The 70,733-nt window shown below is 40.8% G+C and overlaps 5 protein-coding genes across 9 annotated transcripts in view; 3 read left to right on the forward strand and 2 right to left on the reverse strand.

Moving 5' to 3' along the window:
• Positions 1–1,842: 1,842 nt before the first annotated feature.
• Positions 1,843–6,848, reverse strand: LOC146679988 (uncharacterized). Of its 2 annotated transcripts, none has more exons than XM_085449591.1 (8): positions 6,614–6,848; positions 5,283–5,414; positions 4,989–5,162; positions 4,313–4,414; positions 4,079–4,231; positions 3,883–3,987; positions 3,737–3,787; positions 1,843–3,638 (listed from the first exon to the last, which is right to left on the reverse strand). In XM_085449591.1, exons 1-8 carry the CDS (start codon positions 6,678–6,680, stop codon positions 2,839–2,841), a joined length of 1,584 nt encoding a protein of 527 aa, XP_085305717.1. In that variant the 5' UTR covers positions 6,681–6,848; the 3' UTR covers positions 1,843–2,838. The 2 variants fall into 2 exon arrangements, with proteins under 2 accessions (XP_085305717.1, XP_085305716.1); XM_085449590.1 differs by having other exon boundaries at positions 6,608–6,848.
• A 36-nt stretch (positions 6,849–6,884) lies between these two features.
• On the forward strand, positions 6,885–12,177 carry LOC146679989 (uncharacterized). Its single transcript, XM_085449589.1, has 10 exons — positions 6,885–6,972; positions 7,594–7,669; positions 8,085–8,258; positions 9,359–9,502; positions 9,608–9,688; positions 9,777–9,824; positions 9,923–10,081; positions 10,353–10,499; positions 10,674–10,802; positions 10,909–12,177. The coding sequence occupies exons 2-10, from the start codon at positions 7,636–7,638 to the stop codon at positions 11,670–11,672; spliced, it is 1,680 nt and encodes a 559-aa protein (XP_085305715.1). The 5' UTR covers positions 6,885–6,972; positions 7,594–7,635; the 3' UTR covers positions 11,673–12,177.
• Positions 12,178–12,470: 293 nt separating this feature from the next.
• On the forward strand, positions 12,471–21,489 carry olfml2ba (olfactomedin-like 2Ba). The gene is made up of 9 exons (XM_085449587.1): positions 12,471–12,899; positions 13,019–13,282; positions 13,552–13,659; positions 14,475–14,633; positions 15,378–15,539; positions 16,631–16,859; positions 17,109–18,083; positions 18,406–18,582; positions 18,678–21,489. The coding sequence occupies exons 1-9, from the start codon at positions 12,732–12,734 to the stop codon at positions 19,292–19,294; spliced, it is 2,859 nt and encodes a 952-aa protein (XP_085305713.1). The 5' UTR covers positions 12,471–12,731; the 3' UTR covers positions 19,295–21,489.
• On the reverse strand, positions 21,060–52,688 carry atf6 (activating transcription factor 6). 2 transcript variants are annotated; one of them, XM_085449588.1, is made up of 16 exons: positions 52,458–52,688; positions 51,298–51,386; positions 50,872–50,950; positions 50,511–50,608; positions 49,729–49,852; positions 49,244–49,447; positions 47,525–47,694; positions 36,737–36,922; positions 36,550–36,641; positions 34,910–35,059; positions 33,319–33,414; positions 33,129–33,231; positions 32,301–32,371; positions 31,415–31,526; positions 28,244–28,328; positions 21,060–23,065 (listed from the first exon to the last, which is right to left on the reverse strand). In XM_085449588.1, the coding sequence occupies exons 1-16, from the start codon at positions 52,555–52,557 to the stop codon at positions 22,869–22,871; spliced, it is 1,956 nt and encodes a 651-aa protein (XP_085305714.1). In that variant the 5' UTR covers positions 52,558–52,688; the 3' UTR covers positions 21,060–22,868. The 2 variants fall into 2 exon arrangements, 1 of the variants encoding a protein (XP_085305714.1); XR_014918252.1 differs by lacking the exon at positions 21,060–23,065 and adding an exon at positions 30,561–30,628 and having other exon boundaries at positions 28,265–28,328.
• Positions 52,689–59,449: 6,761 nt separating this feature from the next.
• The window catches only part of rxrgb (retinoid X receptor, gamma b), a 24,558-nt gene continuing 13,274 nt past the window's right edge, over positions 59,450–70,733 (forward strand). The window contains exon 1 of one of the 3 annotated variants that reach the window (XM_085447737.1): positions 59,450–59,622. In XM_085447737.1, coding sequence (XP_085303863.1) covers positions 59,592–59,622 — 31 coding nt within the window. In that variant the 5' untranslated portion in view covers positions 59,450–59,591. Of the gene's footprint in view, positions 59,623–64,031; positions 64,181–64,987; positions 65,393–70,733 lie in introns of those variants that run through there. The other 2 variants (XM_085447738.1, XM_085447736.1) reach the window with 2 other exon arrangements.

A 70,733-nucleotide genomic window follows, 5' to 3' on the forward strand; every position in this document is an offset into this window, starting at 1 on the left:
TCACACAGGACCTGTCACACAAACACTCTGAAGATGCTCAAGAACTTCTACTCACCATCCAGAGCCAAAGTGACCTTCCCAACACTGCATATCACATCACTGTACATGCACTCAATAACAAAATAATGTATTTCAATAATTGTTTTTACTGTTCACTGTAAATCTGCACACTGCTGATTTGCAAACCTTTTTAATTTCCATATTTAATTTGAGGTCATTCTTGTATTTTTAATGGTCGAGAATTGCACAGCAGTAAGCGTTTCACTGCATGTTGTACTGTGTATGATTGACAGGTTTGAAGGAGGGGTTGGGTGTATCCTTCGTGGTCCACCATATCTCAGAATTCATAGCGCGGCTCAGCCAATTCCAGTTTCCAACAATGGCGGCAGCTACTTAGTTTTAATATTACTCTGTCTGGATCACAAAAAAAAACCTCTTACGATATTTTCAGGCCAGAATGTAGCTGTGTAAACTTCAAATAAATGCTCTTTTCATCAAGACCACTTGAGGAAGTGGAAGTGGAGCACTCACTCACAAGTTTCGTCCCCATGAAACTACAGCATGAGCTGCAAACTGATGTCTCATGATTCAGCAGTAAAATGGCTTTTCTTTTGTGGTATTTCACTTTGAGTTCAAAACAATAAACCCACTGCTGTGTAAAAGGTAGCCTTTGTTTATGTCTGTGGTCCATTTGGTGACTCACTCAGTTAAACTCGGCCAAGACACAGAGATGCATTTATCAACTGCTTAGAAAATGATTAAACTTGCTGTAACTTCCTGTTCTTAGAGCCGTACTAATGCTCTTCTAGCAGCTACAATGTATATCTTCATCTGGACACATTTAAATAAATGTAAAAACATATTCATACTTTGTGTCAAACCTAATTTTAATGTTATCGATACAAAACAGTGTCTGTAAACATAATCTTGAAATGGACTTTTGAACTGTCAGGTTTCTTAAGAAGTGAGTCGTAACTCCTGCTTAGTAAATGTTTGACTTCTTATGTGCTGAATAGATGTCAAGTCCTCGTTTCACAGCTGGAGACTTTAATTTTTAGTAAACAGAAGGACAGGTTACACCCAGTGGATGCTTTATTAGAGTCCTTGCTGTCTTAATTCTTTGTGATTTTGGTCCATATTAACATCATAGCCTCACGCAGTTGCTACACATTTATCATAATCTAAATTTCATTTCATCACATCCCCCCAAATATTTAATTTGAATTACCAGTTTGCAGCTCTCGGTATATTTGTGTAGATATCAATCTAAACATTTGTGGATGTTTTTTCTGTAACTGTAAATTTAAAACACAAGTGTGTGAAGATGAAAACTGAAAGTTCACTTTTCCCCCACACATTCTTGCATTTAGAACATTTTTACCTTCAAAGTCCTGGACTGGATCAGGATTTGGTAACTGTGGAGGCAATCTGAGTACAGTAAACAAGTTTGAGGTTAACAGCTTTGTTACATGGTGTGTTGTGTTTTTTAATGCAGGTGGCTACATTGTGGTCATACACAGTTACAACACTCAGGTAGACTGTGGCATTTAAACAATGCTCAACAAGTGTTAAGACTCTAAAATATGCCAAGAATTATGTCGCCACCAACACCTTGACCGTTGAGAGAAAGAAGGATGGATCCATGCTCGCACGTTGTCTATACCAAATTCTGACCCTACTGTCACAACATTACAATACACTCATCAGACCAGGCACCATTTTTACAGTCTAGTTGTCTGGTTTTGCTGAGCCTGTAAGAACTGTAGCCTCAGTTTCATATTTGTAGCTAACAGTAGTAGCCTAGCTCATTATTAACATAAACAATTAGACAATTCACTCCTCTATGTATCAAAATTATCTTTATTGATAATATTCAGGTGTTTATGAGTGCTCAGAATAACAAGAGGAATGAGATGTATGACAGGAAACAGCACAAACAAGTTCACATGTTGTCATGTGCGCTAGTATAAATGACTGGAGAAAGTTTTTACTCTAATTAAATACAGTGTATTCTTCATATGTGTTTAAGGCACAGTCTGGGACGAGCTAATCAGTATTTATCCAAAATATTTTTACAGATATAAACCACATTGCGAGTAGCTCACAATGTGAAGTGACAACATGTTCAAAAGACCATTTAATATCAAATCCACATATACACAGCTTTAAAAAAATACCTCAATCCAGGAAACATGACACAAATATACATATTTAGAAAAAAGCAAAGAATATAAAATATTCACCTTAAAAAGCTGTTGCTCAAAAAGACAGACACTTAAGTCAAAACCAAGCATTTCCAGCACTCACACAAAAAATAAAGAATTAAATGAAGTCACCTGGTTGTCTTGGACAGCAGAATAAAAGATGAAATATGAATTTTCACTGAAAACAAAACTTTTTTTTTTTTTTTTTTTCTAGTTCCAGTAAAGAAAAGCTGAGGATGACGGAAAAAATGAGATGGTCATTAAAAGCTGCTGAGAAACGATGCAGGCTTTAACAGGCAACAAAAAATTAAACAGCTCAGTCAGTCTGTGTTTCGTAGATTGCATGCACATGAGAAAAGATTATCGCCACACTTGTGAAGTGGAATGATGGTGTAACACTGTAACCTCTTTTAACATGCATGCATGAGTAAAAACTGTTTAAATTTTTGTGCAGTCGAACCAAATCATATGCGTTTGACTTCAATTTAAGTACAATGTAATCTCTGAGAGAAAGAGAATAACACAATTATCGAATGCTGTAAATGAATTATCACAGCACACATCATACTTCCACGTTTTTCCTTTCTCGTAGCTCCTTCTACAGTGCAAAGAAGAATCAGGCAGCTTGGTTTTTTTAGCATCCTTTCTTCTCCACCTCAGACACCACAGGCAGGACAAGATGGGAGATGCGACTCCACAGACCACCAAACATATCATTATTCATTATATTATACGTTTTGCCACTGGTGTCCACCAGCCTCTCCTTAAGATAGTCTTGCACCATCTCTTCCACCTCTTTTAAACCCTTTTCCTTCGGGATCTCATCTTGAGGCAGCAGCACAGAAAACAACAAGAAAACCCGCTTATATGCGGCATTCTCGTGGTCGCAGTAGCGATAAAAAATGAGAGTGGAGCCTGGTGGCAGCTCTTCCAAACGATGAATGATGGCCACAGGTTTTTCTCCCTCAAACGCTGCTTGCAGCTGACTGTCAATGTCTAACTTCACCTTATCACTGTCCTGGCCTGCTTTGCTTTTTCCATCAATGTCAAGGAAAGAGGCATTGAGGGCAGATGAGAAGGAAGCAGCCAGACCCCGAGCAAGGCACTGCAGTGTCCTCTCAGCCTTCTGTCCTGCAGTGAAAATCAGACTGACTGGCTCAGAGGGATGGGCTCTTTTAAGGTGCTTCTCCAGGTGGATTTTGCTCAACTTCCACAACTCAGGCCGCTGACTGGGGAACTGAGTCTGAAGATCAGACAATTGATCAGCAAACCTTTCTGGCTTCACAGCCCTGGATGACTGCCCTCCACCACGTTTCATGTCTTGGAGTAATGGGATGATCTTGTATATCAGCAATGTCCCGATCACAAATAGTACCAGGAGAACTAACAGGAGAACTACCAGCCGAACTAAACCCCACAAACACCACGTGAACCCTTTAATAACACAGAAACAAAAGAACACACAAAGTTAATAAATAATGTTTAAAAAGCATCATCAGGTCTAAAGATAATAATTAAAATGACAAACTTACCTCTAGAGGAATTTCTGGGGCGTGTCTTGGTAGCAACAGGTTTCTGTTTGTCTTTTAATAAAAGAAAACATGATTATATTAATGCACAGATGTCACCACTATAGCAGGTGTTGCAGAGAGAGAATACTGAGATAAAGCAGCAATACCAGATTCTTTGGAATGAATAGTCTCTTTTCTTGGAACGTTATTCATACGTCTCGGATGCACACTTGGGGTAAGGTGGTTAACTTTGGATAAATCTGAAGATGAGGCTAAATTTAGAAAAGAAAACATCTTTTCAAAGATCAAAAGTCATCACGCAGACGCTCAACCTTTCTATACAGAATATGAGCAGCACAATACCAGCGCTCTGGGCTTTGAGCATCATCGTCCTCTTGTAGTCTACCATGCTGGACGGCTTGAGAGCCGGTGAATGATGTCTGTTCACTGTCGCGCTGATCTGTGCGACAGGCTTGGTGGGGGGTGCAGGTGCTTTAGGTGCTGGTGTTGCTGAAACTAAACAAAATAGGTTAGGTCAAATAACTTAGACCATAATTTAACACTCTGAATGTCAAGGAAGATGGAGCATTTTTCTACCTTTCTTGGATTTCATCAAGTTGGGATCCTCAGTCTTAAGACTGGGTCTGTAGAGCTCATCAAGCACTACACGGGGATTTAAGTTCCTATCTCCGAGAGCATCTGTGTTAAGCAGAAGATTTTTAAGATAAAATCCTAATAAAGTCATAAAAGAAAAGTAACTTAACACAAAGTGTATTTGTATATTATTATATGGCTTATATAGTGAAAATAAAGTATTGGTCCAAGACGTTTGCCTTTGTTTTTATTTAAATTTTTTTTATTTAAATGTGATGCATTCTCAATCATCCAGGTAAGTAAATCTCCAAAGTCTGATTCTGTTCATCTGGACGTAGCGTTTTCAGAGGGAGAATCTCCAATCTCAGCTGACTGCAGGTTTCCCCAACCTTATAAACAGTACATTTGCATAGTCATAGTTTCAGTCATTTAGCAAATGTACTGTGTAGAAGATTTTGGAACAGGTTGATGAACAGAATCAATCTTTGGACATTTAAATGTGGTGTTTTGATAACTTAATTCAGTCCTGTTTTATTTACACTTTATACAGCCTCCCTATGTTTTAAGTTACTGTATTATCCATTTGTTCTTTACATTAAATAAAAATAAATTAAAAGGGAATATTATCTAATCTCTATGATTTATTTCATAATGAATGTTCACTAGTTGTAGTACAAACCTTTGTGTATGTTTGGCAGATCAGTGACTTTAAAGGAATCCCGTTCAATATCCATTTCCTGGTCTTCATTTTTCTGAATGTCTCCAGATGATTCCTCAACATCCACCCTACTTTCAGCGCTCTCGTCAAACACTGCTTCTTCAGCATCCAGTCGGCTCTTCTTGCTAGGGGACTCTGTTAGGTAATAAATAATAGACACGGATTGTTTGTTTTTTAACAGTGCCTTGAACAGTGAGGGTAACTAAGGGTAATCAGCCATTAAAATTAGGCAAATACTTAATTCCAGCAACTAACCTCCATCTTCAAAGTCAGGCTCCCCATCTTTGGTACCATTAACTGATGTAGGAGCATCAGCAGCGTCAGCTTGTGCTTTTTTTCTTTTGGTCCTCTTTATAGGCTGCCTAGGAGTTGCCTCAAAACTCGACCCTTTGGAAGACAGGATTAGAAATGAGTATATCACATGGACAGCTCAGGATAAGTTATTTAGAGAAATAGCGAGGCAAGGCTGAGATAGTTTGGACAAGTGCAGAGGAAGGATAGTGAATATACTGGGCAAAGGAGGTTGAAAATGCAAATGCCAGGCAGGAGGAAAAGAGGAACACAAAAGAAGAGATTCCTGGATGATGTGAAGGAGGACATGCAGAGCTAGGGACAGGGCGAAAAAGACGGAGATGATCCCCTGTGGGGACCGCTGACAGAAGCAGCCAAAAGAAGAAAAAACCCTGAAACAGAACTGGTGTCCAGCCAGCCTCCATTTTGCTTTGTGTTCCCTATGTATTCTAGTATTACGGCAAGAGACGCGGAAACCTGATTTCAAAATAAAAACCACCTTCAAGTAAATGTAGCTTCAACATTAACCCTCATTTCAAAATAAAAGCATTCGAAACCTAATTGCAAAATAAAAGCTTCGAGTTAATTTGCAGATATGTTAAGTACATAACAAATATCATTTAGTCTTGTTTACACACTCTAATGTTACATCCAAATGACACACCCGTGTACTCCAGTAGCCCCGTCAATGCCATGTTATTTTGGATTTCACAGTAAAAGCCTGTGAATTTTCATTTTTGAACTACTCTGTCATTGACTTCAGAATGCTCTTAAAAGGAAAACTCATATTTCCACAGACTAGTTGCACTCAATATCAAGTCAGTCCAACCTTGCTTTTCACAGTTTGCCCATATATCAGTGTGTTTAGCGGCTTAATGAAACGTTGATCCCTGTCACTGACCGCCAGTGCTAAAAGCGAAAGTCAGTTTGTGATTTTAATTTCGCTGCTGCTGTAAACTGTTTCGAGACACAGCGCTAAAAAACAAAACACAAACAAACAACAACAAAAAAAACCCTCACATAGATAATGGCTAATATGTAGCAAAGCATTTCAATGTAAGGAGATAACTCATTGGTTTTAAAGTTGTGCCTGAACTCGTACCAGGACCTGAAACATTAAGTTAATTTTAATACAGATTCCTATCTGAGGATCATTTACACCGGTGAAGCCTGCTAACATTAGCCAAAGCATCGATCCAAATCTGATTTTCTTTTAAACTTGTGAGTATGAGGGAGCTAATTCCGATGGCTAAGCTAGTTAATTGACATACCACTCGAACAGTGCTCACCTTTACCTGACATCCGTCGTGTCGATCTAGTCATGGGACGAGAGAGCTTATCTTCAGAGTCTCTGCTATCCATTTGTAACTCAAATTCAATTGAGCGATGCCAAACAACTTCAACTAAACAATGCGACGTAGCATCGCGCGCACAAACAAGCTACAATCACTGGACTTCCCTGTAGCTGGGGGGACATTTCTTGACAGGACACCGTTGCCGCCCGGAAAATAGTGCAACGTTTAGTTATCTCTATAGAAACAAAGGCACTGTTAAACGTTCCGCTTCAGAATTTAGTCTGCTATGAGTGCCACACATGCTAACTGAAAGCTAAGGAAGCGTATGATCTACGGCGATATGATCCGTGACATATTTGGTATGGAGCAGTAATCAGAAAAGCGTATCGTTATGACTTTTGAGTTACACGAAGGCATTTTTTTTTACAATAACACCCAAGTAATGCTTTGGTAACTGTTGGCTAAATTAGCATCACTCTGGCTGGGCTAGCTTAGTTATCTTTTGTCACTTAAATAGCTAGTTCTCTTTAATTATGGTTACCAACAATTTACGTTTCGTGCATGTCATTAGAGCTTAGTTCCCGGCGAGTAGTTATTTCTCTCGCAATAATTTATACTAGCTTTTCTTCGGCTTGCTTACTGTCACCTCGCAGCAAGTTCAGTTTCGATTTAGTAGCAAAACGTTATTTAGCAAATCCACGAAAGCACAGCCACAAATTAATACTTCCAAAATGCAATGTACATATTTCCTTTTTATTTAGTGACAGTTTGAAAAGTTGAGGAGCGTAATGGTTGTTCTCGTTCTTCTTTAACTTTAGCGAGACTGCCTTTGAACTTGGCTCTGTTGACATGCACGTAAGCAGATTTACATTATTTGTTTGGACCTTTGAACATGTGACGACAAACTGTAACTCGTGGCTTCGCATAAAAAAGAAAAACATGTAATGTTTATTTGTTTTATTCACGCTTGAACCATCCAGTGAACCCTAAGTGAAGAAAAGGAAGACCATCTACCTAAAGACATGGAAATGGAAGTCCCCAGTCCGAACGCAGCAGGTAAAATTCAGATATTTCTACGTTGCTCAGCCAGTGTTTGCTGTTTGGTGGTCGACTCGCTGCATTATTAAAGCAGTACAGACATAACTAATGTTTATCTCTATTTCAAGAAACACTGAACACATGTACGGTTAATATTTGGCATTTACTTCAGTTATAGCATGTTTCTGAACTAAAATGTTATTTGTTTCTCGTGATGAAATGTAAATAAATACAAAAAAATCAGTTATAACCAAGATATGTATAGAACAAATATGTTTATCTTGAACATTTTTATCACTATTAAGTTTTACTTTTTTGAACCTTTTGAAAAGATTGAGAGAGAGAGAGAGTGAGTAAGCATTGTAAGGATAGCACATATATTTATTGCACCAATGTAAAATAATTAATGAAAATTCAAACGTGTTTTTTGCAGAAAGGGTGCAAAATAAGGTACAATGTTGTAATGAAGAACATGTTCCTGGTGAGGACAGCCCACCGATGGAGGAGAAAAGCGAAGAAAGTGAAGCTGATGTTATAAATCGTGGTGACTGCAAAAAGGAGACAATAAAAAAAGAGAAATTAGCCCCAACAGAAGGGACTGCTTCAGGTCAGTGTTTCTGTCCAAGTGTTACAGCACATAATTCAGATATTAGTCAACAATCAGTTATATTATATACCCCACTTTGGAACATCATCAACCAGCATTGTTTGTCTTAGTTATTAGTCATTTGTAAGTTTTGTTACTGCTGTGCTTCTAAAATGGCCATATTCATTTTACAAATCTTGTTATAGACATAAGTCTTGAGCCACCCCTCATTTTTCCTCCTTTCTTTTTTCTTCCAATGAGGCAGACTTTATTGTTAAATAGCAATGACAGAGCTTTCCGGGCTTTCTGAAGGAGTTTTAAAACGTTTCTTTGGACACTGAGTGCTTTTTCACTCATTTTCAAGGATGAGCCGCTGTTGTAACAGACAACAAAGAACTGATTTTGAATTGTATTTTAGGATCTTTGTTACTTTGCTAAAAATATATAATTTTTTTCCACCTGAGCTCTAAAATATGCTAAAGATGGGCATTTTGCACTAAAACAGGTGATTCCCAAAGAAGTGTTGAGATCAAACTTGGCATACTCAGCATGGTGTGTAGTGTGTTCTTGTAAGGTGAAGGTGAAGAAGTGGAAGACAAAAGAAGAAAAAGCAGGACTCTGTCTTCCTGTGTTCCAACAGATCGCAGCTTTTCTTTTTGTTGCTGCTGGACTTAGAACAGATTTTCAATGATCAGGATGATTTTTATCCCTCAGCCATAAAAAGCTAATGGGGTATCATCGGCACCCTGCCGGGTGGGCGGGGCTAGCACCCAGGTTTTTGAATGTGATAACGAGAATGAGGTGACATAGGATTTTGGAATTCGTACCATAGGTGCATCTAATAAAACCTTGGATGAGTTTGAATCTCAGTGATCTCAACTTAAGGTCAAGGTCGGAGGTCAAGTTTTCTGAGAATGTTCCATATCTCACCTATTGTCAGTCTTATTGTTCCAAGATTAAAAAGGGAATTACTGTTGCCCTGGGCTTTGTTAAGAGAAATCTCCATTAAGGATGCTGCAGATGCCTGATCCAAGATGATTTTTGGGGCACAATAATATTAAATATGTAGAGATCGGAAGTCCTAGGTTGCTATGGAAGTTAAACTATTTTTTTTTCATCAGACACACGTCAAACCACGACACAGGGAGCATCTGAAACAACTGTTCCACCAACCCAAGATAAACAAGATGATCGGATAGATGGAGGCGAAAGTGAGAAAAAAGAAATCTCAGCCAAGGTCAACACAGACTGTCAGCCTGGAGACCGTGAGTCTGACCTTTCTGAAACATCACTGATTAGAATTCTTTTTTTGCTTCAGTCAGCTAACTTTCTGTGACTCCACAAACAAAACTGTGATTTCTTTTTTACAGAGTTCAGTGAAGGTGAAGACGGATCCTGTGAGAACTTAGACAGTGATCAGGCTCATTTTCAGGAACACACAGTTACAGCAGGTAAATTGTTCAACCGTTCAGAGTCAAGAGAACATTTGTTACCAAATGTTTCTACTGATCAAAAATTGCTTTGATCCTGTTTAATCAGCCACAGCTTTATCATCTCAACCTGCTGACTTCAGCGATACTATTCAAGGTAAGGAAGGAATATTAAAGAGACCACGTGTGGGATCTTGAATAGATATGACAGATTTCATGGGCAATTAACATAAATGAGTCACGTGCTTATTGCAGACAGGGATTCGTCTAAAAAAGAGGTGCGACCTGTTGCAGAAGCACATTCTCCCGATAAGGACAGCACACAGACGGAGAAGAAAAGCAATCCTAGTCAAACTGATGGCAAACAATTGTTATCAAAAAATGAGAAACAAGTCACGATAGCGCCAAAATCAGGTTAGTGTTCCTGTCAGAGTATTGTAACAGCTGATTCAGATATTATTATGGATTTATTTGAAAGACAAAGTCTATATTTACTTTGGTTTAAAACATACATTTAGCCTCGTTGTTCTAAGATTAAAAAGGAAACTACTGCTGTAATAAAAGTTTTCTAGTCATATTTAAAGATGAAGCACTTGCTTAATCTTATGGGACACAAGAATCAGAAATATTTAAAGATCCAAAGTCTTAGGATGTTGTGAAAGTTAAACTGTTTTTATTTCGTTAGATGAAAGTCGCGTCACAACGAACAAACCATCAGAATTAACTTTACAAATCCCAAATGACAAAGCGAATGACCAGGGCGATGAACCGGAACCTGAGCTAAAGAAAAACATCTCAGCCCCGAACAACTCAGATAATAAATTTGGAGATGGTGAGTCAGAACTTTTTGGAACATCACGGATTAGAATTTGTTCCTTAAACTTTTTGCTTCAGTCTGCTGACTTTCTATGACTCCACGAGGAAACTGGAAGTGTGTAAGTTTTTTCTTTTCTTTACCCTCTTTTATTTGTGTAAACTTGTTTTTTCCCTGTGAACAATTTTTCAGCTTCAGAGGAAAGACGGCAAGAACCTGAGAGCCCAACACAGCAGTTAGATGACCACAGTAATAATGTTGAAAACATCGGTCCTACCACCCCAGAGGCTAGTCAAACTGAAGATCCACAAGTTACTAGCGGTAATCTTAGTACATTTGTTCTTTTTTTTTGTAATAGTTTTTTTTTTTAAATAATTCTTTTTGTTATGAAGTAGATGTTTAAATAACACAGGCCTTTTCTCCGTAGGAAGTGGAAAATACTTGCTAGCAGTTGCTATAGTAGTGGCAATTGTTGCTATCGCGCTGCATTTTCTTCAGCCAGAATCTCCGCCTCAGACGAATGATGTACCGAAGATAGACGTCTTCCTCAGGCAGCTGGAAAAAGTAAAGACTCAGTTTCCTAACCAGCGTGCTGAGCTCTGGAATAGGGGCAGGATCCACCTTAAGAGACACCTTCAGACCACACAGCCCACGGAGCCCGTGAGTCTGATTCTCACTGCAGGCCTCAGAGCTGAGAAGACGCTGAACTGCCTAGCTCGGGACCTGGCCTCCGCCTACTCTTCTGCCCTGAACGCCTCCGTCCTCCACATAGATGGAGCCAGCAAAGCCAGCCAGGACAGTGACCACGTCAAACTGGACATTGACAGGAAGTTGCAGGGAGCTTTTGATGGAGACAAACCTGTAGCCGTCATTCATCGCTTTGAAGAGCTACCTCCGGGCTCCACGCTAATTTTTTATCGTTATTGCGACCACGAGAATGCCGCATACAAGAAAACTTTTCTGATCTTCACTGTACTGCTGGGGGAAGAAGACGAGATTCCTGCTAAGATTAGCTTGTGTGCTGTTGAGGAGATGGTGGATGACCACCTTCAAAAAAAATTCCTCACTCATGGCCACCCAGTGTCTTTTGACATGATGGACCTGGACAAATATGGTGGACTGTGGAGTCGTATTTCTCACCTTATCCTCCCCGTGGCAGCAGAGCAGAGAATAGAGCTTGAAGGGTGCTAGAGAGCAGAAGCATTCATTCTAGTCTGAACTTTTAATCTGGGCACTAAGCTGGGTAATTCATCATTTGGGAGGTAGTAGACCTCAAGGATATTGAATATACAGAAGTGGACTTTCAGAATGAATGAGAATCATTATGGTATGGGATTTAAAGTCATTTCTCTGATCAGATGTAATTATGAACAGATAATTGTAAGTTTATTTGGTCTCTGCATTATATTTAAAATTTTGAAGGTAATTTCTGCATTTTAATAAATACTTGGAGTCACAAGATAGAAGGAAGAACAATTCTTTTGGTATCACGGCAATGGGGTTTTTAATTGTTATTGCAAATGTCTTCTGTGATTCGGAAACTTGCATGGCACCAACATGCCTTAACTGAACATACAAAGTCCTTTTTGTCTATATGTATATGTACACGTTACACTACGGGATAAAAAATGAAGATAAGTACATAAATTATATGTGCCTTAAAGTAAAAAATAAACGCTGAAGAATTTTAAATGTCTTTTGTGACTGGAATGAACACTGTTGCCACCAGAGGGCAGCAAATCCACATCTGAAACTTGTCTCCAGCGTCTGTGAAAAGGCTTGGTGGCATTTTGAAAAGCAGCATAAAGTTTGCATATGAAGTCAAACTACACCTTCTTTAATCTGGAACTGCAAATTAAATTGAACCTGAAATAAAATCCGAGTTTGGGGGTTGCATTTTAATCATGACTAACACTAACAAGCTGCACATCATGTCTCTGAAGTCTTTTGAAGCAGTTCAACTCCTCCTCGCCAGTTTGATCAGGCCCGCCTCCTGTCAGCGTAGCTCCAGCACCAGATGCCGGCTGCTCTCCCACAGGGTGCACTCTTTCTTCAGTCTCATCAGTCTGCGTTCATTGTGACTCTGAAAAAGATGACCCATAGAACCTAATCCGGATATTTGATGTCATTTTTTCACGCACTCTCTGATTTTTAAAATCAGAGGTAGGCTATGACTTTTTCGTGCACCTGAATTTATTGGTGACGGGCTATTTGTTATTTCTTTTATCTGCGCACTGTGAGCCTCACATAATGTACAAGTTAGGCTTTGTCATCGTGATAAGCTGCGCGTTTTTTCCATGGGGATCTGGAGCGCCAAAGCCCCTGGCTGAAAATCCCAGGTCCCAACTTGAGAGCAGTGCAGAGCAAAATGACAGACTGCAAGAGGAGATAGAAGGCCGACAGAACATTCTCTCCAAGGTAGGATAAATAGCTCATTTAATGTGTTTCCTTATATCCTGCATTTTACACTTTGTGCGCAAAAATTGAAAAGTTCCCGATTGCTGGTGGAAAATACATCCGTCCTCTTCTCTTTATAGCTGCTGGGTGATTATGACAAAGTGAAAGCCCTGTCGGAAGGCTCTGACTGTCGGTGTAAATGTGTTGTCAGACCCCTGAGCAGGAGCGCCTGTCGACGGATAGAAGAAGGGAGCGCCTCTGCGCAGGACTTCTACACCGTGGAGACCATCACTTCTGGACCGGAGTGCAAGTGCGCCTGCATCGCCCCACCATCAGCGGTCAACCCCTGCGAGGGAGAGTACAGGCTAAAAAAGCTTAGGGAAGCTGGGAACGAAAATGTCAAGGTGAAGTTTCCTCCTGACCATTTATCATGCCAGAGCCTCCCCGCAGGTGTTCATGCTCCAGCGACATCTGACTGTTGATTTGTAGATGGACCTGGACCCCTGGTGGCATGGATGTCTGATATTTATCAATTTCCGAAAAGGATAATCAATATTTTACCACAACCAGAGTTTGAATGGACTGGGGATGTACCTACTTCATGCATTCTATGTTATGAATTCTTTAACTTTGACGGAATTCACTTGATCATTTTTTGTTGTTGTTGTTTTAGCTGTCCACCATACTTGAGCTGCTGGAGGGATCCTTCTATGGCATGGATCTACTGAAGCTGCACTCCGTTACCAACAAGCTCATTGATCGCGTGGATCACATCGAAAAGGTAGCGCAACAGAAAACACAACAGGTGTGCGTGTAGTGGTGGCTTCTGGAGGTCCTGTTAAAGACTCCCTTAGGTGCTGTTTTCAGATTTACAAGAAGCTTGACCAGGAAGCAGTGCTCAGAGTTTCTGTTACATGTGGAACTTTATCTGCCAGAGCTTTTCTTTGGATCTTTGGATCCTTTTTCTTAGTCAGTAAATTACCAGAGATTTTTATACAGTACGTGTTTGTTGGGCTTTAGTCTATAAACTTACACAAGAGCAAAACTGTAATTACAGCACGAACATATAGAAGTTCCAAATTACCTAAAAGCAGCACATTTAATACATTACCTGAATGTTTATGCTCTTCTCACATGGACTTCGAGTGAAGCAGTTGGGAGTTTGTTGAACTCACTGAACTCCATATACTGAAATGAGCCAATAGCAACATAAACCATCAAGTTTTTCCCCTCGAACAGGTGCAGCAAAATGAACCAGAGGGTTGCGTGCTTATGCAGACGAGAGTACAACTCTCATAACTGAAAACACCTGTCAGAGCGTGCTGTCAGTCTGTTCGCCAAAAAATAAAGATAGGAGCCTGCACCTACCAAAGTTGAACCACAGAGTTGAAACGAGGTCTACAACTGGCTACAAGATGTTTTTTTATGTGTGTCATTGTTTTTGCTGCTTTAAAACTTTGATTGGTTTCCTGATTTAATTCATATTAATATATTAACAAAATACTTTTTCTTCCTCTGCTAGTGTTATGATTGCTGATCGTTAACAAAAATATAACACTTATGTTAGTAGCTTGATGTATCCATGTTTGCATTTAGGCGGTGTCTCGGAATCCACCTTTGGATGAGGTGAAGCCCAGGGAAGGTCCTACTAGTCAAACAGGTTTAACTGAAAGCCCGACTCCGCTTCCCCATCAGCCTCAGGATGGAAAGATAGTTGGAGAGGTTAGCAGAGCTGCAGCATATCAAGACCCAGAGGTAAGTGTAACATCTTAACATGGATATATCACAGCCTTAACCTATTGAGACACTGTAATAACATAGTAACTACATAACTACTGAGTTCCACAGATAAGTATTTGCCTGTCTTTAGCACCATAGCAAACTCTGTCTTTGCTTGGTAACAATTGGTGCAAAATGTGAATATTATCGAAGGGAAAACAAAATACTGTAACTAACTATTCCCTATTCAGTTCACAAACCAAGAAAGTTTGTAGTTTTTGTCATTAAATTAGACAACAAATTTTGCCTACATAAAGTACATTTATCTCTAACTAACACTTTTTACTCCACTTAAGCATTTTATACGATGTGCTTCATTCACACAAGCGTTTTTTTCTGTCTAATATTCACACTTTAATGAACCCATCGAAGAGAAACTTGGGGTACAGTATCTTGCTCAAGACTACTTTGGCATGCAGACTGGAGCAGCCAGGGATCAAACCACCAACCTTTTAATTAGATGACCTGCTCTACCTCCAGAAATACAGCCCCAAACAGCTTACTCGCCTGATGGCTTATACTCAGGCACATCTAATGTTATATTCATAGCAATTATTTTCATTTATAGCAAATGAATAGGTCACTTGTAGAGAGATGTGTGTAAATGTTAGAAAATAGAGAAAAGTGAATGAGGCAAAGTGTATAAAGTGTTTTGAATACTCGAGAGTAAAGCGCTCTATAAGAACCAGTCTGTTTACCTTTCACCATGTTTGCATGCAGTTGGTGTCTCTGAATCCATCTGTGGATGAGGTGAAGTTTTGGGAAAGTACTTCTGTTCAAGGAAGTGTGACTGAAAGCCCACCTACTCCTCTTCCAAATCAGCATAAGGATGGGAAGACAGTTGGTGAGGTCAGCAGGGCAGCAGCCAATCAAGACCCAGAGGTAAGTGTGACAATACTGATATCACAGGCTTAATCTATGGAGACGCTGTAATAACATAGTAGCAACTAAACAATTACCGGGTTCTACAGGTAATTATTTCCCTGTATTTAGTGAAATAACTGTTTTCTTATTAACTATTTAAATACAGCTACAATAAAATTATTTTCAACTGCAAATGTTTGTTACTAAAAATGAGAATACCTACATGGTTCAGTAAGTATTGCATCAAGTACTGCATGATTGCAGTACATCATGCCATCATGGGTAATATACTGAGATAACATTGTATCAGGAGTCACTTTTAATTTGCACCACTGATATTTCATATTGAATGCAAGGCTTTGGCTGAAGGAAACACGTATCAAAGAAGTGATCACAGTCAGATGTTTCTGTTTAGCCTGCTAACATTCCTCCAAAGCAAAAGGAACAATTACGTGTTCTTTCCACAAAGTCCTTCATAAAAATCATTGTCTCCATGATTAAGGCCCAGAAACGTGTAAAAGAAAGTTATTGATGTAATTGAAAGGATTGGCAGGACGACAGCAGACCTCAGACCACAGAGCATACTGCTGGGCCCTGGTCCCTGACAGCTTGAGTATAAACTTGAGAGCCCATCCAGGAGGATTGCATGGTCTTGGACTTTAAACACAGTTGATTCACTAGAAAATTTACAGGAAACATCCAACAAGGTTATTAAAGTGACAGTAAAACAAGGCAAATGTTTTAGATTAGGTTTTTGATTAAAACTTTCCTCTGCACTGTGGGATCATTTGGGATCATTGTAGCTTGTTGGAGTTTCAGCTCTTCTATGCTATTCTCCTCACTAGATCTGAACACAGTTTCTTTGCCACACACCGACTCATTATTTACACAACTCCAAATTCTCTTTTGCTGGTAGTAAAAAATAAAAAACATAACGTACTTTTTGAATAACATGTTATGATTCAAGATTTCACAAATGTCTTTCTTACACCAATCCAAATTCTTGACAGCTGTTTGTACAGTTTATAGCCAAAGGGTCGTAATTGATCTCTTCTTAATACAGAGTGAACGATTTCCTCAGAAGTTGTGTGTACCTTGTTGTCTAACAGGAAAAGCTTGACGGGAAGGTCATTGCGGAAAATCAACCCTTCTTACACACAGACGGCTCTGGTCAGATCACTGAGGTCAGACCTCAGGTGACCCTCAAAAGTAGCGCTAATAAGGAGGCTTCTCAGGTGTCAAAGGCTGGATCATCTGGAATGATTATCAGAGGAATGACTTTTTATAAATCTGAGCCTGATCCGATGGTGGCAGATGATGGGGAGCCTGGAGAGAACTGTGAGTGCAATCTGTCTGTTACCTTAAGCGGCATTAAAGCAACGAGAGAAGTGTTTAAAGAGAGAAGTGTTTATTCTGGATGTATAATTATATTCATTTGTACAGTTCAGGATGTGTCGTAGCAGTGAGAGATGGTCACAGAAGCTTTGCTGGCTCTCAGCTAACAAACAGCAGAACTCTGATTGTATTTCAACTCTGCTTCTAACATTTTCTTGTGGTACTCAAATCTTTTTCCTCTCTTTCTTTTAGTTTTTGAGTATCATGGTTTGAGCGGTGACGGCCCAGATAACCTCTTTATCGAAGAGAATCTGCTTCAACCCAGATCTCCTCGGCCCTGGACCAGAGAAGGACTGAGATTGTTTCGAACAAAAACAACAGGTCCTTTGCACGCACCTAAGAAGACCAGCCAATCAAAAAACACAAAAGAAACTGAGCCCTTAAAAACTCATCAAAGGTTTATCAGTGCCATGGGAACCACATCAGTGGATGTGTCTTCAGTTGCACCGAGTGACACATCCACAGTGAGAAGCATCAGCCTTGGACCGCCTATTGCAGAAAACAAACAAAGGACCACAAACTTCGTGCCTCAGACCACTCAAACAGTCACTGCTGGAATCACCAACAGACCAGTCCCTTCGCTGACTGAAGCAGCAAACATTTCTTTAAGTATTAGTCAGCAGAAAAAGAACAAAACCTCAGTCCAAGCCTCTGAAAATACAACGATGGAGGAAAATGCGCAAGCATTCACAACAACAAATACACCCACCAGTGTGAAGGAACCCTCTGGTCTGGAGCTAAAAGACCAATTGCAAACCATAGCTGGCAGTACTTCAGCTAATCCAGGCTCTGTTGAACTAAATCCAACAACAAAGCCTTTAACTACCAGCCTGGAGTCTACTATGACCCTCACAACCCACGCTGACCCGACCACAGCACCAGTACATCCCACAACAGCTGCCACAACTGCTACCTCCACACAGGCTGCTACTACAAAACAACCAGAAGAAACAACATCCACCAACTTCTCAGGCTCAGATTTGCCACAGACACCAACAGCTTTGCTTCCTGCAGCATTAACTACCTCGTCTTCAACCACCACCACTACCACTACCAAACAGGCTGCTCAGGTCAAACAGAGATACAAAATCAGCTGGGAAGAGGAAGGACACATGGAACTAGACGAACCGATGCAGAGGCATGAGGAATCCAGGCCAAAGAAACCCGGTAAATAATAAAGAACGTTGTGCCATCTGTGTCCACCTGCAGCCAGAGCCAGAGTATAGCCAGAAATTATTGTCAGCATATGTCACTTCAAATGTACGGACTTACCTCACATTTTCATTTAGAGAAACAGAAACTGATATTTGTTTGTGAATGACCGAACTTTACAAGACAGGGCTCTCTTCTCTGTGTTACCCCTCCCCTTTCCGTGATTCAAGCTGGTTAAAACAAAAGCCTTTAATTGTTTTCAGACCCTTTGACGTAGGTCTGGATGATGTTAAAGTGCCTTTAAAACTTCCCTCAGAGCTCTTTGTCTTCTTTACAGAGGAGTGCAAGGACACTTTGGCAACAATCTCCGAGCCAGTCACTCACAACACCTATGGCAGAAACGAGGGAGCATGGATGAAGGATCCAAAATCTGATAATGGCAAAATTTATGTGACAAACTTCTATTACGGAAACAACCTTCTGGAATTCCGCAACCTGGAAGTTTTCAAGCAAGGTAAGAATGTGTGCTTTTTGGAGTTAGAACTAGCTTTAATTTTACATTTTTTTGATAAGATGTAATAAATCTCATCGTCTACGTATCTTTTCAAGGCCGTTTCAGTAACTCCTACAAGCTTCCTTACAACTGGATTGGCACAGGCCATGTGGTCTATGGCGGGGCCTTCTATTACAATCGCGCCTTCTCCCGTGACATCATCAAGTTTGACCTACGACAGCGTTACGTGGCTGCCTGGACCATGCTGCACGATGCCCTGTATGAAGACTCATCGTCGCCTTGGGATTGGCGTAGCCACTCGGACATCGACTTTGCTGTGGACGAGAGCGGCCTGTGGATCATCTACCCGGCACTGGATGATGAGGGCTTCTTACAGGAAGTGGTTGTCCTAAGTCGACTGGACCCCTCAGACCTCAGCATGCAAAGGGAGACCACTTGGAGAACGGGGCTCAAGCGAAACCACTTCGGGAACTGCTTCGTTGTGTGTGGCGTCCTGTATGCTGTTGACAGCTATAACCAAAGAGACGCCAACCTGGAATATGCCTTCGACACACACACAAACACTCAAATGATTCCCAGAATGCCCTTCATCAACAACTACACCTACACCACACAGATTGACTACAATCCTAAGGAGGGTGTTTTGTACGCATGGGACAATGGACACCAAGTCACATACAACATAAAGTTTGCCTATGTTGATGCTCAGTAAGGATCTGTTTTAAGTGTAATTGTTAATACTATGGTTTATGGATTGTAGATCAGTCCACATGGCTTCATGTATGGAGAGAAGCGAGGGGCCAAATGTATAAAATTCAATATATTGTGTTCAAAATTGTTCTTATTAAGATTTTTTTTGTATTTCTACTTAAAATAAATTAATAAGAATTACTCCTCAGTCGACACATCAGGTTGCGCTCTATACTCTCATCAGCCACTTTACTAGGTATACACTGCTGCTTTAATTCTTCATGGCACAGACTCAAGAAGATGCTGGAAACATTCCTCAGATTTTGGTCCATATTGACACGGTAGCAACATAGTTGCTGAACATTTATTAGCTATACCTGCATGATGGCATTCAACCACATCTCAAAGGCACTCTATTGGATTGCGATCTGGTGGCTGTTGATGCCATTTCAAGTTAACGAGTGAGCAGTGAAGTAACAGTGAACTCATTGTCATGTTTAAGAAACTACTTTGAGTTCATCTGAACTTTGCGACAGGAAGCAGCCACCAAAGGATGGGTACACTGCGTCATAAAGAGATGGATATGGTGAGTAATAATACTCAGGGGCACATAATTGGAAGAGAGCTGTGGAAGAGAGCCTTTTGGCTCCTTCATGTTGTTTACACCACATTTTGACCCAATCATCTGAAAGTTCCAGCAGAAATGGAGGCTCAGACTAAGAAATGTTCTTTTCAATCTTATCTATAGTGAAATGTCGATTAGTCTGTGGAGACTGTAGCCTCAATTTCTTGGTCCTTGCTGACAGCACCCAGCATGGTCTTCTGTTGTTGTAGTCCATCTGCTTCAAACTACAACATGTGCAATCAGACATGCTCTTCTGCATAGCTCGGTTTTAATGAGTGTTTGTTTGAGTTACTGATGCCGTCCAACAGCTCATACAGTTCTCTGATCTCTGGTATCGCTAAGGCATTTAGAACTGCTGCAAACAGGATATTTCCTCTTTTTTTGGAGCATTCTCTATAAAGCCTACGTATGCCTATGTGGGAAAACCCCAGTAGTTCAGCAAAAATATACAGACCAGCCAACCTGGCAACAACAACCACGCCAAGTTCTGCAAAGTCTCCTAAATCACCTTTCCCCATTGTAATGTTCAGTTTCACCAGTTGGATAGGGTCGTTTCCCCAATGCCTAAATGCACTCAGTTGCTGCAGTTTGATCGGCTGCATTAATAAGCAGCTGAACAGGTGTACCTAACAAAGTGGCCGGTGAATGAACATCGGGATGCTATAAAAGAGTAGCTGAATAATGTCGAAATGTTTCTGATCGACAGCTCTGTTCAAAGAAACAGAATTCATACACGGTTTTGTATCCTTTTTGAACTTTCAGCCTTTCATCCTTCCTCACATGAAAGCGCTTACTCCCTCCATATCAGACTGCTTTGAGGAGACTGCAATAAAGTTTTGAGATGCTAACAGAAAATGTCTTCATTGTCTGGCTAAACACGGATAACACCTAATTGGCTCTAATCATAGCTTGCAAGTATTAATTAAAGTCAAATGCTGTGAGGATAGAAGGAAACCAGGCAGGAAAGGACTAAAAAGAAAAGAACATAAATACAGACATAAAATGAATGACTGTTCAAACCTGTAATTTAAACCACTGTTACTGGTTGTAAAGTCATTGTGGGCGAAAATACCCTGGAACAGCTTTTCTACCTGAGGAAAAAAAATCAAACGTATTCTGTTTAGGGTTTCCCCTAACAGCTCAACAGGTACGAACACACGGCTACAGAAAATCCAGTGTTTATTTTGGTTTCTGCACATACAAAAAAATAAAAGTAAAACAAGTTTTTTTATTGTACTTTTTCTTTGCCCCCATATACAGCAGAGATGCAGCGAAAACACTGTGGTGACCCAAATGTACTTCTGTAAGCAGAAAGGAATTTACAGACAAAGAGAAGGCCTTTGTTTGCAAAGAAAGAAAGAAAAGAAGCACAGCACAATCCTGCAACGACAAGAAACGCACAGCGATACAGAGACGACTTCGCTTTATCGCCATATTTATTATATGTGATTTATTATATAAGATCTGTCTCTATTCATAGCTTGACAAAAAACAAATAAGAAATTAAAAGCCAGAACAGTACATCCAATGTTCTGCATTAATAGTGCAAATTTTACCCTCAAATTAGCAAAACAGATCATAGACCATCATAATTCTGCACAAAAATGCAACTGTTCTCAAACGCAGTAAATAAAAGCAGGAGCTGTGTGGATGGAGAAGTACTCACAGTTTGTTTTTTGAAACCAGAGGTTAAACATCAGGCCTTTAGTGTAACTATTAAGTGTTTATGCAACTGAAAAAGGCATTTTTTGCCATTATATCAATTAGGATTTATCGTCTCATAAGTTCGAGTTAGTAAGTTGAAATTTTGATACAGAAAACTGAAACTTGTTGAATGTTTTTTTTAATTCAGTGGCAAAAACGAGCTTTTATAAGATATGATGAAGCTTTTTTTTATGCTCCGGGATAATAGAAACTAGTTTTTATGCATAAATAGATTTTCTATCTGCCATTTTTTATTTCATATATAAAAAAAACATGTTTTTTGGAGTCAACAGGAATAACAAAAAAAGCTATTTTAAAAAAAAATCACCAAAATAAAAATGAAAGAAAATAAAACTTGACTACTGAATTTTTCAAAGGAAAAAAAATGAGGGAATTGGATTAAACCACAGATGTGTGCTGTTACATAATAACAGCAATAAATATGTACAATATCCAAACCTGTCCATGAATATAGAAACACAGCGAAGACCCGAAAAAATTAACTAGTGAAAATCTTCATCAACAGCAATAGAAACCAGCAGATAACAGAACAATTAGCCAGATAGGGTTCAAAGATCACTTAACTTCCTGAGTTTGTGCCTCTGTTGCTGCAGATAACTCATCTGTCATGTCTGATACATCACTGATCAGATTTGCTTTATTCAGAGACAGAAAGAAATGATTATAGCACTCCATTTTATAGCAATCAGATACAAACAAACAGGTCATTTTAAATAAAAATGCATTTTTATAATGTATTTAATGTTTTTTAAGCACACACACACACACACACACACACACACACACACACACACACACACACACACACACACACACACACACACACACACACACAGAGCTTTGGAGCTTGTGCAGAAAAAAAGAGCCGACTGAAAGTAAGCTGTAAGGGGTAAAAGTATTTGTGTTATGATGGGGTAACTCAAGGTTCAATGCTCTGCCCCCTGCCGCTAAACAATTACCCTTACATAAAGCATCTGGGGTTACACGGGTAAGTCAATGTTGCCACACAAGGAGCTAGTCTGCTGCTGCTTGGACCCTATTACAGTCCAGCTCCAGAAATCAGCCAGAAAGGGGCTGAACGGTGAGGACAAATTGAGCTTCCTCTGTAACCTCCAATGACTAGTTTTCTGCAGAGCACATTCATACAAATAAAAATGAGAAAAATTATTAACTGAGGTGTTATCTTGTGCTTCCGTTTATGAGTTTTAATGAGGAGGTGTAAAGAACGCAGGAGTCGCTGATGATCTTACGCAGACCCCATTAGCACGCCGACAGGAGGCGCAACCTTGTTCTCTGCTGGGGAGTTCTGGTAAAACGTGTCAGAGCGGTTCACCCGGAGCAGAGGCGGGATGGTGGAAGATCTGATGTGGAGGATCCTGGTGTCTGTTACTACACAGTCAATCTGCATCATCACCTCAAAGTCTTTGTCCCTTATAATGCTGTCTGTAAGGCAAGAAAGAGAGAAGAAGGTTGTGAAATAAATCTGCAAATAAAGTTAGCGTACCTTCATTTTGGTGTTTGCTCGAGTGGAGCGAGTGGAAGTGTACCGAGTATTGTTTGAGACAGTTGACATTAGGTAGGGGGGATAACTGCAGGGAGTTTGGGTGGAGGCTGGGCTACACAGATGGAGTCCAGAGGTGAGTCACACGCTGGATTTCTCCATCGTGGAGATAAACAAAACATCTCTAAACAAGAGCAGGACATGCGAACTGGAAAGAAGAAAAGTCTGGCGAGAGTGTGGGAGAAAGAAAGAGTGATTGCAGATGATGAGTCAGGATGCTTCTTGCTGGGCTGAGAGACGAAGAGAAAGTTTGGCAAAGCTGAAAAGTCAGAAAGTTTTTGCCGCTGATGAGTCAGGCTGTTGTGTTAGAAGAAACCCGGGGAAAGCAGATGGTGTACAGTGCAGACAACGTTAAATACTGTATGTTTCACAGAGTCATCTGAAAGCTTGACCTACAAACAAGCAATCTGCTTTTATTTTGGAAAATTTAAACTTGGAAAAAGATACTGGACTTCACACAAGTGGTTCATGGTTTGTGGTATCCAGCAAGATATCTACACTCAGCCTGGGGCGGAAAAAACACCCTTTAAAGTGGACATTCTTATAAACTTTTTCTGGGGAGAAATGGGAATTAAAACATGTTGAAGGATCGCTTATATATTCACACTAACAAATAACTTGCGGCTTCTTTTGTGTGGGGGTTGAGATAAAATTCCCCATATGCATCACACCCAATCCAAACAGCCTGCAAAGATCTTTTAAAAAGCTTTGGTCATTTTTCCAGATACCTGTGTAAGCCATCAGCTTCCTAATCGTTCATCAGGACATACATTTGGAGGCAGTGGGAGTTCATCTGATTGTACAGAGGCTATAAAATAGCTCCTTCTCAAGACGGAAGATTCCACTGATGCTCATAACATTAGACAGCTAGTACCGGTAACTCTGACTTCATCTGCTGATAAACCTCCGATTTTGCACCTGCACTGAAACCAGAGCTTTTCCAATAGCTTCAGTGTTTCAGCAGACATCTCTGGAAGTCATTCTCTGCATCTGGATTTGTCGCTTTATGACCCTCTCAATTTAGGTCTGAAGGAGACTGAAAAAATGAATCATGTATATTGCGGCTGGATCGGTTCAAGGTCCCGTGCCTCTGAGAGGCTGGACTTATCACAGTGAGTTTACACATTTTTCGCCTTTTACGTTCAAAAGCAATAAAATCCACCCATGGCAAGGAACGCGGCTTTTGCTGCTACACTTGGACTTATGTGACCACTTGCTTGCAGAGTTCAGCTGCTGTTAGCAGACATTAGATGAATAAATACTGTTTTTGTTCAGCCAAGCGGTTACTTCAGCTAAATGCTAAAAACAGCCTGCTAACATGCTGTGTTTACCATTTTAGTTCTATTTGCCAAATAGTGCTCCTGTAAATACAAATACTCACTATTTCAGTCGCACTTTGTTATTCCTTAATGAAATCAATACTTTTTAAGTGTACAGCAATGACCCTGTCATTTCTGGGCTACTGCCTAAACCATTATCCAAACTCAGGACTTACATGTAATACTCGACTCTGTTTACATCAGTCTTTCACCAGAATGCCAAACTGTGTAACGTCTTTTTAACTAACAGCTTGTGAGGCCTGAACAGTGAAAGAGGAAACACACAAACACACAGCTTTCAAATAGCAAGTCTTTGAAGAGGCTGCCAGATCTGCCATCCTGCTCTGCGTGGTCTCATTTCCTCCTTATACTGGTACCATCTGGATCTGTTTCAGAAACCTTCAGCGTCACAGCGAGCTGGTCTACGCTGATAAAGGCCCGATGTCTGGCAGCGGTGCATCTGAGGAAACCTGAGAGTGCATCTCAGGAGGACGTTGGCTGCCAGATTGGAACAAACTCTAAGGATATGTTCATGAAGGAAGGCCTTTTATTTTGTTTACATCAAAAGGAAGCATTATTCATCAGTAAGTATGGTCCCAAACTAAATAATGTGATTTGGGACAATGAAAATAAATGGAGGGTCACATTCACACAAACCATCAGTCCAGTTTTAATGAACTTTTCCAGTATGTTCGGCTTTAACTTACTAAACTACAAGCTATCATTCTACAGTAGAATGTAAGAGCCAATTAGAAGCAAAAAAAGTAATGCTCACCATTAGAAATAAAGAATAATACGCTTAGATTTGACTTAGTAACTGCCAGTTGTGAGGGGGAAAAACTGTCTGGTGAGAAGTTGCTAGCAGTAGCTGCAAAATCAATTGCTAAAGCCCCGATCACGGAGGCCTGCAGTCTGTGAGCCCTTGGCCATTGTTGATCACTAGGGAAACGTTTATATTCTGCAACTGGTTTGTGAGTGGTTGCTGGTAGTGCTGTGGTGGTGCTGCAGCGAAATCCTCCTTTTTAACCCGCTAGCAGGTTGCTGCGGTCATTTCCATAGAAAATGCCATTTCTGCCAACCGTCCTGGATACAGAGTCTGTCTGCATTCAAAGTAAAAAAGCTGCACCTTTCAAAATGTGTTGGCTGCTGTGGGACAGCAAAACTTTTATTTTGAAGGGAAATGTTCTCCATTTCCTAATATTTCAAGTTTTCAAGTTGGGGAATCCACATTTTTCCCTAGCAACCAGAGGTTTCCAGGGGGATCACTGACTGGTCTCTATGACTGAAGCCTTACTGAATTCAACCAACAAGTGGTTAAGATTCATCTGAACCGCAGCGCTCAATGATGGACCAAACAAGTCATTTCTAAAGGCACATAATCACTATAGTCACTGGAGTCTTATTTTTCTGGAGTGGCTTGAGTTAAACATTTGGTTTGGTGAGAGTGAACTCCATTTCTGAGCCCTGCTGTTTAGATTAGGGAAGTAGGAAAATCTGACCCTCAAGTCAATCAGCAGTATAGAGCTGTACATTGAACCCCCAGTGAAAGGCAGCCTGTTGGCTACAGTGCGCATGTATAATCTCACAGAAGTAAAAATAGACTGCAGTGCGTCTCATACGTCCATCCACCTGTAAGTGATGTCAACCCTGAAAAATTCCCCCCTTTCAAACACGTCGCTTTCAATTGATTGAGCTACTTTCAAACTCAGAGGATTACTGAATAAACACACCCCACAGCCCTTATAAGGAGCCACTGCTGTGGCTGATACATTTTTAGAGAAAACCAAATATGTCTAGATTAAATAACTCTATGACGTGTGGACGTTAGATCAAAAACTCCATCTTTAATGTTCAGTTATTGACCAAGACAGACTAAATGATCACTCCAGATTAGCCAAGCCTCTCCATCTCCTCCAGATGAAAACTATTTAGTGACTAGAGAAGGAAGGCATTCTTAAAGCAGAGCAGCAACAGGGAGCTGGAAAGAATTATCTTCCAGTACAGTATTACTCTCCAGTAAGAGGACAGTGTTTCTCCTTCTCTAAGGGTCTCACCCAACTAAATATGCATACATTTGCACTTAATCACTTCAAAGGTCCAAACAAGGACAGCATAAATCTAAAATGCTACTTGAAGGCTGCTATCTGTGCAGCACATGGGGCTCCATATCTAAAAGGAAAGAGGGCCGTGTGGAGATTGTGCTTCAGGAGAATTACTGCAACCTTTGCTTTGTCAGCCTTCCCTGTCTTGGTTTTGCATTAGTCCTAACTTTTCAGTCACAAGGCAGGAGCAGTTGTGTTATTTCTGAACATAAAACGGGTGTTAGCCCTCTCCCTAGGAACTACCACATCATCGAGCCAACTTATTACATGCAAAGACACGAACAGACAGGCATTAACCCGCTGTTTTGAATTTGTAACTCAATTCAAGCGTCCATGACAGATCATGCAAATTTGAGACCTTTGTTGAGCAATCGAGAATCTTTCCAGACCTGACGTTTCTTTATAAATGCCACCTTTGTTTGGCCATTTCAACAATTAGCTCACAAGCACATCTTGGATTTCACTATTTACTGCTTATTTCAATGGTTTCATTTGACTGGCCTGGACCTTAACATTCCTCCCTGACAAGACCAACCGAGAACAATGTTTACCTTCATCTATCTTCACCTAACACCCATCTCACAGAAAAAAAAATCTAAATGGCCTCGTCTCTCCTGCTGAGTGAGCGGCTCACATTTCACCCACTCACTCCTCCCAGGGTTAGCTGCTGAAACATTAACCAAATTGGATGCTTCTCCACTCACAAGTATGAAGTTAACAGGAAAACAAAAAGGTTCTCAAATAAAAATGACAGTTCAACTGTTAACAACAATGTGGTGTCTTCCTATTTGCTTACATCAGACATAAACACAGCCCCTCTTGAGCGTGTTCTCTCTCAGCTCACTTCTACACGTGCTTTGTGAAAATCAGGCCACCTGTTACTGAAGCATCTAATGACCTGACTTTGATAGAACGCACTGATAATCCTGCAGATCTGACAGCCGTGAAGCAAAGTCTCGATAACGTCATGGATGTCAAAAACACGCATACACCAATTGTCAATCATTTGAGAATATGCACAAGTGCAAGTCTACGCTTTCTGCTGATCCAGTGTTTGTTTTTGAAGGCAGGTGGTGAGAATAAATGAGCTGGAAAGCAGCCCCCAGAACGCAACCAAGCGCGCTCTGATTGCCACCCACTCTGTCCACAGCTGTGGACCGCAAGAGCGTTTTCAAGAGTAAATTGAGTCAGATGAGCTGTGTCTCTGCTCTCCCATCTGAAGCGGACATGAAATTTGCTTTAAGTTATTTGATTATGAAATGACAAGTTATTATGTGACTCAGTAACAATGAATGAATTGACCAGTGTACTCTGAGCAAAGTGCTTAGACTTTCAAGTAGGTTTAATAGTCAACTGATGCACTCCAGGCAAGAAACCAATGTTCTTCACTTATTTCTTTGCTTAACTGCTGCCTGTTGTTTAATTTGCTTCTAAACTAAACCCTTGAAAACACAACCACAGAAGTAAAACACAAAACTCTTGTTCTAATAGAATTTCTAACCCTTTTTTTCTGTAAATGTCTGAGGCCACAAGTAATGCATTCTTGTGGGCAAACGTGATTGAGAATGTGAACCTGGGCTGCCTTTTATCTGCCACATCGCGCTGCACTTCCAAACTGTGTCTGTGCTGCACTTCTTACCATTTATGTTCATGGCTGGCAACACGACAGACATCTTGGGTGGACTTCCTTTATTGTGGCTGGTGGCAGGAAGTAGGAGATGATCCTGAGAACAAAGAAGAGAAGGTTGGAAATTGGAGAACGCAACAAACTCAAAGCAAACAAAACATCCGACTTGTATGTGTTTAATGATAAAGAGGCCTTTCACAATGAGTTTAGAGCCTTTTCTTAAAGAATACACACGATCAGCTTCAGCAGCTTAACGAGGCTTCTGTCATCACGGGCAAGATAATAGGTGGAAGAAGCTGGGAGACGTTACAAGTTGCTTGTATTATTTATCAGAGCATGAAGCCGTTTGTTCCACAAAATGACTCCAAGCTGAAACTTTTAAAGCTATTAGAACCACTGCTGTCTACAACTAATCTATATCCAGTGCACATTTTAACAGATGAGTAAAACTAGCAAAGCAAATTAATTAATTTATATTAATAATAATGATAACAAAAACAAAGAAAATGAGGAGATTAAGACAAAACAGAGTCTAAGAATGAAACAGGATGACAAAAGATGGTTCTTATTCTTTTCCCAGTTTGTGAGGCAAAAACATATTTGTGAACCCATAGAGGCTGAGAAAACCTAAACAGCTGCATCGACGCCTGCTGAAGACAATATCATGTGACCGGTGTAACGTTAACAACAGTGAACCTGAGCAGGTAACTGTGAGGTTCTGGTGTGAGTGACATGAAGAATTAAGGTTGCTAAGGTGACGGTAGACAGGAATATGGGTCCAGGAGATGGATTACAGAAAATAAACAGGATAGGGCAATGACAGTTTTCATCAAAATGGTGCAAAAATTCATAAAGAATTTTGTTTCGGTTAAGTGTATGTTGTGATCTGTGCTCATGGGAACTAAATGTAAGCTGAAAAGGTGAAATTATGTGTTAAAATGACGGCGTGTCTGTGATTGGAGAGTGGAAGGAAAAACAGAAAACACCAGCCACATTACTGCTCCTCATCAGGGGCTTGACAAGTCCACATGACAGCTGATGCTGCCATAGCGATGGCTGAAAGCTGGCAGTGTTTCCATCACGTCGCCCCAATGCACACTTACATAAAGCCACAGGCGCCACAACAGCATCAGAAGTGACACAGGGCCACACAATGACGGCAGAGTAAGACACGCCTGGACGATTCTTTCTTTAGCTCGCTGAGAGTTGTGTTTTCCATCGTCTTACCTCATTTACTACCTAAATTAAGACACAGGTGGTAACGCATCTGCACGGCCATAAGCTGCCTTGATCGAAACGTGACCTTTTTGCAACATACTGCACAGAGTGACTTCAACTGCTGGAAGGTGCAAGAACAGACCATAATGAAAAAATACTTTTGTCTCAAGGGACAAAACTCAAAAATTTTGTGACTGGCTTTAAAATATAAACAATTTAATCCAGAACTTTGGCAGTCGTGTAATAACATCATACCAACTGGAACAAAAAAAAAAGAAAAAGCATTCCTGCTTTGTCAGACACACACACCCTGAAACCCAGGAAACCAAATACAGGCAAATAAACGGAGAGAGAAAAGCTAACGAGGTCTGTGAGAATTAAAAGAAGGTCACAGTGAATGACTGGCCTGTAACTAAAACACTTTACATGAAGTGTCTATTTATCATTTCGTCCTTATGTTTTTGTCATATTCATTAAAAAAAGTATTTTTGAATGCTATCTCCAGTTGAATAAAATCAAGATAAGATCAGATAACACACAGAAAGAAGAGGAACGGGCTAAAATGTGGAAAATGCAAGTGTAAGAGAAACACCTGAATAAAGTGCAATTCACCTTTAAAGAGTTCAAAATCTAAGAAACAAATTCCTAAATCTAACAAATCCACTGAAGCGCTTCATTATTGTTATTTTCTGTCTTTTTAATGCCTTTTTTTTTTGTAAGGAATGACTGGTTAATCAAACTAAAAAGCTGCCCTAAATTTACGTTTGAACTATTCAATTGTTTGTAAAATATCCACAAAGTTTCCTTTTGCCAAAAAACTTTTGTGAATGAAAGTTAAAAAGAGAGAGAGAGAGGGAGAGAGATTATTACCTGTAATGTTAATGGTTTCTGACACGAAGTTGGAGAAAGCAGACCACCCTCCTCCCCCTGCATCACAAAGCTGCTACAAACTAAAGGCTGGCTACTTGACCTGCAAAGACCTTCACCTCGGGTACACCATTGTTCCCTTTGTCCTTGTCGTCACTATGCCAACCTAAAGCCGAACCTTTGTGTCTCGATCTTTGGATACATATGTCAAAATTCTCACCGCCCTGACTAACCCTGAGCTTACCTTCACCGAGATTATCCAGCAGTCTAGAGCAGGAACATTCTTAGCCTTTCCAGTTAGACTCAGTCCAGCTTAATTATCACCAACCACAGAAAAAAGAAAAAAATGAAAAGAGAGAACAAAAAGGTGTTTTCCAGCTTCAAAAGAGTTTTTGATAGCAAATTTAATAATATCTCAGCGCTATCACTTTGGAAGCCGCTGTGCGTTTTTGTTGTTCAGTGAGATGGCAAAGAATAAAACTCCTGTAAAACTCAAAGCAAAAAGTTTACCGTGAACCAAACTAATTTCCCTTTTTCCTGGTTAGAACGAAGGGATGAAAGGCAGATATGAATATCATCAAGATAAGACTACAAGCCACATTTAACCATACATTTATATAGTGCTTTGTTCTATAAACTTGCAGGCCAATTTAAAACAAATAAAACCAAACAAGCACGCTTTCCAGAAAACTGGAATGGCCGATGGAAGCCCGTACCGGCACCGGCAAACTCCACACAGAATGGTTTGAGCAGAGCTTCTTGCTGTGAGGTAACAGTAATAACCAGTACCCCCCTGGCACTTAGTCTCAAATGCGCAACAATTAATAAAGATCAAGATAACTGACAGTAATATTTGAGTATAAACAAATATTGCAAATTCAAAACTGGCCTTTGGTTCAAAAGAAACCTCTCTGCTGAAGAAGAGAGACATTGCACTAAATTTGAATCCCTTGCTTAATTTTGGTTTAATCACAAATCTGACCAGATTCAAACAGAATGAAATCGGTTTAGTGTTGATGTGTAAAAACTTCCAGCTGCATTTTGCTTCATGTGCCTAATTCCCCCATTCACCTCAGCTAGAAACAAGTCCAAACTTACCCTACGGAAAGACACGACATAGAAGGTGTCGCCGCGGCGGTTCAGCTCATCAAAGAAGTCAGTGTACGTGTGACGAGGGGCGTAGTACACCTGCAGCTCACTGCCAGGACTCCTGTGGAAGAAATGCAGATAATTATGAAAACACTCGTCAGAGGAATATGGTAGCAATGAAACCTACAAACATTCAAGCATGCATACTTGTAATTAACTGCAGATAGTAAATGTAGGATAATCTGTAATATATCCATATTTCAACTATATGATTTATATCACAGCGTCCTATTTGATTTCTGCTTGTTCAAACACCAACTCAAACAGCAACTACTAAAACATCCCAGTGGTCTGTGCCTCAGTATAACAGACTTGCCCAGTAATTTGCTGCTGGAGCACAAAGTAAAGCCTAAAAACTGCTACTTCGCTATCTCACTGCAGCATTGAGTACTTCCTCCTATTTCTGGTGTTATGTTTTTTTCATCTGGCCTTAAAGAGGTTAACTTCTGAAAGTGATTTTCTTTCATTTTCCTATGAACTCAGATATTTTGTAGCCAGATTTAAAAGCGCCAAAAAGCCATTAACACCATCTGTGTGATCTAAACTGTGCAGCAGACAAGTTTCTCGTTCATCGCCAAACTTCTAAAGCGGTGTGCAAGGGTCATCCTTTAAAAATCACTGCATCATAAATCGAATATTATAAAACTGTAAAATATAAAAAAAGGGGACAAATGCCAAAAACGCTCCAGTTTCTATTTAAAGCAACGCTTTGGTCAAATTCTACTAAAACACCAAAACATGGCAGGTTATTATGTCTACAGGTGCATCAACTAATCAACCTTCATTAAAACAAAACACAAACACCTGAAATTTTCTGTAGCCGGCCTTTACTTACTTTTCCGCAGTAGTTTCTGTGTATTGAACCGTCACAATCTGGCTGCCTTCGTCCTCCTTATTTCCTGTTTTCTGTCAGGGAAAAACCAGACAATTAGCTATAATCTGTGCAACCACATCAATGCCCATGAAAGAGAACAGTAAAAATAAACAGTATTGCCTACATAAAAGCAGACTATCCTTTCAAAACTCCTAGAGATCCACACACACACACACACGTGTCAAGGTTTTCTCCTGATAAATTACATCTCGTTCAGAAATTTTACAGCTGTCATGAAGAAATAAAGACTCAGCTGGTGATCCACAGGCACATGTTACATCAGAGTGAGCAGATTTACTGTTCAACTCCAAAGGCCGAAAGGGTAAAACAGCTGAATACAGACAGGCAATAAACACCTCCACCTTTTCTGTTAATACAGATAAGAACAATGTGTGTATATATGAAGTGGGCAGATGGTCGGCTTTAGTAGACTGGACCTGCTGTGACAGATTTTGAAAAAAAAAAAGAAAAAATATGGAAAAAAGGAGCAGGGGGCACTAATCCCATAGCTCCCCTCTAAGTGTTATGTTTACTTTCTCAGGGCTGCCGGATTAAATTCAGCCCAATAAAGAGAAACGAGAGGCAGAAAAAGGGGTAGGTGTGGCTGGAGGTGAAACAGTGGTGAAAGACAGGCTCTGGGTTGCCAAGAGACTTTTAAAGTGGAATGGCTTGAAATCCAAATGAGGTTTAGTTTGCAATATGTATTGCCAGCAGCAAATATCACGTAAATTTGTGCACGGACCATTACGTGTGTTTTACTGTTTTGCAAAACACGCTGCTGTGACTTACCAGAATCGTCCTGGTGGGTTTGTGGTTGCTGTTATTCTCTCGTCTCGATTTGGTCTGCTGAACTTCGTGACGGTGGACCCAACCCCTCAACTCATGGGCCAGCCTGCCAAATTAACACAGTGCGTCTTTGCATTTTAGCATGAGGGGAAACATATGGACAGTAAGCTGTATATGAAATAAAGTTACTTACTCAATGCACTTGGTCCTGTTGACAGAAGGCTGGCAGGGCGGAGACGGTCTGACAAAGATGGGATCCTTTACCACCATCAGGGCTTTATCTTCAGATCTAAAACAGAATAAAAAGCACAGAGATGTGAAATAACCAAAGAGCCAAATCTTTGCACAGCCACTAAGATACTCAAAAATCTACGTCAACCTGCTACAAATATTGTGAATAAAGAGCAAGAACTAATACGGCTGCATGCAGTTCACTGCAGGCAAAGTACCCATGGTGGAATAAGTAACAGGGAACAAAGTGGCACCAAATTGGAATTCATCTTGGCTTTAATGTGGTGATAATTACACTAGGAACTAATAAAAAATATTTTTGGTTCTTTTTGCTCAACATGTGCAGAGGTGGCAGTGATCCAATCGCTGAATGCATGCATGAAGACATATACTTGCATCAAAGGGGCGAGTGCAGCGACGCATGCTGCTGTAAATCCTGCGCACAATTATCATAAAGATGCTACAGAGTTGAGCACTGCCACCCAAATGGTCACATATAGTCTGACTCTGAGCACAGACAGATGAAAACAATCAAACGTTACCACATTTAAGTTCAAATGATTAGCACCACGCAGCACCTCCTGACTTTACTCTGCAGATTTTACTCCCTGACTCTGGTTGGAGAGTTACAGAGAGTGAATGTAACTCTCGAGGTGCCGATGTAGACTACCCAAAGAAAGTGCCCACCTGTGCGGGGCTTTGTTAAGAAAAATGTAAGTCAGCGACGTAATCCCTCCCCTGGGCCTCACCAACGTGAGCCAATTTGTTGACTATGCCTCATTTTCCCGTCTCTTAATGTCCTGGAAATGGTTCCATGAGACAACATGTCAGACCAAAGAGGCCTGATAGTAAGTTTAAAAGAGGGGCCCATTTTAACCTTCAAGCACATGAGCAGCTTCCTGTTCAGTGGGACCCTAAGATTAGATCCCCATATCTCCCCAATCATTCTTCTCACTGCTGGGTTTGGTGCTGTCACCCCTTTTGCAAAGGCTAATGTGTTCCTTCCTGCCTGCGCTGTGTTTAATGCTGCTGAGAAACTTGATACTACACAAGAACAGTCTGCATTAACATGTGACAAAGCCTAGGCAGAGATCTAACACACAACGCAGGATGCCTTGGAGACGTTAGATGTTTGACCACCTTGCAAAACATAATTTTCATGACATGGGGAGTCAGGTATGGTACCAAACAGGAATGTTATTCATGCAATTTACAAATGTAACTGCAGGATCTGGAGTGCATTTAGAAAAAACAAAGAATATATACATAAGCACATAGAAAAATAAACTATTAACAATATACAGCTTTCTGTCAAACAAGAACTGACCCCAATTTCTCACCTTGCAATTCAAAGCGCAACTACTAGACTACAGCAAGGACGCTGGAGGCATTCAAACGGCTGTTTGGACAAGGTAGGTGATCAGCTGCCACTTGTGTTTACATGGGCCTTAATGAGCTTCACCGGTTCAGACTGAGCACAGGTGCATCCTGGTCTAGTTACATACTGGATAAACATGCTGTTGTGAAGGCAGTTAGGGGGTTTAGCTCATTACCTGTCGCCCATCTCAGACGGCCTGCTGCCAAGAGCGTCAGGACCCATCAGGCGTTCAATTTCTGCCTCTGGTGAGAAACCCAACAGGTGTCTGCCACTGTGCTGCGTGGAAGCAACTTCGAGCGAAGAGCCCGGGCCACCCTGAAACAGACTGATGACAAAGAAAAAAGTCAGTTAAGAAAAACAAAAAACCCGCAGGTGAGGTAAAATCAGGACACTTGAGTTAGAAAAGAAATGTAAAAAAAAGAACTTGGTGCTGGACTGAAATGCACGTGACCCACATCCTGTGCACAGGAGGGACTTTTGTTTTTAGCCACGAGCAGAATCTGAACTCTGATCTCGACTGCACAACCCAAAGGGCGCATGCACACAAGCAAAAATACACACAGTTACTTTGAGTGGTATTACTACGCTGTGTGGCATTTTCATTTCAAAGGGATCTAACCTCAAAGCGGGCATTTTTTACATTCCAGAGGAGAGCCCAAACACAAAAAGCCACAGATGTGAGCACAGGTAGAGGCTCACACACACTTCAGATACTGTGAATGCAACCGCAAAAGCAAACTCATTCGCATGTTTCCATGTTTAACCTCTAGATAAAAAGGAAAGAAAAAAGTGGATTTTAGTAAAGAGAAGTTTCAGATCCAGAAAAGATATGCTTGGATCCTCGTGGAGAATGAAATTCCCAGTAGGAAATAAACATTTTTATAAAATGAGAACAGAAAATTTTTCAATACACTTGGAGGTGAACTGCGCTCTTGAGTTACACAACCCCTCCATCTGCTAGCTGAGAGGAATCAAGTCCCCCCCCTTTGGTGTAGTTTTATATAACTCATTACAATTTGTCCCAATTGTTAATATTACAAGCAGAGATAAGAAAAATGACCATGTGCAAATGCTTTTTGCATTTCTTTCTTATGTTTGAAGCCAGAATGATTTTATTTTACTTTCACAAGTGGTAACAGTTTACTTTTGCCCCAGCCCATCACAGTGTTTTGAGAGTTATTCATCCATTAGTCAAGAAGTCCTATAAACTCTGGCAGCAACATCAGAGGACTGAACTGTACACACAAGAACAATACGGCACATATGAACTATTAATCGCCACTTTCTTTTCCAAGAGATTGGCTTTGGTCAGGATAAAGGTGGGCTTTTATAGCATGTGCATTAATGGACTACATACTACTCAGTACTATGCTCTGGTGCTTGGCTCCAGAGCATAGTAGTAAAGTCTTACGGGGAAACCCCCAAAAGTATTACCATGCAAAGTCAATGACTTTTAATATACACAAATATTAGCTCAACCGATGATCACCTTTTACTTTTTGTTCAATATACTTGATAAAAGAGATTTTTCTTCGTTTTGAGGGAGTGGGGCGGTTAAAAAGTTGAAGACATCGTCTGAAAAGGAAAAAGTTTTTTGCATAATATCTTACATGTAGGGCGTGCTTCCCACTGTGAGTCACGGGGCTTCCCATTTCTATTCAGTCAATAATCATGGCAGAAATATTCATGCAGCCTGACAATATCAGCGTCATCAGCACTCATTTGGTTTGAATTGAATTTCAGCCATCGATCACTGTATCAAATGACTTTTTATGGCAAGTGAAAGCATTCATCTGTTCAGTGTCCCACGCTCACCTCATTGGTGCAACATTAAGAACGAGGAACACCACGACCACCATGAGGCACACCGCTCTCCTTTTGGGTGCTGTTGCTTTCAGCACTGTGTTCTGCAGAGAAAGCGAGGAAACCCATTGTAGTAAAAACGACTTCCAACACGTGCACATGTGCCTGTACTGTGAGGGAAGCGCTGGTCGTATCTCACCTTGCTCAGAAGGCCCTCCAGCTGTTTCTTTAGGTTGCCGTTCTCATTCTTGAGCACCTCGTTCTCAGACAACGCCACCTTCAGGCGAGCTTCCAGCGAAAGCAAATACTCTTTCTTCTTTTTCCGAGACAGGGATGCTGACTCGCGGTTTTTTATCATGCGCTGCTGTCTCTGGGACAACTTGGACTACAGTGGGAATGTGAGAAAAAAACAGAAACAAGGACATCATTTATTATTGAAGTTACGCCAATATTTTATCCTTCCTCGACTCCAAACAGGAAAGAGAAGCAGTTACTTCCTAAGCCACCCGTTGGACTGCAGACCACAGGTTCTTCTGACTTAAATAAAAAGTCTTTTGAATCACATGAGCAGTTGTTTTTAGTAAAATGATCCAAAAGTGTCTTGGGAATGAGGAGAAAACTAGAAACATCTCGTGCTTCCAAAAAGTTAGGTTACGGCTGTCTCATCCAATATGCATTACAGACATCATAAATACAGCATCAGAGGAGATTTACTCAATCACTACATCTCTACTGAGTCACCACCGGTACAGAACTTACTTTCTGTTCCAGAGTGATCGTGCTGAATACCGCTGGCAAAACATTATTATTTCCCAGAGTAGTTGATCTTTAATCTTTCGAGTGTATTTTTTTTTTATAATTATGGGAAATAAGCGTGTGAACGTGTGCTTTGTGATTTCACAGTGACGTCGACCATCAAGTCCAAACAAGAACCGAGGATGGGATTAACAAAAAAAGAAACAAAAAAAACCACACAAAATAAAAACAAAACAAAAAAAAACTGCCCATAAACATAATTACTCTGACCACAGCGTCTCTGGGAAACTAAACATCATTTTACAGTCAATTCTAAAGACGTATGTTATATTCATTTGTATTTACTGCCATTTCATTTCACATACATGTGCTCCGACTAGGGCTGGGCTATATCATACCGTTCACGGTAATACCGGTGTAATTTTGGGCAACGATAGGAAAATGAAATATCGCGATAGAATATGGGTAAAACGCGCATGCGCAGTGCCTAGGTTTACATACGCACATGGCGGCGACACAGAATGAGAAGAGCGAACACGGATCGTTAAATGAAACGGATGAACCAGAATTGGTTTGTAAAAATGCTGCAACTTCAGTGGTGTGGAACTGGTTTGGCTTTCGTCCGTCAGATACACAACAAAGCACTATTTTTTGTAGCGCATGCTAGCGGGCCGTCGTTATTACCGTGTTGTTTGGAAAATACGGCACACTTAAAATCAATCCTTTGATATTTTTTTTTCTGAAAATCGACAGAGCCCCTTATAATCCCGTGTGCCTTATGCATGAATTCTGGTTGTGTTTACTGACCTCGAAACAATTTTATGTACACGGCGCTCGAAAATCTGTCAAATGTTTTAGTACGACTTTGCTAAGCTACGAACCCGGACTGCTTGATGGATTGCCGGAGCATTACGGCTATATTAGGCAGGAGCCTCGCGGAGTGATATGTATGATATGTACTGTGCTTCAACATAATATTACCATATTGTGTGTGTGTGTGTAACCTCTTTTTAAGTTGTGGATATTATACATGGTTATGCTGAGGATATGTCGGCCAATTTCCACTGGAAATACCTTTTGGTTAAAATGTCAGCAAGGAATTTGCACTGTAAATTTTTTATATAACTTCAATGCACATAAAAAAAACAGCTGCTTGTTTAAGTGAAAATACATTAATAGGGTTTTTTGCACTAAAGTTGAGTAGTTGTAAAGTATTTTGTCTAGTGTCAATTATATCGTCAGTTATATCGTTATCGCAAATTTTAAAATTTATATCGTGATAGATATTTTTGGTCATATCGCCCTGCTCTAGCTCCGACATCTGCTCTGTCCATTTCTTGAACCAACACTCATTCATTAACACTTGGAACACATGAGGTATATTGAAAAATACTGAGGAAGGAGAGGTGGGAGAAGGCAGAGGTTTGAATTGCAGAGATTGGCATGAGAAAAAAGAAATCACAGGAAACGCAGAAAATAAATGGAAGCAGGAAAGATAAACCCAACATAAAAGCCGGTGCCGACTGTGTTATTCTCACTCAGAGACTCCCTCTGTTGCTGGTGCTCTAGTTTACCTCAGTGATAGAATAATAAACAGACACATTAAGGATGTATTGTAAGGTTAATGACGACAATTCTTCAGCAAATCCTGGCATTAACATCGCTCCAAAGAGCCCTTAAGTGTATGCTTTAAGTAAAATATTTACACCAGGATCGTCTAGGGGCATAAAAGGTCACCTGCAATGCTTCTATTCTATATGTGTGTTTAGAAAAGGTGTCACTCATTGATAAATGGGTTCACATCAGGCACATAAACACAGAAACAGTTTATATGTTAGTGGTCTAAATGTGGAAACATAAGAACGGCCACAGCCAGCATCTATTGTTTTAACTCTCAAGGTAAACTATAAATAAATAAATACAATTCTGGCATTTTTTTCAGTTCAGATTTGTTTATCTGAGGCGTTTGTGTGAATCAAGACTTTAAAAATATCAACATAAACAAATTAATAAATAAATAAAGACACGCTCAAGTTGTTAGATTCTTTCCACTTGACGTCAGTAAGATGAGAACTGAAATCAAAGTCTCGCATGCTAACCCAAATAGTGCATATGTTAACATGACCTCTCTCAAATTAGCAGAACCAGTGGCACAGATTACCCAAACACCTTCATTGTCCACCCACTCCCCAGCCATCTCGCCGCCCCTCTTCTCCAAACACAAACGTCCTCCTAAGGGTAAGTCTCTAAGATCCAGGGTCTAATAGCCCCGCTGGTGATTAAGTTATTTGGATCCCTGTATTTGTGTTCTGTCTCCTGAGAAACTCTTCTGTCTCCCAGCCGAGGTCTGGGAGCCGTGCCACTAGCCCGAGCCTGGGAACACTGCAAGTAAGCAGTTACCAGGGAGTGAAGAGCACGGGGAACTTCACGTCGCGTCCACAATGAGGCTGGGGAGGAAGATGTGGGGCAAGGGGCAAAAAAAAGGGGGCTGAGTGGCATTTCTCAAGAAGCTTGGCGGGTTGAGAGGCTAACAGTGATACTTGTTCACACTCAAACTATTTGAATGCCAGTGGGAAATGCAAACAAGGGGGGAAAATGCCCATTAGCAAAGCACAGCTCATACAGCAACAGCTGCAGACAGCTGTTGGTTTACTGATCAGCGCCGTGTGAATGCATCTAATTGCATGATCATCCCAACTCCTGGTCAACAGCACTTCAACAGATGAATATGGGTGAAGAGAGAAAAGCATACAGGAGTCTGATCGCCACAATGCAAGTGAGGAACCCCTCATTCAGTTCAACAGTTCAAGGATTATTCCAAAAGGAAGTTTGTGATTAACCATTAATCTATCCAGATGATAGTGGCTTCCTCTAACGGGTCAGGGTGTAAATGTTTCATGATTTTACTGTGAGTCATAAACCCTCATAACTGTGAAATGGTTTCCATAGGTGACATTTCAGTCGAGCGTGACGCAGACAGTCGCCGAGATCACAAGTCCCCCAACAGTCGAAAGGATGCGCACAGTACCAACAAAGAAAACATCTTTGCTAATGCAGGAGGAAGCCGGGAGAGAGAGGTGATGAGTTACAGATCTGTCGTAGCCAATGTGGTTGCAATATGTTGAGCAAAGAGCAAGCAGAATGATGAACCTACTTCAGCCATAAAGTTTGCTAATAGGATGCGAGTGGATCATTATTATGTTGTGTATTTTCTAATGTGATTTTTGTTTATTTCGTTTTGACTTCTTTAAGTCTATTAATTCAGTTTAGTTTCACTTCGTTTCCAGAGTGCGTTTGGTTGTTTCAGTTGATTTTTTGTTGTTTAAAAATGTTTAGCTTTAATTTAGTTAGTAATGATTATTGTATGGAGGGCATGAGCCAGAGGCAAGATTTAGGAAAATTAGTACAGGCAGTAGAACCTTTGGAACTCAGCTGACTCTCAATGAACACATCAATTTTAGTTTAGTTACTATAATAACCCTGGATCAGAGTTCTGGCAGTTTAAGGACAAAATTTTGGAATTATATATAAACAGTGAGCGATTAACCGTGCTGTGCTTCTGAAAAAAATATAACAGCTACTACTATTTTTCCCCATCAGCAGTATGCAGTGTGAAGTGCACAGTGCTTGGACGGTGAGACTACAAAAAGGGGTCTTAAGTTAAGTGTTCATGTGTTATTCACTCACTGCCTACTTTCTTCAACTGCTAATGGCAAAGAAAGGTGATTTAAGTGACTTCTGAGTATTTCACAAACTGCTGACCTACTGGGATTTTCCCACACAACCATTTCTAGAGTTTTTAGAGAATGGTCCAAAAAACAGTGAGTGCCAGTTCTCTGGGTGGAAATGCCCTGTTAATGTCAGAGGCCAGAGGCACACTGTGGGCCTGTTAGTACCAAGTGTGAATGCCTAAGCCTACCACACTATTGTTACTGAACATGTTTTTACCACAGTGTATGCATCTTACAATGGCTGCTTCCAACAGAATTAGGTACAAGGCTCTTCAACATGACAATGAGCTCAGTTTACTCAAAAAGCCTCCACGGTCACCAGATCTCAATCTAACGGATTAAGTCTGAGACGTAAAGTATTGGAACAAGAGATTTGCAACATTGAAGTGCAGCCAGCAAATCTGCAGCAACTGTGTGATGTTGCTGCAAAACCTCAGAGGAATAGGTCCAAGCACCTTGTTGAATCCATGTCATGAAGAATTAAGGCCATTCTGAAGGAAAAAGGGGTCCAAGTACTAGAAAGGTATACCTAAAAAAAGTGGCCAGCGAGTGGATTCAATGTTTTTAATCAAGCTCAGTCTCAGCTGTCCAGCTTTAGAAAAGAAGTTAAACATGCCTAAATATCTGAGTTAGCTGTACGCAGGGACCACCAGGCCTTCCTGGGGCCCACCCCTGTAAATCCTTCCATCCTACTAATGGGAACCTTTGTTGAGGCCTGCAATTTCAGACGGGATTGGTTTCCCTTGCATGCATGCACATGCACACAAACACACACTCACATACATCTAAATCCCTTGCCATTTGGGAGCCCATTACACTACACTGACCCAATCCCTGATGGCTATTTACAGCTGTCGCACTGCACAACACCTGTCTGAAGCATGTAATCCTTTGCAGCCGTTTAACATCCAGGCTTATGCAGGCCAAAATACAGCACTGTGGAGACCAGAATCAGCGACACACACACAGACTTACTGTACAACATGCAGCAACACCTGGCACAAGCATGCCATCTTTAACAGGCATTTTACACATCCACAAGCCTATCAAGTCCACCACTCTGCTGCAGCCAAACCACGATGAGTGAACGCAGCTGCAGTGCTCTCTCACGAAGAGTCGAGCCTCTTACATTCTCCTTGTTGTGCCACAGAAACAACCAACTCCATTGAAATTGCTCTAAATATAAAAACATTCCATCCTTAACAAAAATGTGTAAAAACTGCCCCAGTTGTCCTTTAAAAGGCTCTTCAGATGAGCTTTTTAAATTTCCACTACCTTTTTCTCTTGGTAAATAAGGTGAACTTCAAAACTTTGGATCTCTTTGTCCTGCTCACAATTAGAATAGAATAGAATAGAATAGAATAGAATAGAATAGAATTCAACTTTATTGTCATTGCACATGCACAGGTACAGGGCAACGAAATGCAGTTTGCATCCATCCAGAAGTGCTTTAGTGATATAGATATATTACAATATATATTAGCAATAATATAGATATGTGAGTATATTACAGAAATGGGTCTATTATGGTATGTTATAATGTACACGGTATGAAGTATGTTGTGAATATTCTATAACTATAAGTATGTACAGGCTGTAGTGAGTACAAGCTATGTACAGGATATGAACAGGATATAAATATGAAAAACTATACAGAATATGAAATAAATAACTTTACAGAATCTGAGATATACAGCTATACAGAAATGGGAACTATGCAAGTTGTAAACAGTTGTAGGATTAAAGATTATCGAATGTACAGAATGATTATTTACACAGGGCTATACAGTAGTGCAGTTAAGATAAGTGAGGGTGTAGATAGTTTCTACAGAGGCTATATAAAGTGCTAGTGGTTGTGAGTGGTGGTTCAGTCCATGTTATTATTGTGTGTTTGAGGGTACAGTTCTCCATTGTGGGTGTGTGTATGTTCAGTCCATGAGTTTAACGTGGGTCAGATGTCAGGAGGCAGAGTTCAGGAGTCTGACAGCTGTGGGGAAGAAGCTGTTCCGGTACCTGGTGGTCTTAGTCCGGAGGCTCCTGTGGCGCCTCCCAGAGGGCAGGAGGGTGAAGAGTCCATGTGATGGGTGACTGGGGTCTTTGATGATTTTCCCAGCCCTTTTCAGACACCGCTTCCTGTAGATGTCTTTTATGGCAGGAAGTGGTGCTCCGGCGATGCGCTGGGCAGTTTTCACGACCCTCTGCAACGCCTTCCGGTCCGAGGCAGAGCAGTTCCCGTACCAGACTGTTATACAGTTGGTCAGGATGCTCTCGATGGTGCAGCGATAGAAGTTCACCAGGATGTCTGAGGACAGGTGGTTCTTCCTCAGAGTCCTCAAGAAGAAGAGGCGCTGGTGAGCCTTCTTGACCAGCTTGGAGCAGTTGGTCGTCCAGGTGAGATCCTCGGAGATGTGGACTCCCAGGAACTTGAAGCTGCTCACACGCTCCACAGCCGTCCCCTTAATGTGGATGGGTGGATGTGGGTCAGCATTCCTCCTGTAGTCCACGATGAGCTCCTTGGTCTTCTCGGTGTTAAGCAGCAGGTTGTTTCTGTCGCACCACTCAGCCAGATGATCCACCTCCTCCCTGTAGGCGGCCTCATCGTTGTCACTGATGAGGCCAATCACCGTGGTGTCATCTGCAAACTTAATGATGGTGTTGGAACCATCAGCAGGTCTGCAGTCGTGGGTGAAGAGGGAGTAGAGGAAAGGGCTCATCACACAGCCTTGTGGTACACCGGTGTTCATTGTGATGGTAGATGAGCAGCGGTTATCCAGCCGGACATGTTGGGGGCGGTTGGTCAGGAAGTCCAGTAACCATTTGCAGATGAGGGAACTGATGCCCAGGTCTGTCAGTTTCCTGATGAGTTGTGAGGGGTGGATTGTATTGAATGCTGAACTGAAGTCTATAAACAGCATTCTGGCGTAGGTGTTGTTGTTGTCCAGGTGTGAGAGGACAGAGTGCATTGCGATGGAGACTGCATCCTCTGTGCTCCTGTTCCGGCGGTATGCGAATTGGTGGGGGTCCAGGGTGGGGGGGAGACAGGATTTGAAGTGTGCTAGGACCAGTCGCTCTAAGCACTTAGTGATGATGGGGGTGAGTGCTACTGGGCGGTAGTCATTGAGGCAAGATGGGTTGGAGTTTTTGGGTATCGGGACGATGGAGGTGGATTTGAAGCAGGCCGGTACCACAGCGTGGGCCAAGGACAGATTGAATATGTCTGTGAGCACTCCTGCAAGCTCCCCAGAACACGCTCTGAGAACACGCCCGGGGATGCCATCAGGGCCTGCAGCCTTGTGGACATTGATCCTGCTCAGCACCGCTCCTACATCGGTGGGGGAGAGAGTCATAGGTTGGTGGTCTGGGGTCATGTCTGCTTTGGTTGTGGTTGTGGGGTTCCCTCGCTCAAAACGAGCATAATTAAATGTTTACAGACCCTTTCTTTTAATCACCTATTATAAACTTTATTGACTTGGTTGGGTTTACAAATGGCTGAGAGGAGTATTTGTTTTGGCCTCTGAGGTTTGGAATTCTTCGACATTTCTCTCGATGTCTGGCACAAAAAGTGCTTCTCTCGACTGAATTATGCCCGCGATAATTGGACAAGTTCCTCTACGCCCTTTTAGGGGTGGGCGGCTTTTACAGCTAGAGGTCAACCATTACATTTTATTTTAAAAAAAAACACAACAAACCCAGACGCTTTTCAGAATCTTTTTTTTTTAATTACCCGATTAACCAAGTTAATATTAATTAAGATGAAGTGAACTGTTTTTCCATGTTCACATATATCACTGCCCCATGAGATAATAACAGCAGAAATCTGGATACATTTTCCCACTGTCACCACAGAAATCACTACACATGGTTTTAGAGACATTCCACAAATGTGACACATGGTTTTCCATAATTAACAAAGGTTCAAAATGTGTTAACTTTTCAATTTTGCAACTTTGCTGTTCAGCCTAATGCTAAGGAGACATGCTGGGAATGTGGAAGTCCTGCTAACAAAACAAACAAGTCTGAAAGAGGAGACAGAGTGAGAACATGTTTCTCAACCCAATAAAGGTCAGATGAGAACAAGACATGAGTAACTGCTGTGCTGGAGACCGAAGCCCGAAACAACAGCGAATTTGCTAAAAGTCCCAGCGAGTCGCTAGCCTCAGGTCTTTAAAAGATCACGACAAACATGCCCACACAAAATAAGACAAGCACTTGTAAAAGTTGGTGACCCTTTATGAAGAGACCAAGAAAATGTGCCATAAACAATAAAAAATACTACAAGTTTACTTTATGTCTTTTAAATTGCTGGGGCAGTCTCTGCTGCAGTTAACGGGGCCTCGGTTGCATGTATACGCTGGCGTAAAAATCAACCAGGGAGAAACGAATGCGTGTGGGGAAAGCGCAGCTGTCCTGGCATCACCCCTGAACGCATCACACGAAAGAATACACCCTCTGCCATTAATACTGAAAGCAATGTCCTGTCCTTTTCAAACTAATCTGTTCTACTGTAGCAAATTAAAAAAAAAAACACTCATCGTCTATTTGTATTTTTACATGTTTGTGTCGTCTCAGTGCTCTGCAGCATTCCTTAAGATTTATCTCTGATTACAAAGTGAAAATCAAAGGAGCTTGCAAAGAAAAGCGTCTGGACTTCTTTAAGTTGCTTGAAGATGTTTCACCTCTCATCCGAGAAGCTTCTTCAGTTCTAAGGTCAAAGTGAAAATCATTCCTTTCAGATCATAATGTGGTCTCAAGCCACGGTTCTCAAAGTGTGGTCTGTGGTCACAAATGGTGGCCGTTGTTAACATTTTATTCGGCCCCTGCGCACAACAAAGAAAGAATGTGATTCTCTACATTTCATACTATGTATAATGGTGCAAAATGAGACAAAAGGAACAGTTTTCTTCTGTTTTAACTTCTTAGGGGTGGCTGTGGTTTAGGAGATAGAGTAGGTGGTCTCCTAATGGGAAGGTTGGTGGTTCGTTGCCCAAGCGTACTGATCTGCATGCCAAGAAATCCTGGGGCAAGATACTGAACCCTGAGTTGCTCCCGATGCATTCACCAGAGTGTAGGTGTATGTGATCGTTAGAGAGAAAGCACTAGTCTAGAGGCAAGGCACAGAAAAAGGTGCTTGTGCGAATGCATGTTCTATAAAGCACTTCAAATGCTCATGTAGAGTAGAAAAGAGCTGCATAAGAAAAAGTTCATGTAACTTTCAGTTCTGCTCTAGCCACCATAAGTCTTAAGAAACAGAGTTGGTTTCAAGAAATGCCACTTCATCAGTGGTTTAAAAAACCCACAAAACAAAACCCTCCAAAACTACAAAACTCGCACAAAAATGACAACCACCAAGACAAACCACCCTCTGAGCAGTGACATTGCAAAGTAAGTGTTTCACGTGTGGATTTCTATAGCTCTCCATCATAAACTGGCTCCCTACACTGGCACTTTGAGTGCCCCTGGTATAAAGTAAATGAACGGGCCTGGTACTCACTCTCTATGCAAAAAAAAAGCAGCAATTTGTGTCTTCGGTGACTGGCATGGTCCATGCAGAGTAATAACTTTTCTCTCAGTGTGGAAAAATGGATTCATTATTATAAACAACAGCTATAAATGCTTTTTCATTTCCACCATTTTAGCCAAAAATCAAAGTTAATGGTTTGTGAGATTAAAATTAATACAAAAAAAAAAGGTTTAAATGGGGGAGTTTGGGTTGGACAGGATCCAGTTCAAGCGTAAACACCCGGAGCACAGCATCACAAAGTGAGCAACTGCACACACAATCACGATGCATAACAATGCTGCTCCATGCAAGCGCACACAGGCAAGTACTTGCATGTCGATACACACACGCGCACACAAACACAGGTGTTGAAGGCACCATTTATTCCTGTGAATAACTTGGGCACATTGCTAGTTAGGTAGCAAATTAAAGACTACGACCATCACAGCGTTTCGTGAGCTTAAAAATCCTACCTATCCTTAAGATACTCCTCCACTGTCGTTGAAATACTCATTAAAGGCCTGCATGCTTCTAAAACACACAGGGTAAAAATAAAAATGTTTTACAAGCTTGTAATTTATTTATTTATTTTGGTAAACTTGCTCTGAACGATAATCAGATATATTACTCCGGTGCTTTCTTTTAATTTTATATTTACTTTTAACTCCAACTCTGTATAGTTTGTAAAGCACTTTGTAACCTGTCTATGAAAAGTGGAACAAATAAGAATTATACTACTTATACTTATATCACCACATGTGCCTGCATTTAATGCACCTGATTTTAGAGTAAACACCCAACAAATCCCCACAAAAACAAGTTAACAGTCAGCATACAGAGAAAGATGAATAATCATGACACACAAAATAAGAAATAATTTTTTTTCCCTGTATATTTTATGGATAAGAGCTTTTAAACCAGAAGTGGTAACATCTCAGTGTTGGGTGATTATATAGAAACTCTCATAAAAGAAGATTCTTAGAGAATGCTCAGAACTCACATCATCCTCTGAGGATGGGGTCAAAAGTGTGCCCGAAACCACTGGTGGAGCAGCGACGGGTACAGACCAGTCCTGGCTGAGTGCTGGCATAGTGACCACGCTCCCAGAGATGGCCTGTGGTGTTTGGATCTGCAGTAGCTGGCTTGGCTGAGACAGCAAAAGAGGGTGACCTGAGAGAGAGACACACAGGCTTTTTCAAATTAAAGGTCTTAACCACGCTAATCATATTTTTATTGTGTGATTAACATAGACTAATGAAGATTACTTTGCTTTCGCATTTATTTTTTCATCCAGCCTTCGTCTTGTACAGTGACAATACACAAAAGAAAGATGAGCCCAATGTGCCCTGTAAAAATGATGCAGATGCAGGTTCCTCCAAACTCCTCCCTGCCTCTGGTGACCCACATACACCTCCTTCTCTTTAACAGGACTTTTTTGTTAAATTACAGGTGGAGAAGATGTTTGCCATCTTGACCCATGGTCTTAAACTTGCACATTCCACCGTGATAGGTTTGTGATGCTTATCAGCTTAAACAGACATAAATGTGCACGTGTCCCCACACTTGAAGTACAACATAGCTCAAATGCAATAAACAAGGAAAACATAATGCAAGACTGTCACTATAAATTAAGGTCTTACTAATGCAGAAGCCTCCCAGAGCGGTGTGCCAGGAACCACTCATCAAGCTGACCCTGCCACCTTCCCCTTTAATGCTAAACCTGTCAATGCTAATTGTGCAAGCGTTTGCCAGTTCTGCTAATGAATGTGTGCAGTGCCAACACCAAGTCCTGCGCCCAAGTTCACCATGTGTAAGAAGTCATAGGCCTAAAAAAAAACGTCAAACGTTTGGTTCAGCATGTTTGTTTGTTGGAAAATAATCAATAAACAGTTTCATTTCCTTTCTTTCCTTTTTCAAATCGTCCCGTTGCTGAGGAGGTTTACTCCTCAGCTGAGAATGTTGATGAGCTCATAAAACAATACCCTTCATAGCACTGAGCACGCTTGAATAAATTTCCATCTGGGGCTTTGCATTTGAATGTCTTGGCCTTAACCATCTGCCATCTTGGCCGTTACAAGGCAGACAGCGGAGCCAAGTTCAAATTCACTTCGAGAGAGGTCAGATGCTCCACCCATTTGGGACCCAAGCAATGACATAAGTATTTACATTGGCTTAGATGCTGCTGATGTAACAAACACAGAGGGCCTGACTGGTCACCCAGAAAGGCTAAACCAGAAAGAAACAACAGTAATAATGACTCTAATGCACGAAACACATAGCAGCCCATAAACAGTCTCACTTTTTGGTTAGAAAGCAAGTTTGTTCGGCTATTTATTAAAAAATAATGATTTAAAAAGAGCATATTTTTTTCCAAATGTTAGGCAAATATGGACATATTTTGATTAAGATAATCTACTGTCTAATTTCATTCTTATGTATTGATCATCAAGCAAAATAGTGAGAAACAGCCTCACACAGAGCAAAAACTGTTGTTAAAGCACCACCTACTGGCAAAGATACAACAATTAAATTATTGCTTACAAAAGATTCAGTAGCACTGACAACATAATCCTGAATATCATCTCTAAATTATGAGTTACAAAGTATTATGAGTAAGACATATCAAATTTCCAGTTAATATGACTAATGCATTGGTCTGATGCAATACAGTGCAGGGAGGGAGAAGCATGTTTTGATGTGTTGCAGTGTGAGCCCTGACCTGCAGGGGGTGCTGGTTTGATGTTGACTGGAGCTGGTTTTACCACAGGGAGCACAGTGGTCTGCAGGGGCTGGATGATGATTGTCTTGGCCTGCATGGGAGCTGCTGCTTGAGCCAATGGCACAGCTGTAATCAGTGGTTTGGGCTGGATGGAAACCTTTGGGCCAATCTGAATCGGCTTCTTGACCGGCTGCACTGGCTTGGCTGGTGTGCATGTGTGCATATGTCAAAGGACAGGGATGGAAGTAGTTAGACAAGGAAACGGTATTCATATAAATATCCTAAGCTCAGGAAAACAAATATGCATTTACAGTTATAAGTTATTCTTAAAGGACTTTTTTTTTTCAGGACTCGACATCCCAGAGTTTTGCAAACCCATACTGTGGTGCAAAAATAGCAAATCTTCCCTGTTTTAGTAATCAAATATCTAAATATTGAGAAAAGCTGAATAGCTAGCAGACGTGTGGTGGCAGAAGCTGCCTCACCTCGTACAACCTGATTGGTCCTCTTTGCAGCTTTTCGAGGTGGGGAAGAGATTTCAGAAAAGCCACTGGACTCTGAGCAGACTGAAAGAGGAGACGGCTGCGATTGTGGAGACAGGGCCTCATCCTGAATGAAGAAACAAATGAGATTTAGATCGTGTATCTTCGAGGACATGATCAGTGTAGTCACATCACTGTTTAAATACGTTTCACCCGTGACACTATAAATTAATTTGTGAAGCCATTTGTACTCTATGTGTGCTCAAGGCACGCCAGATAAAAACAGATAGAGTCCTTATCAGTACTCAAAGACTCCAGCAGACAAATGTGTCCTTGGAGAAGTCAGGACGATGCCTTTAGCAGACAAATGCGTGCAGACTGTGTTGAGGCCAGAAAAAGATGTAACCCTTGTCCTTGTTTTGACACGCTGTGAAAACATCTGCCTGCTAAATTATGCTAATATGCTTGAAGCTGTCAGCACCTTTTTTTCTGTTTTTAACGAGACGTTGGAGCACATTTCAGATGGATGGCAAATTATTAATCTGACAAGGTGTTTAAGGCTTTTGGTAATAAGTGTCTCAAGTGTGTGCATGACCATCCAAAAGGAAAGAGCAGCTGTCATTGTTTGAATGCCATCTGGATGAAAATTTTTGTTGCTGCAACTGCTCAAAGGAGGGGCAAGCATGTAAATAATCACATTGTGAAACAAAGTGCAATTTGCATTGGAAATGAAATTCAAATGCAGAAAAACCAGGAAGGACAAAGAGTTGAAAACCATGTCTTACCTGCAAGGAACACGGAGACAAAGCTTCCACTGAGGCAGGAGAGGGCACCGAGCTCAGAGTGTGGGCAGGTGACAGAGAGTCCACGCTCACCTCACCATCTGGATGCACAAGGACATGGAAACAATGGGCAATATGTGCGAGTCTTATTCAGCATAAGCCAATGCGTCTCTCAAGTATTGAACCATTCAATACTTTTGTATTGTTGGACCATTAAACCTACTGCATGGTGGACAAGTTTGAAAAATAATGACGCACCAATGTTACATGCATGTAGTAAAACAGCTATATTATCCCTGAGTAATATCCCTTTTAGATTTATTTATATAGTCCTTATTTTGTGCTGCAGTGTGACACCACGTACCTGTGGAAATGCTGCATGTATCCATTTCATTCCATGGAGGAATGTCGATGTCAAAGTCCAGAACTGGAACACCATTGGCCTGAGAAATCAAACATATGGTTTTGAAAAAAATGGACTTCCTGAGAAAGCAGAATGGAAGCAAATGCATGTAGGGAAATCCAATCAATGTGTCATTTATAGCTGATAAAATTAAACACGTTTGAATTCTGGGACATTTATTTGAGTCTACAGTATTTTTTTTGCATGCACGATGTAGGTGGAATTTTTTTTTTTTTTGGTGCATGATCTATCCTTGCATAACAAAATGTGGCTGTAGCCATCTTAGGCTCTACCTTCAGCACCACACAGTCAATTTTTTTCAGATTTCCACTGGGCTGATCTTTCACTTCCCCGTGTATTTGCATATTAAGAGGATGAGTTACTCACATAGCCAGCATTATCAAGAGCCTCAAGCAGCTCATCTGCATCCCGCAGCTCATCGCCTAGTTTCTCCAGCTCATCGAACAGGCTTAAGTCTGTATGTCAATGAGAACAGAACACAGACAATTGCTTTCCATTAGAAATCTTTATCATGAGATTATTGAAGAAGACAATTACAAAACAATTACAAAAAATATCTTCAAAATAAGTAAGTGGCACATTTGGCTTTTGCTTTTTTCTTGCGGTTAACTGCCAGTAAAAGAGACAAGCTGGTATGATCAAATTTACTGTATTTAGTTAGTTCTGCCATATTCAATAAATAGCCCATACAGGCAATGTGTAATTTGGAAAAGTAATCAATACAGTTCAGACTGTGCCACAAAAACATGCATGCTCAACACGCACAACACAGCATAACACAATTACAGACAAAACTACTAACACCAAAAAATGTACCCTTAAAAATGTATCTTTGTTTTTTGTCTTTTTCAAAGCATAAACTCTAACAGGCCAAACAAGTTTATTATGGTCACACTTTAACAAATCTGTTTCACTTTCATTTTTAACATCTTATTTGTTTCTTCTACATTTTCTTCCTCGGGTTATTACACAATTCAGCATAAAACACAAGTAAGTGCAAACAGCAAGTCTATTATTAGTAACCTAATAAAAAATAGCATTAATAATGATAATAATAGATAACAATAAATATATAAATTGTTAACAAGTTGTACTTTTCGAGACCTTAAAAGCGATTATTAAAATAAATCAGTAAAAATGAGAAAAAAAATCTACAATCTTCGTGTTTTTGTTTTTTTAGGGTAAGTTGTGCACTTTATATATTATCAATATTTAGTATTACATATCTGTAATAATGATCAGACAATGCAGTGTGAAGTGTGCCCTGTCTCCAGTTACAGTGCTGGTTATAACTCCAATTACCTGCTGTTACATCATCACAGCATCATGGCTAATGCTAAATGGCTAACTTAGACTTAGGAGTGTGACAACAAGCACAACACATAAACCTCCTACTTGTGTCTTTAAAACAACCGACTTATAAACACTCCTCTTTTATACGTGTTGTCTCTGTTGATATCCTGGGTCAGCTACACTGCTTCTCTCTATAGGTCTTTCTAGAATATGTGAGCTCCGCTGTTGCTTACCCCACTCTCCCTCCTGATCGATGGAGATGATGCCTGCCTCACTATCCATCGCAGGGTATTGCCGATGATTTTCGAAGTCTAACGTTAAGTCGGATGACATCCTCTTTTGAATTCATTAGTATATTATCACACTGTAACAAAGCGCGATCATACCACTGTTGATCAAGCGGCTGTTTAGGGATGAACTTCCCATTTAGATACACGTCTGACTTTACCGTCAGTCTACGGGTGCCGCCGAGGGACCCGTCGCGCAGCGAGCATGGGCGCGCAGCTGGGAATTTTATTGTAATAATTTATTTTATTGCTCTCTGATTCTCAAAACAGAAAAAAAGTAACAGATACACAGAACAGAAGACTGAGTTATAGCTATCTAAATGACAGTAAGCAAAATAAGAGATCTTAAAAGAATTACAAGTAAGACATGTATATATATAAATACACACACACATATATAGGAAGAAAAAATGAACAAAAACAACAACAAACAATGCGAGAGCGACAGTGACATTAAACAAAGACACTAAAAGTATTACAAATTGCAACCGTTTTAATGCTGCTGGAAAATTTACATCGCAGCTTGTGGTTCCTAACTGCGCCACTAGGCAGCAGGATCGTACTGCAGGCTCCACGGTACGGCGTGAAATGTTTAGTGTTCAAACGCTGATTTCTGTCGACACGGAGGAGCTGAGATCATGAGGCAGAAGTTGAGTAAGTCACTTATGTTAAGTTCTAAAGCAAACTAGTAATTTTAAAGACTACACCTGCATTTCTGCAGTTTTAAAAAAACCGAAAAAATCCTGTATTGGCCGAATATGGTTAAATAAAGGTAATGTTTTGGCAAGGGGTCATAAGGGGTCATTTAAGAGACAAAAATATCTTGTTCATCAAAGTGTATATACAAAACGCAGTCTGCTTTGTGGTAGACACCAGTGTATTCTTCCCAGTAATTCGTCTTAGTTTAAAGTTCTTTACTTTAAGTTGACATCCACCGCCAGCTTTCTCGCTTTCCCCCCTCTTTTTTTGACAGAGAGGCAAGGCATTGGAACCTTTTGCCTCATGCACATGATGATGTTTCACCATGAGTCATTAAGGCCACATGCACATGGTAGTCACATGAGAGTTGTCAGAAACACAAAAAATAAGGTGAAAAGTGATATCTAATCAGACCAGATTTTCACTGATACTTCCCATATGTTGGGTCTTATTGAAGCCAGAGTCAGTTTTGTGGGAGAGAAATTTTAAAAAACAAACAAACACATAAAGGTATTTTTTTGAAGACAGATTCCTCAGTTTAGACTGGTCATTTTACCCCAGCTAGCTACTGATAGGGCAGCGTTCTTAAGACAACCAAACTTGGCTGTAATAATGGTCAGAGGAGGTGTGAATTGCATGGACAGAATCTATCCACTCTGTCCAATTCCTGGGGTTCTGTGCTGCTGTGCAGGTCCATTCTGATGTGAACTGTACTTGAGTGTCAGAGATTTCATCTTGGTGTGAAGCTTTTTTTTAAAACACACATACACACCTTGACAGCTACACAACTCTTCACACAGATTATATCTGCTACAATAATAGCTGGACACGCATAGACTCTGCTAGATGTTAGAGTGCATTTTCAGTCCTATTTCTAGTTTTGTAAGTAAAACTTTATTTTTAGAGGTGGACGTAAATCAGATCATATAAAATCATTCCAATTTTACAAGGAAAAAAAGCATGTTAAGACATTAAAAATGTGCTCTGCAAATATGGACAAGTTAAGGGTCATCAGTTCTGTAGCTAAACTCTAAGCAGTCCTGCATCAGAGATTTATGTATCGTTGAATAACGCGGGTAATTAATCAGCTCTTAAGAGTTATGTTTATAATTTGTGATTTTAAAATAACGCAGTCACTTTAAGTGACATTGTGTGCTAAAAATCAGCGGCAGGTGTACACTGGACTTAATCCTTCATGGGCATTTCAGGTCGTAGTGAGATTAACCTGAGGTGGTCTGGTTGATTCCCTGCTGGATTGGTTTGAAGCTTCTCTCAACAAGAAATAGCCACTGGTTTTAACCTAATACTTCAAGGTGGAGACTTACATTGAGGTCATCTACGTCTAAAAGTATATTGTGTTTACTTAGCAGGATATAGTTCTCTATGGTTCCAGTCTAGGGTTTTACTATTAACAGAACTCAAAATGCTAACTTTGTGGTGTCTTGATTATGGTAACAATGCAAGCATGTCTGTTTGGAGTCTGTGGACAGTTTGGGACTTATAATATTGATCGTGAGAAAAGCCCCTGAGAGCCAGACACAAAGAGCAGATTAACAGGTTAACCTGATATGTTGGCTGAATGGTTTAACAGAACATTTGTGTAAAATGGATTAGAGGCTTTGGTCATATTGCTGCTGCTGTTGGTGTACAAGCTGCTACAACACATCTCCTCCCTTTGTCTGAAATGCACCATTCATGCTGATGCTCTGCTAATTTTTTTTAAAGTTTGAAACAGACTTAATACATTTTTTTTTAAATATTCGTAGTAATTTTAAATGAACACCAGAGTAGAAATGATGATAATTAAGGGTGCCCTGTGTAATTTTGGGACAGGTAAAGCAGTTACATATATTTTATACAAATATGAACAGCTGATATAAACAGTGTATGTTGCCACTATAAATAACACACAGCAGAATAGGAACACTATGTTATTTGAATATTATGCCCACTTTAACACACTCACAACAAGCTTTTTTTGTTGTTAATTCTTCACAAAATCCCTTAGAATAAAACAATAACCCGTTATGAAACCAGTCTTTGTTACTTTACTATTAGCAGCCTGTGAAACACATACTTTGTTTCCATCTCTTGAGTTGAATTCATTAAAAAAAAGCTAAAGACTGCACAACTTGACAGACATAAAATAGTACTTTTGCTCTATAAAAATAATTCCCACTGGCTATTAGAATTGCACAACGGGTTGTTATTGCAGCATGGTGTGCAATGTTTCCTTAAATCTGAGGAAAATGGACAAAGGAACAGTGGACCAAAAAAAAAAATCAGTACCAGAGAGATGCTAGCCATTCAGCTCATCCATGTACTGTTCACTGAAGGGTCACCATAAATGGTCTCAGTGGAGAAGTGGCTGTCATAAAGCCATTCTTAAGGAAGGGAAATAGGTAGAAAAGGCTGATGTATGCCAAAAAATTATTGAAGCAATGTAAGATGACAAAAGTGAAACAAAAAACTGGAGAACTTTTCCTGAAGACTACTTAAAGAAATTACAAGAAAGCTTGCCTATGAGAGTTCAGGCCATGTGGATTATAAAGGTGGTCATACCACATATTGACTTTCAGGCCTTTTAGAATTGCATAAACTCTGGTTTTGCCTTATATACTTTATTTCAATTTATATTGAAACATATTTCAATAAATCATTGTAAGTGCTTCTAATTTCCCTAGCAACATAAAGGAAAACGAGGGTTAGCTTAGGATGTTTCACTGTACTGTAGATCAGTAAGTAGAAAAAAAGCCATTTTTTTAAGCAGAAAAGGTTTTCAGTCTGTGTTCTTGTCTCTCAGTTCATTTTCTTTTTTTTAAATGCAAGATAACAGTTTCCTCTCGTACTGCTTCCTCAAAACACTTTTGAAAACAGGGTTAAATAAACTCCATTTAGACCAATAACGGAAGATGTAGACCAGGGGTGTCAAACTCAAATACACAATGGGCCAAAATTCAAAACTGGAACAATATATTTATTGAAATATATTTATTCCTCCAGATATAAGAATGAATCTTTTCTTATGGACTCAAACACGTTTTGCTGAAAAACTGAATATAGAACAAGCAAAGCTTAATACTAAACAATATATATATATATATTAGCTGTATAATACCAGTAGGCCAGCTCTAATAATAATTTGGTATGGCTTCGTGGGCCAAATGTAAGTAGGCTGCGGGCCAAAACTGGCCCGCGGGCCAGAGTTTGACACCTATGATGTAGACGGTGCCCATGATTTCTCTAACAGGATTTTGCTCAGATGAGATGAGAAACAAGCAACAGAGCAAGACTCGAGTCAGATGACTTGATGACTGAAAAAGAAGAAAAAGTTGATTACAGCACGTTACTATACTCAATTTATTGGTTGTTTACAGTAATTTGTTACAGTTAATGCTTTGGTGGTTACATTCTGATGCTCTTGTTATTTGTCATGCTGGTTAAAGAGGTGAAACAACACACTATTGTTCACATGGATCTAAATGCTGTATAAGTAAATTTACATTTACTCATAAAAGGAGTATCTTGTTAGGAATGTATTGCTGAAACAAATAAACACATAAATAAAACAAAGACCACAGTGAGTGAACAAAGAGCCCCACGCTGGCCATGAGACAATGTAAACTTAATCAAGGAACCAAAAGTAGATGGTGTCATTTATTTGACAGCAGGCTTTAATTAGCATTTACCACAAAACAAATTCCTGTAAATGTGGCAGAGGCCTCATGCTTTAGTGAGTTAACAGCATGTTTCCAGTCAGGCTTTTCATGCCTAAAAGATAATTTTGCTGCCACTGAGTACATCTGTCACTTGATATTGAAATTGTGTCTACATATTTGATTGGGTTTTTGTGCAGTTGTAATTATGCACTGGTGTTTTATGAAAAGACAGCCATACTTTCCTCCTCTGTGGCCATGAGGAGAAGAACTTTACTTAGCAGTGAAAAGGAGCGAGAAAGTTGGGCTACAAGCCTCTTCTAAGCAAAGAGAAAACCCCTTTTGCGAAAGGGACTTTGAGCTACATTTCATCTTTTGTCTGCCAGATTGATGAGCTATGAGATGGATGATGTTCTGTAGTGCTCTGTGGCATTGTCTTATCCCAACCCGCACAAAGAGGGAGAACACTTATCATCGCAGGCTTATGTAGGCTATTGAGCAGGGGGCAGGGGTTGTCAGAATGGTGAAGAGGGGTCCAGGAGGGTGGGGGTGGTGGAAGTCCCTCGGATAAAGCGTGATGGAGATGGGCTCATGGCTGCGGAGGCAGATGGAGAGAGTCATCTCCCATGACGAAGCAGCTAGAACTTCCATCCCGAAGCCAGAGAAGGACACATGCAGAAAGGAACAGGGAAAATACAGGAAGCGGGCCAAAAGAATGGTGAAAGACTGAAAAAAATGAACGCACCTATAAGCTGGTGCTGTTTACATGAATGCATGCGAAGGGGTGATTAAAGGTGACTTAAACAGACGGTTTGGTTAAGGTTTCGGTTGGCCTCTTAGCTGCACTGTGACTTGTTAGCAGGTAGCCCAGCTTTGTCGAGCTTGGTTCAGGATTAGGCTTTAGGACAGTTTGGTGGGAATGGGGCTGTGAATACAAAGGGATTAGTGCAAAGGGTTGCTTCACTGAGTGGGCTTGAATGGGTGTGTGTGTGTGTGAGCAGGATGGGTGGGTGGGGAATGAGATCTGAAGTTGATGGATGGATTAGATGATCCCCAAAATAAAACATTAGGCAATTAAATGAATAAATAAATAAAATATGATAGATTAAAAAAAGGTTTTAAACTATACATGTGGATTTGAGCAGATTTTTATAATGTGAATTTATTTTTTAATAAAGCATAAAAACCAGTAGGAACATATGTTTTTAGAATTTCAAAATTTTCATTAAAGAAAAAAAATACACATATAAACACACAGACTCTTATATCTATCTATCTATCTATCTATCTATATATATATATATATATATATATATATATATATATATATATGTATATGTATATGTATGTGTGTGTATATGTAATTCCCACGTCCCCCCTTTTTGAGCCAGAGTGCAAAAAAAGCCCTACCAAAATCATTTCAATGCCTTGAACCATGTGCCACCATTAGGAACACACAAAGAGAGAGCTGACAAATGACCATTTTAATGCCTCTGTTTGACTTTAATGAATTTATATGTTATCTGGCCCTAATGGAAGGCTGCGCTGAGGGGCTGGCGCAAGGCCATAACAAATGAAAAGCTCTGATTAGTGTAGAATGAGCTGAGAAAAAAATCCCATTCATCTTGGTTAGCATCCTCCTGTGCTCTTTTATGGGTCGCTGTTACAAGGACGGGAGTGCCGGGGTGCCTGTCCTATTAGCGGGGCAGCCCAAAGGCCCGCTGAGTGGTCAGCGGCCGGGCGTTGACGGAGCGTCTGCCCGCTCTGCAGTTCAAGACTGTGAATGCCTCAGTGCGGCTTGACTCCTAAATAACCTTCTGAGGTACCGGGAGCTTCACCCCTAGATGACCCCGCACTGTGAACAGGGGTGTGTGTGGGGGGGCTCCGGGGGGGTACCCAGACCAGGACTCACACTAAACAATTAGGTAAACACTGGAGAGATCCCTTCACAGGAAGACGGCAGGAGATTAAAAAGAGTGTTTTGCATTTGGAATTGTTATAGGCTGTAGTCACAGATTTAATAGGCTTTAAGCAAAGCCAAATGAGATATTTAATTGGAGTTAATAACCTACCAAATACAGATTAAACCGGATAATTTAGGAGCTGGAAGCAGGTGTTTGTTTTTGGAGTTGTGTGTAGGCTGCAAATAATAAAGCTAATTTTTTTTTTAAATCGCGTGATTTTATGAGAAGAAGTTAAAGAATCTGTGTCAGATAAGTACAGACCTACAGACTCTAAAGTCAGTGGAGCAATTATTTTAAAATATAAGGATAACGTTACCTATTGTATTTAAACTGGTTGTCATGCCCAAACATATCGCCTGTCATCAATAAAATCCAGCTTGCATTCCCTTCCTAGACCGACTAGATTTATTTTCATTGGCCTATTAAAGATTGATCTGATTACGCTGCCTATAAATAGGAAGAAGACAACGTGTAGACTGTAAAACACCTTATTTCTTTCTTTCTGTCGCCAAAGTAACATTTTACTATGAAAATATTGCAACACAGTGTCGCTGCAGGAGAGATGTTTCGTCATGATCGTGTTGGAGCTTGATATCGACCACTGTTGTCATTGGGAGAAGCCCTGTTTTTGCCGCCCCCTCCCTCGCTGGGCCCCTGTGTAGAGCCGCCTTGCAGAGAGAGTTCAGTCGGGCTGGGAGAGGAATGTGCTGGGATGCGGAGCAGCACCGACTGTAGGAAATCGACGCAACAACTCGCGCAGTATGGACAGCAATGATCCATATCTACACCTCAGTGAGTACTCTTGCGTATTTTAGCCCGGGTCCGATCTTGCTGCGGTGCTCCCCGCGAAGCCGCTGCATTTTGTTGTGACTTCAGCGGCGAGCGCGTTTGTTTTATGGCGTCTTCTCTCTCCAGTCAGCAAGCGGTGCGCGAAAGTGTTCTCGGACTTTAACCACCAACTGCTGTGTGTGGATCCTGTTGTTACGCTTGCTCTTAAATAATCGCGTTAGAACAGCGCGAATTGAAACGAAAGATGCGGTCACTGCAAAAGTCAGGTGATCATGGCTGTGCCGGTCGGGCAAGGTCAGAGGTTGGCACTTTAATTGCGCTTATGTAATTTATGGTGCTTGTCGCGCGTCTCTTGCTAAACAGTTTGAGACAGAAACACAATTTATTGGTCTGGGTAGGTCGTCAGATCCAGAGAGGGGAAAAGCGTTCAACTGCGCAGAGGAATGGCGGATTTCCACTGATAAACAAACTTATAGGCTCCCTCTTTGTGGTAGAAAGGAGTGCAGCGTGCTAGACGCGCCCTGGTCACCGCCGTGGCCATATTCAGCTGAATGACAGCGTGATGTGATTTTGCTCAGTAAAGCTGAAGTCTGATCTGACTCGGTGACTTTGCCCTTGAACCAGTGGATTGGATTTGTTCTGTTATCCTTCTTGTGGCCGCTTAAAATCATCTGAGACAAGGAAATAGGACGTCTTGGAGCAACACGTGGGACACACTACTTACAGAAATACCCTGTGCCATTTAAGTGTTTAGTTGAAACCAAATGTGGTCTAATAGGCTTGCGCATATAGTCTCATTAAGTCACACACACTTATCCTTAAAATCTAATAGCAGGCTAACTCTTTGAAGGCAAAACTGTACCGCCTGTTTATGCTATCACAGATATCTTTGCACCATTTGGAGGGGCTGAGTATTGTTTCCATAATGAATGTGGCTCCCAGGGGAATGACATGACATCTGGATAGGAGAGTGTGTTGAGAGAAACCCACAGTGTACAGAAGTAATGGAGCAGTCCCTCAGGGCTAAACTCTTTCTTCTTTCTCTTTAAAGATCTGTTATGATTGGGCAGTAATGGCATCCTAAGATTTAGATATTAATAGATATTAGCCAATCGTGTTTCTGCATTGAAGTTCCACAGTGCGATTTAAACACTGTTCTTTTCCAAAATTGCATTGGTCTTTGTTTAAACAGAGAGTCTGTTCTCCACAGTAATGCTGCTGTAGCATTACTCACTACCCGCAAAGGCTAGAGGTCTGTCTTAAACGCGAAATAGTCATAATTTTTGGTATGAAAAAATGTATTATGAATAAATCTTAAAGTAGTTCTCATAAACCAGGATTAGCTGAATCCTCCTCTTCTGGTGCATTTGCTTTTGAATGTTGGTAGTAAAGCCACAGAGCTAAATGAAAACCACAACCACTGAAAGTCATTCCAAATCTTGTTTTGTCTATGTGTTGGCTCACAGCTATGGTTTAGGATGCACCAAAGCACGTACGAAAACAGGGCCATAAACAGTACTTGTATTCTGACTTGAAAATGGTCACCCTTTGTAATCTGTCAGGAGCGTGAAGCTGAGGCGAAGCAGTGTGGAGTCAAAAAAAACAGTCTGGTGATTATGTGCAGATTGCTTCATGATCCACCTCTTCCTCCACTTGGCTTTTCCCAGACTTGTTATGTTTCAGCAGGTTTGATGCAGGCCTGCTCGGAGCTTAAAGTAGAATCAGCATTTTTTTTTCTCTCTCAGCACTTCAGCATTTTTTTTTTATTTTCCATCAGTGGAAGTGATTCTAGACAAGCTGATGAGCGCGTATTTTGGGAAATTTGACGGTGAGAACTTATTTGGCTCACACAACAGGGAGGTCATGACAGAAAGAAGAACTGGATTGAAACCAGGGTGAGGGGATGGATGGGGGTGAGGGGGGTGGTTTGAAAACTCATCACTTCCTAGGGATCAACAGTTGACCTCCCAGTGCACGCACAGACCGAAGCAGGAGGACACCCACACACATTCACACACCCATGCCTATTCTTCACAGCTGCGCAGTAGCTTGTATGAGTAACTCCTTTACAACAGACTGTGACCGTGATGGCACGTGACTTAAAGAATGTGAGTTTTACCTTTTGACTGTCAAGTCCCTGCAGTAATAAAACCTCCTCCCCTCCCACTGCGGCAGAATTAAATACATCACACAGGTAGAGAAGGTGTGGCTCTTTGCAGGTATTTGCTCAAGGATCCCAGCTTGAGACATGAAGTACCCCTGTGTTCACACATTCATTAGCACACAATACCTACAAAAGGTTTATTTTCAGGCACTTTTTAAGTGAGCGTGTGCGTATTTGTGTTTCCGCGTAAAATAGTCAGCTTGCCTTGATTGTGTGTTTGAGTGGGTGCCAATTGTGAGAGCAGGATGAGGGAAAAGAGGGGGCAAAAAGAGGCCATTCTCTGGGCTAATTGCCAGTAATTAGTCATTAGTGAAGAAGGTCAAATCCTTGATTTAATTCCAGCTTTAATCAAGCAGAGAACCTTCAAAGGCTCATGTGCTAAAGCAATGTTTAGTTATGAGATGCATTGAGCTATTTCTGATTTCAACAACCTATCTAATTTGAGTTTTTAATTTGTTCACTGCTTGGAAGGCATCTTAACATCTGGCTCCTTTTTCCATCTGATATTCAATAAATTGTCATTTCCTGCAACAGCACTTCTCAGTGTGTGCAAGCTTTAAGTTGCACCTGCGCACACAGAACTAAAGCTGTTGATGCATCTGCAATATTATTCCTAGAGGGAACATTACTTGATTACTTAATTGATAGAAAACTGTTTGCCAGCAGTGCTACTATTAGTTTGAGAAATGCAGAGTGGTTCACTCTTACTGCTCTGCTAAAAAGGCTGGAGTGCAGTGAATAATAGTAATAAATATATGGAATCAAATAAGAATTAGAAAATAGTCACACAGGAAAATATTTGAGGATTCAGTAGTGAAAATGCAGTAATCTGCTTGTGGATTTGTGCAGTTTTTTTTTTCAATTTAATTTAAAAAATGCTAAATGTGTGTTAAAATCTTCCACTGGAAATAGGCCAAACATTCCCTAGTTTACTACGTGCATGATGTGAATTATTTCTTTGTTTTGTCTTTCTTTGTCATTCATAATTGCAGTTAAGTATTTACTGGTATTTGCACAAAACATGCATATAGAAGCCATAACCTTGAGTTCTAGGCACATTTTTAGACAGAGTTGTAAACTGACTCTGTAGGCAAAGGTGCTGGAAGTTTCTTAGCTTTACATTTGTAGCCCCAAGTTCTTCTCACCAATCACGTTCAGGCAACTTTGTTTGCATTTCAATAACTTTTAAACATTTTCTTCAGTTGTGTGCATACAATCACCTGTGAAATGAACAGGAAGGTTTGACCCGGATTTCCAGTATCCGCTGTTTGGATATCCTCGCCACACAGGAAGCTGCGAAAATTGGCCGTTGGCTTTGCAGGCCAAGTCGGCAGACTAGCTGATGTGTTCCCATGTTGACAGAATAATGTATGTGGAGTCAGTTCCAAAACAAGCACAGGCTTTGAAAGTTTAAGCACTGTGGAACTCATTTATACTATTATAGGAGTGTGATTAATGAGCCCAAGTTCATAACTCAATAGATGCTAGTTTGACTGAGCAGCCAAAATATTTCTCATGGTGCTTTTTTTGTCCTGTGGGTGCACAAATAGCAGCAACAGGTCGCAGCTAAGAACATTAGATCTCATTAAACCTCTCCATGAAGAACATGCTGGAAACCTCGCTTGGTTATTTTTAATGCTTTGAGAGTGCCATTTTAGTGTGCTGCTCCTGTCTCACTTCTACAGAGCATCAACATGTAGCAGAAGCACACATTAATGTAGCATAATTTCCCTTCTCTTTTCTGCTTTTCCACTGTATTTTCCTATAAATGTCTACACAGCTGAATATGCCACATGATTATGTCCTCAGTGCTGTCAGAAATCACTACCGGCAGGGAGAGCAGGCCATAAGGAAACCTTTCTCCTGAGGGGACAGTACGCTGATTACATTATTAGAAGTTTAGATTTAAGAATGTAGCCTAAATTTAGGGCTGCCAATTATCATCTTCCCGCGCCTTAACAAACCATAATACATCTGTGATTACTAATTATGGCTCTCGGGGTTAATTTCATGTATTTTATGTGGGCCATGACACACTAATATAACACAGCGTGCTTTTCAGAAGGATTGCATTATTTTAATTTCTCCCTCTGGGATTTCTTAAAGAGACGCTAGCGTTTCTCCTCTTCCGTCATGTTCTCCTCTTATGTGTCGGGCCGCTGAGTCACGGGAGGAGGACAAAGCCAAACGAGTGTCACTGAGAGTATATGGTTACTAGTGGTTCTCCTTTAAACACTGTGTAGTCGATCCAATCACTTGCTGGGTAGTCTGCGCAAGAAGGCTCTGAGTTGTGTAAGGCAAATGGATGGACACAAGAAATGGGAAGTTTCTGGTGCCATATCTCAGTTTGAATATCTGAAGAAGGATAAATTAGAAGGAACACTTTAACATTTACGGGTTGGTCTATTTTGTGGTGATAATAACATGTTGCCTTGCCTCTGTCATCACTAAACAAGTAGAACATCTACTTCTTGCATTCATATTTTTAAGTCTAAAAATTATTACCTGATTTAAAAGCCTGCTACAGTAGACGCAGTCTTCCACCAAGGGTTACTTTTGCAGATCAAATCCATCTCTGCATGGTTTATTTAGCTTCCCTCAGGATTTCTCATGTATTGTTCCTCGCTGCCTTTAAGTTATATTTTTGGCCTGTGTGTGCATCTGGATTTTCACTTTGCCCTGTGTTTTCCTGGCTATCCTAGAGCACCTAAAAAAGACAATTCCTGACTTCCTGGAATGCTATCACACTTGTTAAACACACGAACATATTCACAGAGGCGACTCAACTGAACATGCTGCTAACAATACCTTTAAGCTTGTATGCTGGCACAGTTATTTCACAGCGTGATATGGTGTTAAGTTATTTTTGGCAAGACAAAATAGAACTTCAACCTCTGAACACTTCTTGTCACCCACTCAACACATGTCATTTATAAAACCTGCAAAACAGAAAGAGAATTTGTGATGTTTAAAAAAAACAAGGAGAACGTAGTGAAGAAATGTTACTGACATATAATAACCTTTGGACTGTATTAGTGTCTTCATACTGTCTTCCCTTGCTCTTTAGCCCTGAACCCTTTTTAGAGGAAGTAATTGGAAACGTCTGGTTGTACTGTACTTTTAGACAACCCCTTCCACCATGACCTTCCCCAACCGCGCCCCCCTCTGGCCAGACCTCCTGGTTGTACCACTACAACAGGTGTTTCTGTATAGATAGAGGGGGAGATAAAGAGAGAGGAGAAACATGAGTTGAGTGGGCGGTAGAGGAGCTGATTTGTGCTGCAGTCGGGCAGCAAACAGTTCCTGTGGGATTGATCTCTGGGGAAGGATAATCTGGGTAATCCTATAACCGGCGCTGTTGGACTCCGCCTCTTTTGCTCTTCACGGAGGCCCCCCCATCCCTCCCTCTACACGCCGACCCTTCCGTCCCGTTCTTCTCTGAAAAGTGCTCGATTGAGCATCCACCAAGCCAGCACTTTGAGTCTGACACCTGGTCCTGAGCGACTCGTGTTCTTCCAGCGCTACCATTAGGGCCTGAAGGCATGTGGCATCCAGTGGCATCACCTGGAAGTGGGGGCAGCCCTGGAACGGAAATAGGTTATGGTCACTGTGAGTAGCTGGGTTTTGTTTTTTGTGTGTGTGTGTGTGTGTGTGTGTGTGTGTGTGTGTGTGTGTGTGTGTGTGTGTGGGTGGAATCATTCCGATGCAACGCGTCTCTTCTGTGGGTTTCAACAGAAGTGAAGCTTGAGCACGAAAAGCTCGTGGTGCACAGATGCATTTGAGTAATGCCTCTAATCCCTGTGCACTCTTTGATGAAGTTATTTTGAATTTCTTTCTTCCGAGGAGACACCAACAACTCTCATGGCAATTGCATCTGCAGATCGTTAAACCCGTTTTTTTTTTCTTTTATATGTATTCTTCTCTCACCCATGTTGTATATATCCCTTGCTAAAAAATAACGAAACATTTAATTATTTTTTTAAACAAGGAACTGCATCTTTAAATCTATTTCCAGGATATTCTCTGCTAACAGATTAGTTCCTGCTTTTATCATCACTGGGTCATTTTAACAAGTTGTGGCAGGTACAAGGTTTTGGAGATCGGGATCTAGAACTAGTGACTCACTTGAATTCTCAGATGAGTTCAGCGGGGTTGTCACTCAGTTTAAAAGGATGCTTCCAGCTCTCTTTGCCTTGTCCTTCACTGTCTCTTTATCTCTCAACACTTGTCCCTTCCTGTTAGCCCTCTTCATCACGCTTTCTTTCTCCATTTGTGTCACACTGCCTGTCACCTTTCCATCAACAGCCTCAGTGATGTGTTTGTTTCCTTTTTTTTTTCTCCTTTCTATCCTTCCTGAAGAGGTGTGGGAAGCATTGGTGTGAGCCATTAAGTGGCTTCTCTGTCTAGAGAATATGTATATCTGCAAATTGTGCATTTTAGAGCACCCTCGTGTTTTTGAGTGTCCTTGAGAAACAAATTCTTCTGAAAATACTAAAGTTGTTCAGTGGATTTTCTTGGCCTGGGTGGAAGTATGGTCTGAGGACAGTAATATAGTCTAATACCGACTTTCAAACCTGGCAGTCCAAGTGTTTTATGTTCATGGTTATGCTTATTATTGGCTCTTTCTGTTCTGATCATTCATTAAAAGCACCGCAGGACATTCGACAAAGCTGTGATTAAATCCATATTATGCTGAGCTTCAGCTATGTTGATGAAATACAGTGTTGCCTATTTAGTATCAGGAGCAATTCAATAAAACTTAAACAAACAACAGGACTATAGCTTAATAAATGCTGGCAGTTTTGCATGTTTTTCAACAGTCCAGTACAAATTGATAGATGTGGCATTAAACCGGAGCCACCATATGGTTTTATAATGATTTTCCTTGTCTGAAACAGCGATTAGTTTATAGGAACTTTTAAAGCAACCAAGCACTGGGTTTAAATAAATTTGATCCCATGTTAACTTTAAAGATATTTCTGTTGTTTGATTTTCACATTTTAGTTGCTTTGGCAATGTGGAGTAAATCATAGCTAAGAATAATTTTTAGAAGATTAAAGGAAAATCGTCAAATGCCTCTTGTAGTTAAAGGGGTACGGTGTAGTTATTCTGAGGGAGCGAATCCTTCTTTTTGAAAACTTTGTTTTGTTGTGCTAAATGTGCTACCTCCTAGCATCATGTCCGAATAACCAGCAGCTTGCCTGACTTTAGCAGTTAACTTAAAGCAAAGCCGTTAGCATGGCTATGGCTTAGAAGCTTAATCCTATCACTACCTCGCTTCTTGTCATTTAGCATTTTTCTTCTCATTTCCCGATTGGTCTTTTTATGTTTCTGTATATGACCACAAGGAACACATTGTTTTTCATGTGATACGGTACCCCAAGACCAGACTGTCTGTGTTCACTCTAGCTGCTAAGCTGGTGTAAGTCCGACTGTCTTTCTAGGATCCAGAAAGCTGGTGTAAGTCTCGTCCTCTTTCTAGGATCTGTCTTCAGTTCACGAGGTCAGGTCGGCCTGGTCGCAGCATGAGATGAATGGGTTTGTGTGTGTTTTGTGTGTCCGTGTGTGCATGTCAACAGCACATGGCTATATCTCCATTGCCCCCTTTAACAGTGAATGACTACTTCTAGGAACTAATTTGAGTTACCTCAGCAGGCGAAGCCAAAAGGGCGGATGCCCGATTTGCATTGGGACTTTCGGCCCAGCTGTTTGTTTGTTTTCCAGGACTGCTTGGTCAGCCTGTTCTGTGTTAGCTCGTGTTGTTTAAGTTCCAAACTTTTATCACTTGCAAAACAGTCTTTATCTTGTCCCTGACTCAGTTATGGGCTCATCGATTCTCTGTGGGCCTGTGTTTAAAAAAAAACCCCCAAAAAAACAAAAGTGGCAGGTCTGTGTTTGATTTAAGAGAACTACAAACGTGGTCCGCCTGTGGGAAAACAATATATGTACTTTCCAAACAATTTGCTTTGCTTGTATGAATGCTTGCTATAGGGAAACTGAAAGAAATGGGGGAAAGAGTTTATTCCTCTTCTGTTCAGAAGTATATTTGATTTCACTGGAGGGTTTCACAGGGCAGAATTTGGGGTCAGAGAGGTTTGCTATCTGAAGCCTTTATGTTGTCACAGCCGTAAGCCTTTATGGACACAACTCCCCCCCCCCCCCCACACACACTTTTCTTTATGTTTCCAGCAAGACAGGAATGATACACAGCTGTAACATCTGTTCTGCTTGTAAAATGAGCGGTATTAATTTTGGCTGAAAAAGCAGTACGAAAATGGAACAGGTGTCCTTGAAACAGCTTTGGACAGAGTGCTGCTTATGTAACAGTGGACTGTATCTTTATTTTCTATCACCAGCAACCATTCGTATCTCCTAAAATCACAGCTGTGCAGAAAATAAACAGGGGCTTTTCTCAACTCATGATCTAATGTCCTCGCACAGGCGGGGCGATTAGGAGTGTGTGGTGGTAGTGTTAGTGCAGTCATGAGGGCTGGGAAGAGAAGGAGAGCAGTGCCCTCCCCCAGCCATCCAGCCAGCCATCCGTTGCTACCTTCTTCCTCCCTGGGTCTATTCGGCTCTCAGTCCCCTCCTCCCCGGGCCTCCCACCTTCTTGACAGCTGGCCTGCTGAGCTGCACATACTTACCCGGGGATAAGAGGATTTACTGACACAATTGATCAGATATCAACCTCATTTAGTCAAGAAATGAATGTTAAAAGGGTGGTGATTTTTATGCTGGTGTGTGCAGACAATTTGAGGGGGGGTTTCTCCCCCCCCCTCTTTTAGTGTGAGCGAGTATGTGCGCATGCAAGGAGTGAGTGTGATGGTTTGCAGCCAGCGCAAATGAGCCGGACTGGCAGCGCGGAGATTTCTTAATTACATGTTCACTGAATCTAATGAGCTCCTCAGGCTGTCCGTCTGATTACTTTAGGATGCATTCTGTTCTATGTCATTTGGTCACGGCACTGTCATCTACAGACTTTAACTCATTTTGCATAAAAACACATATAGAGTAGACGGTTATTGAACGAATCCATGCACATGCTGAGGATTCCTTTTTGTTGGGGTTCATGTGATAGATTTTGAAGTTTATGTTGTCATTTAGGAGTGCTGCTCCTGCTGCTCCCACCCCGTCATCCCCTCACTGTGCACTCCCAGTGCTGGTCTGCTCTCCAGACGGGAGATATTATTAGTTTGGTCTTATTGAATTACTACTCAGTGCAGCGCTCCATCCAGTTACAACCCAGTAATTAACTGCAAGGGATTTAGAGGGTTTGTGGTTTGTGATGTTTTTTTTAAACCTGTTGATCATCAGATCAATGTGATGTATTTGTGGCTTTGGGTATTCCTTCCTTTGGCTTTCAAAGTAAATATGATCATCTGACACAGCAGAGGCAGTTTGATGAGGATGTTTGAATCTTTTGCATGCAAGGGAACAGAATAATGTGATGTTGTTAAGCTCAGTAAAGGTCATATTAAGAATTATTGTTAGTATTCACTGGTCTGGTTAAGTGGTTAGTCTATAAAAATGCCTTGGAGGCAAAAAGTACTAATCCCAATTTTCCAAAGACTACAGCAAAAAGAGTCAATCTTGATGTGTGTGGACATGGTTGGCACAGGTTAGTTTAATATAACACTACCGCGATTGGTTTGTTATTGTTGATAACTGTGCAATCACTCTACATTCAAAGATCTTTCAAACACAATAAGCATATCAAAAGGGAGCTAATATGAAAATAGGCTGATGTGCTGTAAAACTCTATGGGTTACATTTCTTGCTAAAAGTAGCTGTGATTTACACTGGGTCAATTTTTAGGAGCCTTTCATCGCAAAGTCAGATCAAGCTGCATTTTAGCAGGTTATTGTGCGAGTCCTGCATCCGCCCTCAGTGCAGTAATTTCTGGGAACGATCAGTAGAGACCTGCGCTGCTGCAGACAGAAAACTCTTTTGAACTTGGCTCAGGAGTTTGGTAACAAGTGACCTTTGATTTGCGACACTAGTGTTCAAAGGTGCCCTTCACTGCTCTGTTTGCTCTCAGATAGATGCTTGAGTTGCTGAAGCGTTGCATAGGTTTAGACAAGACTGAGAGGGAAAAGTCAAACGACATATTTGTGAATGCTGCAGACTGCTAACGTACATTTCTGTGCCACGAAATGAATGAATGGATGGATTATGGTCAAATATAGTCTGTGCATTTAAGAGTCTTTGTTGTGCAAGTGACTTAGATTGGACTGCCAGTTGAGGCGGGTCATTCAAGGATAGGCTTCTTTGAGCCGCTCGGGGCCCATTTGTGCTTCCTCCACTGAGCATGTTGGCCTTCTTACACACGGACACAAAACTCGCACACGCCCTTCCCAAAGCATGTTCACCTCTCTAGCAATTCCCTTTTAGGCATCCCACCAGCTGACTGTCCGTGTGCTTTTCTTTTCCCCTGTGTAATGCAGCCACGAACACACTCAGGTCTGGGCGAAGATTTGTCGTTAGTGTTGTGTCAAACATGTATGTTGTTTTTCAGAGTTTAAACGGACCCTGTCTCCAGACAAGCAGGAAATCTGAACATTCAGGTCACAAATAGAACTGCACCGATCTATCCACTTTACTTTTCATTTCTCTCCATATTTTCATCCTCATTATCTTTTACATCTAGTCTTGTTGGTCTTCAGAGCATGTTGCTAAACTATTGGCTGCTGGAGTACCCTGTTGCCATATCTCCCACTCTGTACTAGAATAGAATGGATCTTTATGACCCCCAAAGGGAATTTGTCATGCACATAAAAGAGGGGCCATTGCACGAAATCAGACACAGAACATGTTGTACAGTGGACGTCTATTACATAAGAGTGTTGATTGGATGAAAATGCACTCGGGAAAGTTGGGAACAATTCCACATAGTTGAATTTCAATCTATGTAGTGCATTTTGTAACAGCCTGGAGTGTGAAGTATATTTCT

The sequence above is a fragment of the Copadichromis virginalis genome, linkage group LG23 (genome assembly GCF_057382275.1).
Source record: "Copadichromis virginalis isolate Kocher_CV1m ecotype Utaka linkage group LG23, C_Virginalis_male_GT1.1, whole genome shotgun sequence".
Lineage (NCBI taxonomy): Eukaryota > Metazoa > Chordata > Actinopteri > Cichliformes > Cichlidae > Copadichromis > Copadichromis virginalis.

Excerpts from the sequence above, each read along its gene's own strand:
- olfml2ba (XM_085449587.1), top strand. The coding sequence starts at position 12,732 with ATGTACAAGTTAGGCTTTGTCATCGTGATAAGCTGCGCGTTTTTTCCA. Across the intron at positions 14,634-15,377 it reads CAGCATATCAAGACCCAGAG|TTGGTGTCTCTGAATCCATC; the intron begins GTAAGTGTAACA and ends GTTTGCATGCAG. Across the intron at positions 18,583-18,677 it reads CCTGGAAGTTTTCAAGCAAG|GCCGTTTCAGTAACTCCTAC; the intron begins GTAAGAATGTGT and ends TATCTTTTCAAG.
- LOC146679988 (XM_085449590.1), bottom strand. The coding sequence starts at position 6,680 with ATGGATAGCAGAGACTCTGAAGATAAGCTCTCTCGTCCCATGACTAGA. Across the intron at positions 3,988-4,078 it reads GCTCAAAGCCCAGAGCGCTG|CCTCATCTTCAGATTTATCC; the intron begins GTATTGTGCTGC and ends TTCTAAATTTAG. Across the intron at positions 3,639-3,736 it reads CCCCAGAAATTCCTCTAGAG|GGTTCACGTGGTGTTTGTGG; the intron begins GTAAGTTTGTCA and ends GTGTTATTAAAG.
- atf6 (XM_085449588.1), bottom strand. The coding sequence starts at position 52,557 with ATGTCATCCGACTTAACGTTAGACTTCGAAAATCATCGGCAATACCCT. Across the intron at positions 51,387-52,457 it reads CGATCAGGAGGGAGAGTGGG|ACTTAAGCCTGTTCGATGAG; the intron begins GTAAGCAACAGC and ends ATTGACATACAG. Across the intron at positions 50,951-51,297 it reads CTCTTGATAATGCTGGCTAT|GCCAATGGTGTTCCAGTTCT; the intron begins GTGAGTAACTCA and ends TTGATTTCTCAG.
- LOC146679989 (XM_085449589.1), top strand. The coding sequence starts at position 7,636 with ATGGAAATGGAAGTCCCCAGTCCGAACGCAGCAG. Across the intron at positions 7,670-8,084 it reads CCCCAGTCCGAACGCAGCAG|AAAGGGTGCAAAATAAGGTA; the intron begins GTAAAATTCAGA and ends TGTTTTTTGCAG. Across the intron at positions 9,689-9,776 it reads GGAACACACAGTTACAGCAG|CCACAGCTTTATCATCTCAA; the intron begins GTAAATTGTTCA and ends CTGTTTAATCAG.